The sequence below is a fragment of the Dreissena polymorpha genome, chromosome 15, assembly GCF_020536995.1.
Source record: "Dreissena polymorpha isolate Duluth1 chromosome 15, UMN_Dpol_1.0, whole genome shotgun sequence".
Classification (NCBI taxonomy): Eukaryota; Metazoa; Mollusca; class Bivalvia; order Myida; family Dreissenidae; genus Dreissena; species Dreissena polymorpha.
Window position 1 is genome coordinate 66,059,859 of NC_068369.1, and position 60,948 is coordinate 66,120,806.

General features: G+C 35.0%; 3 protein-coding genes, 1 long non-coding RNA gene and 1 pseudogene across 4 annotated transcripts; 3 read left to right on the forward strand and 2 right to left on the reverse strand.

Annotated features, from left to right (window-relative positions):
- Positions 1-3,578: 3,578 nt before the first annotated feature.
- On the reverse strand, positions 3,579-15,696 carry LOC127859810 (eukaryotic translation initiation factor 4 gamma 3-like). Its single transcript, XM_052397314.1, has 12 exons — positions 15,691-15,696; positions 13,610-13,751; positions 12,692-12,822; positions 12,358-12,506; positions 11,969-12,133; positions 10,508-10,718; positions 9,075-9,244; positions 8,255-8,459; positions 6,973-7,068; positions 5,673-5,895; positions 4,273-4,419; positions 3,579-3,745 (listed from the first exon to the last, which is right to left on the reverse strand). The coding sequence occupies exons 1-12, from the start codon at positions 15,694-15,696 to the stop codon at positions 3,579-3,581; spliced, it is 1,812 nt and encodes a 603-aa protein (XP_052253274.1).
- Positions 15,697-20,787: 5,091 nt separating this feature from the next.
- LOC127860995 (uncharacterized) lies at positions 20,788-21,846 on the forward strand. The gene is made up of 3 exons (XR_008040013.1): positions 20,788-20,946; positions 21,248-21,339; positions 21,676-21,846. It is a non-coding gene; the product is annotated as an uncharacterized LOC127860995 (long non-coding RNA).
- An 18,331-nt stretch (positions 21,847-40,177) lies between these two features.
- On the forward strand, positions 40,178-43,373 carry LOC127859811 (putative ATP-dependent DNA helicase Q1; annotated as a pseudogene).
- A 487-nt stretch (positions 43,374-43,860) lies between these two features.
- LOC127859812 (uncharacterized) lies at positions 43,861-48,661 on the reverse strand. The gene is made up of 5 exons (XM_052397315.1): positions 48,530-48,661; positions 46,263-46,421; positions 45,796-45,989; positions 45,175-45,358; positions 43,861-43,956 (listed from the first exon to the last, which is right to left on the reverse strand). Exons 1-5 carry the CDS (start codon positions 48,659-48,661, stop codon positions 43,861-43,863), a joined length of 765 nt encoding a protein of 254 aa, XP_052253275.1.
- Positions 48,662-56,990: 8,329 nt separating this feature from the next.
- LOC127860985 (uncharacterized) lies at positions 56,991-60,730 on the forward strand. The gene is made up of 3 exons (XM_052399316.1): positions 56,991-57,611; positions 58,025-59,080; positions 59,696-60,730. The coding sequence occupies exons 1-3, from the start codon at positions 57,348-57,350 to the stop codon at positions 60,227-60,229; spliced, it is 1,854 nt and encodes a 617-aa protein (XP_052255276.1). The 5' UTR covers positions 56,991-57,347; the 3' UTR covers positions 60,230-60,730.
- Positions 60,731-60,948: the final 218 nt, after the last annotated feature.

The following is a 60,948-nucleotide window of genomic DNA, read 5'->3' on the forward strand; positions in this document are numbered from 1 at the left end:
GAAATCTTCTGCTTCAGTCTTACAAAAATCAGACATATTGTTACTAAGACTGTAAAAAATACTTGTAAATTCTTCTAAAGATAGTTGATTATTTATAACGCTATGTTTTGATTTAAAAAATCGCCAAAAGTCCCTTGGTTTGTGTTCTCTTAAATTTTCAATCTTCAACATTTTTGTCTATAACAACAGGCTTTCTTCTTGCGAATTAAATCTTTATAGTATAAACAATCTCTATTTATATATGTTTTACAAGAGTTAAAAACACGTAAAGCGGCGTGGTTCAATATTTGTGCAGTAACGCACTCATGATCAAACCATTCCGCATGCTTTATACAGGTATTTACATTGAAACTAGGGTTTGCATTATAAACACGGTTTTTGGAAAATAACGGGTCCACAACACTGCGAATGGTATCAGTACAATTATTCAAAAAGTTATTGATTGATGACCGACTTAAAAAATCTATATGTTGTAAAATATTATTAAATGTAGGTAACAAAGAAATAATCCCTGAGCGAAATTGCTCGCGTAAAACAACGTCCAATTTATAATTGACATCAGTGTAGGACTTAAACTCTGATGGGACATTATTACAAAACAAGGAGAAATGTAGCGGGGCGTGGTCCCTAAATTCGATGAATATATCATGGTATTTACAAATAATTGTTTGGCGCAACGAATAATAATAAAGCAAACAAGAGCTGTTTGTAAAACATGCATGCCCCCCCCCCCATTTGGGCTGTCAGTTGTAGTGGCAGCCATTGTGTGAATACGTTTTTTGTCACTGTGAACTTGACCTTTGACTTAGTGACCTGCAAATTAATAGGGGTCATCTGCCAGTCATGATCAATGTACCTATGAAGTTTCATGATCCTAGGCCTAATTATTATCGAGTTATCATGATGACACCATTTTTACTATTTCGAGCCACTGTGACCATGACCTTTGACATAGTGACCTGAAAATTAATAGGGGTCATCTGCAAGTCATAATCAATGTACCTATGAAGATTCATGAACCTAGGCGTAAGCATTCTCAAGTTTTCAGCCGGAAACCATTTTACTATTTAGAGTCACTGTGACCTTGACCTTTGACCTAGTGACCTGAAAATCAATAGGGGTCATCTGCCAGTCATGATCAATGTAACTATGAAGTGTCATGATCCTAGGCCTAAGCATTCTTGACTTATCATCCGGAAACCATTTTACTATTTCGAGTCACTGTGACCTTGACCTATGACCTAATGACCTGAAAATCAATAGGGGTCATCTGCCAGTCATGATCAATGTACCTATGAAGTTTCATTATCCTAGGCCTAAGTGTTCTTGATTTATCATCCAGAAACCATCTGGTGGACGGTCCCGACTGACGGACCGACATGTGCAAAACAATATACCCCCTCTTCTTCGAAGGGGGCATTGTTATACTTGTGCAAATGCAAACACAATGTATCCACATTTTAAAAGTCAATGATTCAATTAATTCTGACAGTCAATTAATGCAACGCAAAGATTTAGGAGGCTCAGAATAAACTATTCTGCCCAGATATATGTCATACTTTCCAGCCATATACATCTTTTAAAACATTTAATATAATTGACATTAAAAGCCATTTGGAAAAAAATGCTAATAAATCAACATGGTTCATGATTAGACCATACAAACAACTACGTAAACACTTAAAAGATGAACTTGTATGCAGAGATACTACCGTATTTAAACTGCAATCCAATAAAAAATTACACACATGCTTTGTAATGTTGAACATATGCATAAAGTCCGAGCATTCAAGTTAAGGCATTGTCTTACGAGGAACATAATCTTGTAAATATAGCACCAAATAAAAAGTCATTGTATTTCTTCTAACCAAAATGAATGCAGACATTTATTCCAACTTATTACAAAAGTCTTTCTTACCCGCAATGTTTGTATTTATTTTAACATAACTTTCTAGTCATTTTTTAATTGTTATAAATGAAGAACTGAATCTAAAATGTTCAATAAATGTGTAAGAAACTGCATTTAAAACTCATTACCTAGAACATGCATTTTAAAACCTCCATCATTCTGAAGGCTTGTAATAGTGGGGCATTTCAGCACGAACAGAAACACGTGAATACCAACAAAATAATGTTTGAAACAATCAGCACTAAATAACAAACTTATAAATAAATAAACAATATACAAATGCAGAATTGAATAAATAAACAAATGCAATATTTTAATGGATAATTCGTCTTTCAGAAACTCAGAAATTAGTTTCCGTATTACAATGAGTGTGGGGCTTAGGTGTTTATTTTAACTGTGATACAAACATGCGATAAAATGGGGATACTAATGTTATAGCAGAATAGCATCATTAATCCAGAACACATAAATAAACAATGTTAGCATCAATACAATAAAATCAACATAGCTCATAGCTGTACAATAAAACAGGTTTTATTCATTTTATATAAATCTTCACAATCAAGAGTTTGTACTCACTCTGTATCACACAATTTTAAAGTCACTCAATGTTTGCCAAACCATTTAAGGTCACAAATCATTGTAACTTCAAGGCCAAATCTTTGTAGAAAGAAACCATTTCCACTCTATATCAGCCTTTCACTCTACATCAGCCTAGATTACTGTCAAACATTTCCACCCACAAAGGCGATACTACCACTTTCAGACAGTTTAAGCCAAAAGTCTTTCTTCAGTGTTCATCATTTAAGCTGAGAAGAAAAACAAAGCATTCTGCATGTATATGCCTATCTTCAGAAAACCAATCCTTTGACCTGGTGCAATTAATGCACCAAAACTGCCTCAAATGTGTTGTTCCCTTAAACTCAGAATTCACATGGCCTCAAGAGGTTCAGGTATATTCACCACAATGATTTTTTTTTCTCGTTAAACAAGTACAATTTATCTTCATTGTTATCATCACAAAACAAGCCGTTTTTTGTGAAGAAATATAACCTAATAAATCAATATTTTTTTTTTTCACAAGCAAGTAAAGGTCAGAATGAATGATTTCTGTTTGATTTTTAAAAGCAATGGTCTCAATCAATCCAACAACCTGTACTATTAATCTTCAGACAGTTGGAACAGGTTAACATTTACACTTAATGTTTAAAATTTATAGTAACTCAAATTTCATGCACTAAAACATATTTTTTCCAGAAAAGTATTTTTAATGTCTTATGATAAGCAGTAAATACAGGAAAATTCAATCAAAGTGATGAGTGTGAAACTGTCTGATCTGCTTAACATGTTTATGTGAGATGCAACAGTTCAACTATAAACCTTCTAGTAATACATTTCTCCCTTCAGAGCTAGAAAGTGCCAAGCTTGTTTGGAACATATTCCATGAACATCTTCTAACTCTTAAGGGACAGACTTATAAAATACCTATTATATATATTGACTCATAACAAACATCTGATGAAAACAGGCCTCGAAGAAGCAAACCTGAAGAAGAAAGCTGATAAGCCCTCTTTGGCTTTCAATGAAAAATATAGCCAATAGCAATTAATTCAAAATAAAAACAAGTAATAATTATATAATTTTAAACGTGTCTAGGACTGGTTAAGCCTCAGCTGTCCTCCTCCGCCTCATTGAGCCACTTGAAGAACTGCACGACCTGTTTTAGGGCTGTCCCCTTGCCCTCGGGTTCCTCGTCACTCCTCTCCCATTGCAAAAACACGTCCTCCGCAATGACGTCTTCGTCGTAAAGAATGTCAAACATGCCGCGCAGTAGACCTGCAACAATGGACATGTGTGATCAGTTTTCACTTCCTTGTCTTTGCAAAAGCAATCGCATAAAATACATTTTTATTTGCACGTGAATAATGATGATGCACGACAGACAAAAGGCTATCACAAAGCTCACCATGAGCACGTTGTGATGTTAGGGACCAGTGCATACCCTGTGGGTGTTCTAGAGGCAATGGTACATAACCTGTGGGTGTTCTAGAGACAATGGTACATAACCTGTGGGTATCTAGAGGCAATGGTACATACCCTGTGGGTGTTCTAGATGGAATGGTACATACCCTGTTGGTGTTCAAGGCATGTAATATAAGGGACCAGTACGTACCATATGGGTGTTCAAGACATGTGATATAAGGGACCAGTAATACCCTGTGAGTGTTCTAGAGACCGGTACGTACCCTGTGGGTGTTCTAGAGAGACCGGTACGTACCTTATGGGTGTTCGAGAAGTGTGATATAAGGGACCATTCGTACCCATTCGTACCCTGTGGGTGTTCTAGAAGGAATGGTACGTACCCTGTGGGTGTTCGAGATGTGTGATGAGCTCCTGCAGCGCGTACATTGCCTCCAGTTCAAACTCGGGCTGGTGGTCCAAGTACGCCTGCAGCAGATCGCTACGGGCACTCAGGTCCTTGGGCTCCAACTTCTCCTTGCCCTTATCACCTGAAACCAAAGCACCAGAAGCTTACAGAAACAGCATAACCTTATTTGATATTCTGAGAAAACTGGGCTCAATGCATGTGCATAAAGTGTCGTCCCAGATTAGCCTGTGCAGTTCGCACAGGCTAATCAGGGACGACACTTTCCGCCTAAACTTGATTTTCGGTAAGGAGAGACTTCCTTGAAACTAAAAATACCATAAAAGCAGACAGTGTCATCCCTGATTAGCCTGTGCGGACTGCACAGGCTGATCTGGGACGACACTTTACGCACATGCATTAAGCCCAGTTTTCTCAGAATGCGGCTCATTTATTTATAGTTTGAATGAAAATAGCGGGGGATGAGCAGGGAGGAGAAATAGTTCCATGGCTAGATTGCTGGTCAAAATACAAATTGTAAACAAACCGTAATTTATATAGAAACCAATTCCTAACACAGTTACCCCAGATATATACTTCAAGAAGAGGCCATTTAGACTTTAAGGACTTCTTGGCTTTAAAGTGATATTATGGGCATATAACAGTTTATATGTGTCTATCGCAACCGTTGTTTATTTTTGGTGTTTTCACTTAATATACACTTATATTTGTTAATGCAGCATCAACATACTACAACAATATACCGGAAAGATAAAAATAATGCATTTGAATATCAAACGAACTTTCGTTTGACAACTGATCATGCATGTTCGATTTGAACGTAAATTTAGTATTAGTGCAGATTCATTTATACGACACAAAGACACAATTTTGTTTTACGGATCATTTCGGCTTACAGGACAGGGTGGGTCACATAAGAATATAGAATAAAAAATATATTTTTATAAACAACTGGTAGCAAGATGAGTTGCAGATAATTGGTCAGTAACCACATTTAACTAACTCTTTTGACATGTTAATTCTTTTTAGCTCAATTCAACAGTGCAAAATGCCCATAATATCACTTTAATCAGTTCTTATAAATGAATTATGGACAAAAATAAATCTTTAGAAAGCTCATAAATCCTTTCGCCCTCAGAAGCAAAGTGAAAATGGCTATATGTAACCACCATAAAACCAGATCCACTTGTGGGCTGTTCAGGTTTCATGCTCTTTGCTTCTCATAAATATATCTTGTTTGGAAATGAAGCGTTTAAAACTTGAATCTATTAAGAAAGGTTGTTGTTGTTATTCGAAGCCACTACAAACCCGTTAAATTGTATATTATGTGAGTAGTAAATGATTAAAAAAAATGCTTATTTAATTGCAACCACTAACCTTTAATTGCACTGGTTAACACAGCAGTCATGAGCGCCCGGATGAATAACTTGGACTTAATGGTCGGCTCGTCCACATTAGACTCTATCCAATAAAACACAGCCTCATTATTGAGCCGTTTGTCTACGATGAGCTCGTGTAGTCTCTCGGAGATCTGGAGGATTGGAAGACCTGTGGTTGGCGTGGAGGGGGCGCTGTCACCTCCCTTTGTGAACTCCAGTCCCTGAATGGAGGTGAAACATGACTATGTCATGAAGAGAAAACATATATGAGCTATACTCTGTGACAAGGGGGTTTAATGCATGTGCGTGAAGTGTCGTCTCTGATTAGCCTGTGCAGACCCCACAGGCTAATTGGAGACAACACTTTCAACCTAAACTGGATTTTTGGTACAAGATACTTTCTTTAAACAGAAAATATCAAAATAGCGGAAAGTGTCGGCCGTGATTAGCCGGTACAGGATAATCTAGGACCACACTTTACTAACATGCATCAGACACTCTTAACACAGAGCATGGCTCATACACAGGGGTGTGATTTCAGAACCACCTTAAGGGGTGGGGAAAGGGGTGAATTTCCTAGGCCCCTCACATGGTTCAACTAAGCTCTTCATTTGTATATAGATCAACCAAAGTTAATAAATATTAAAAATATTATTTGACATTGAAAACTCGGAAGGAAATCACCTCAATGAGAGCATATCACATTCCTGTATTTATGAATCTTGTTCTCGGAAAATTGGGCTTAATGCATGTATGCTAAGAATTGTCTCTGATAAGCCTGTGCAGTCAGGGACGACGCTAACCGTCTTAATTTGGTTACTGTTTAGAAGAGACTTCCTTAAAACAAAAAAAAATCCATAAAAGCGGAAAAGTGTCATAATTAGCCGAGAGGAGACGTCAAAGACCATTATTATTACTTTATAACTGTGTTGAGGCCATTTCCTGGGAACAAACAAGAACCTGGTGCGTAAGAAGAGACCTGGTCATAATGGATGGAGCTCCAGTTATCTAGATCACATCGGCATTACATACAATACATCGCAGCAGCCTATTGAATAACCCTTTACCATTTAATACATTTGTAGACCCTTTGAAAGTTACATTTAATTAAAGACTTTTCTTACTAAATTCAAGTTTTACAGGCTTCATTTACAACCCTTATTTACAGATGAGCAGCAAACAGCAAAACAACCTGAACAGACTTGCGAGTTACTCGCAGGCTGTTCTGGTTTTATGCTGGTTGCAAAAGCCATTTTGACTTTGCTTCTTATGGGGGAAAGGGATAAATGCAAATGTACCTTGTCTTGCAGGAATTGCTCTATCTGATTCATGGAAACGAAGTCAGACCAGGTGAGACCAGACGAGGTCCACAGACCAGCAACTTTCTTGTAGCCCTGATAACAAAAGAACAGCCATAAAACTAGGGTAAACTTGTCCACCAAAGATCTCATTCAGGAGAAAGGGAACGTTCAATTAAGGAATCATAACATACATAAAGATTCAATATGTATGGAATCCAGAATATTCAATTAACTTGACAGTAAGGGAAACACTCTAAAGTCACAAGTATACAAGAAACTTACTGAACATTGTTCAGTAATTCAGTAATTATAATTATAACTAATATCTCTACAAACATCAAAACAAAAAGTTAAATGTATCGAGTCAGTAGCTGACTATCACAGTTGAGATGTGACTGCAACAAATGCTCCTGATCACGAGTAGATGTATGCACCCTATGTCATTGCCTGGCAGAACATTGGCCAGCCAACTGGCTTAAATAGTGCAGAATAGATGATACTAATAGAACTGAGCCTTTTTTCTCACATTTCAATGTGTTTGCATGCATGAACAAATACAATTCTTACATACAGACAAAGAATCTACAACCTCTGGAAAATTGAGTTGAACGTTCAATACACAGAACATTGATCAGGGATAATCATAAAGACTTATTTATTTTGCGAGCAGGTTCAAGTCATTTGAATATTGTATATTGAGTCAGAGGCATACAGACGCAGTAGAGATGTGACTGCTACATCCACTTCTGATCCCATATTGATGTATGCACTGTATGTCATAGCCTGGGGGTACATATGCCAGCCAACTGGCTTAAATACAGCAGAATAAATCATGTCTTTAGAACTTAGCCCCCTTTTTTACATTCTCATTCACTTGTCTGCATGAACAAATTGCATTCTTATACACAAAAAAATCATCAGCAACATCGTGTTAATTGAGTTTTAAAAAAACTTCACTGGTTAGTGATAAGGATTAAAGAGACTTATTTTGCATGCATTGTTGTGTAATTACAGTTTCGTGTCATTATGATGATCATGTACAAGACAATGTATTGAGTCAACAGCATACAGACACAATAGAGACGTGACAGTTACATATGCATCTGATCCCATATTGATGTATGCACCCTATGTCATTGCCTGGCGGTACATATGCCAGGAAACTGGCTTAGTTAGTGCAAAATCCAGGAAAAGACTAGAACAAGCAAGGAAGGAAGCCATATTTTCTAAACTTTTCATACATTTGATTGCCAAATGTTTACCTGTTAAAATTGCCTACCTCTCTATGACTAGCATCATGAAGTATCTCAGCCAGCAGCACGCCGGCCTTGTTGGTCTGTGACAGCGGCCCCACCGCAGTCTTCAGGAAGGACAGGGGCACGCTGCTGTCCTGTATCATGGGGCTGATCATCTCGCCATAGTACTGCCAGATCTTGGGAATGTCGTTCTCAAGGTCCTCTGCAAACTCCAGCACCTCCAACAGCCTGTAGATGCCAGAAAGGGAATAATAATCTAAATGATTATGATTGAGCAATTATGCAATCACCACAATGGTCGCAGCTGTATTTGAATGTCGAGAAAACGCTCGGCTGCGGGTGCAGTTTTGAATAAGAAAACAGCCGAACTAAAAACTGAGGCCGAGACCCACCTACACTCCATTGGAATCCACCTTATAACGGAGCATGTTATAATGGATTTAAGCGTGTTATAATGGATTTACTGTGTATTACTCAAATACACACTTCCAGCACTTTGCTGCGTTTTTGAAAATCAAACCAAAAGTTAATACCTTTCTTGGAAGATTTCAAAGGTTTTATTTTCAACTATAAGATACTGATAAGCAGCAAACGGCATAAAACCTGAACAGCTCTCCACTTTCTTGCAGGCTGTTTTGGCTTTATGCTTGTTCATTCCATAATACTCTACATATTTTTCAAGGGAGGTCACTCCCAAAAGGATTATTCAGAACAAGGAAGGAGGAGTTTTCCCCCTTACATAAAACAACTGCACCCAGTATATTTAGCGATTATTATCTTACCCAAATGCAGTTACATTGAACAGACTGATAAACAACAATCCTATAATTAATTACTTCTCACCCGCTGATGTAGCTATCCATAGAGATGATCTGCTGTTTGACCAGCCAATGCAGCAGGAAGCCCGTCAGCTTGCGAGACTGCGAAGAGCGCTCCAGCACGTGGTTCATGGCCGAGCTCACAAAGTGGCCGTGGTTGACCTCTGAAATCTCCTTAACACAGTCCTGTGCCTCCTGCGAGTCAACACAAACCAAAAACTCATCATGCCAAAATCGTGGGTCAAAAACATTATTACCTGGACATATAAGGCAGGATTAACCCTTAACCTCTGAGATACTTATTTTGACACATTTGCAGTCCCATAGAAAGTTACATTCATTTAAATACCTTTCTTACTAAATTCCAGTTTTAAAGGCTTCAGTTCCAACCCTTACATACTGATGAGCAGAAAAAAGCATGAAACCTAAACAGACTGTGAGTTACTCGCAGGCTATTCTGGTTTTATGCTGGTTGTAAATGCCATTTTCACTTTGCTTCTTATGAGGGGAAGGGTTAAGTGGAAGTGTAGCTTCAACAAAGAAATCCACTTGCCTTAGTCCCTAATATATATCACAAAGTTATGTCTTTGGCAGGACAGTTTTGCACCCATGGACAGACACACCCCGTGACTGCTTAATGCAGCCTTCTATGCAGGACAAGCATAATACTATGCGTAATCAAAAGGTTCCAAATACAGAGAACTCATTTTTTTCTCATAAATAACAATATTTGGGCTGATGGCTGAATGAAGCAAATAAAAATTCAATTTAGAAATAAAGTTTTAATATTAAATTTGATTTTCTAAGCGACTACAAATGCGTCATCAAAGTGTGTGTTAGTGTGTTAATCGGTTAACACAACTTGCCCTCACCTTTAAACTTAAGAAAAGAAGAATATTTAGGTTAAAGTTAACCAGGTGTCGAGTCAGTAGCTGACTATCACAGTCGAGATGTGACTGCAACAAATGCTCCTGATCAAGTGTTGATGTATGCACCCTATGTGATTGTCTGGCAGAACATTGGCCAGCCAACTGGCTTAAATAGTGCAGAATAAATAATGTCTTTAGTGATAGGCCACAACCATTCCCTCACCTTTACATAGTGTATCTGGATGTACTGGCAAATAATGCCTTCATATTTTTCTCCATGTTCATAATTAACTGATAAATTAACCAGAGAAATGTGATACATTAATAATGGGTTTGGCTGAATCTATAGGAATAGCAGAAACTACAGAAAAGAAGGATATTTGTGGATTGGGGCAATGACAGTGTCATACAAGTTAACACAATCTAGCCCACACCTTCACATTGTGAATCTGGAAGGACTCAACAAGATTAAAATAATAGAAATATAAATATAGTTTAGGCTGAAAGTGTTGTCACTGATTAGCCTGTGAAGACTGCACAGGCTTATCTGGGATGACAACGCCCATGCATTACCCAACCTAGCCCTCACCTTGACATCATGAATCTGGAAGTACTTGTCAAGTATTGCCTTGGTCTTCTTCTCCATCTCATCATGTGGGAGCAACTTGGCGTTGTTGCTAGGGACGACAGCAGGCGGGGGCGTTACTGTGGTGGGGCGTGGCTCGGCGGAGGAGACTCTACCCCTGCCCCGCCCCTCTCGGCTCACATACTCCTCCTGGTGCTGGTTGGCTACAATTGCCCTGGTAACGGAGAGCAGACAGGTCACATAACGGAAAATGTGAGCTTTTAAGTATCTTGGCCCGTTTTAACAAAACTCCTTAGGGAAAGGAAATTCCTAAGGTTCCATAATTATCTTGCTGCATGAATTATAGATATTGGAATATGTATATGTTTTAAACATGTGAATATTAATATGGTGACTGACATTTTGACCTTTTTTTGGCAAGCAGAACACATAAGATTTCTTGCAAAAAAACTTGACCTGAAATTATCCCTTAAGTTTTCCATAAGGAGCTTTGTCAATATCGGCCCGGAACTATCAATGCATGCATCAGAATACTCAATCACAGCATTAAACAAGACTATTGTCAAGCAATATAAGTCCCCTACCGGCTCCACCATTGTCAGAAATTCCACCATTTTCAGAATATTTTTTATATATATCTGTTGCAATAGCAACCAGAATTTTTGACGTAGGAACAAAATGAAATGACGTGCATAATGTCCATATTGCCATCTATCCATGTTTTAAGTTTCATGAAAAAATATTAAGAACTTTTAAAGTTTAAAGGATCCAGAAAACCACCATTTTAGCAGTATTTCTAGTCTATGTGTTGCCATAGCAACCATAATTTTTGACGTAGGAACGAAATGAAAAGACGTGCATATTGTTCATATTGACATCTATCCATGTTCCAAGTTTCATGAATAAATATTAAGAACTTTGAAAGTTATCTTAGGATCCAAAAAAGTGACGGACGGACGGACTGACAGACGGAGCGCAAACCATAAGTCCCCTTCGGTAAAACCGGTAGGGGACTAATTAGGAATATCATAACATTCAAATGTTCATATTCAAATGTGTAATTCATACATTTTATTCTGGAAATAAGGAAATGTCCATTCAGGACAAAGGAACATTTTGGGAAGTTAGTACATTTTACAGAGGGTCAAAACATTGAATTGATGAATCCTTCATTAAAGGCTTTTTAAACATCGATAACACAAGAAAAATATTAAAGGAGTGCTAAAATGAATCTCTCTCTGACAAAGATTATTCGCAACATCACTTTCCCTGGGAACTCAACAATGCTGTTCATATGTATCAGAAACGAGGAATTCATTATGTCGACACAGAAATCCGACCAAGAATAATCATCATCTACAGATGTGTTTCAGTTTGTTGGTTTCAATTTTTGGTCTTCATAGCTGATAATAGTAAGTCAAATCCTAATAATGTTAACACGTTATCGTAGCAACGCTCCCTTACTTGGTAGCAGCTACAGCCTTCTCGCGCTCCTGCTCCTGTGACAGCTGCATACTGAGGTTGGGTCGACCGAAGCCTCCGCGGCTCCCCCTGGAGTCCCCTCGAGCAGGACTGCTACCTCCCATACGACGACTAGAGTCCTCCTCAGGCTTGCTAAGTGCAGAGAACCTGCACAAAGGAAATGAGTCTTGATATGTGAAAAGGGGTTTTAATGCATGTGTGTAAAGTGTCATCCCAGAATAGTCTGTTCAGTCCGCACATTACTTAATTTTTAAGTATGTATAAGCAAACAAGCAAACAAAAACAGTCTTACTACACGATTTTTCGCAAGCTACAGGACCCCGGCCGCATTCAGTCAATTCAGGAAAAAAAAATGTCACTTAAGTGCTCACCTGTTAGCGAATGCTTTGTTCTGCTGCTGTTTCTCCTTCTCCATGGAAGCACGTCCCCCAGCTGTGCCCCGAGTAGTGCCCCGGCCCCAGCTTGCAAACCTGCCAGCACCTCCCCCGGGCCTCAGTTGTATACTGTCATCCACATTTTGCTGAAATATCGGCAATTTTTACCAATGCAAATACAGTAATTGCTAAAACTTCAACAACCAGTTAATCTAACAGTTGTTATTTTTTTTGATAAATTATTTATTTGACCTAATATTTAACCCTTTAAATCATGTGTTAATTGTAAATAAATTTGCATTCTTCAACAAATCAACATCATGTGACTTACCCGTGAGATCTTCATCTTGGATGCGTCGATGGAGCGGTCCACTTTGAGGGGGGTACGCGGGGCCCCCACCATGTTCCAGCCATCAGGGCCAGCCTGGCCTCCCATCTGACCACTCGGCGGTCCTCGACGACCTACAATAATGAGTTCATGTAACTTTTATTCAATTTATTATAATACAAATGGTATGGTAAGATAACAGGTTAATTTGCTGGTATATCATGCAATTTCTTTTAAAAATCGGTTAACTTGCAGATTTTGCAATAGTATAGCTATATAAAACAAGAAAAGAGTAGGTCAGTGCATGACATGGGAATGTTACTGTTGAATTGTGACTTGAAATGCAAAAGACAATGTGACCATGGAAATAGATATGTATGCAAACTGGAAATAAACACTTGGTTAAAATGTTAGACATGTTTACGAAGACAGCTTCTAAAACTTAAAGTCACTGCTTAATATGACTATTTTGTCTCCATATTAATTTATATGGAAGCCTCAGAAAGTTTCCTTTAATCCCTCCACTCTCACAACCCAGGAAGATTGAATTACCCTATATAAGTATCTGTATCAGAAACGAGGAATTCATTATGTCGACACAGAAGTCCGACCACGAATAATCATCATTTATACAGATGTGTTTTAAATGTGTATGTTTTTTTAATTTTTGGTCTTCATAGCTAACCGTTGCAGTTTTACTTGATATCTTAATGGGTTTTTTATGTAACAGAATGTCCAACTAGAAAAATTCCAACCGCTTCAAATTTGACTGGAATTCAGTCCTAGGCTTGTAAGTCCTTTGCTTCACCAAATGAAGTACAAGGATGCTGGAATGTTTTAAGCCACATACAAATATCTTGGGAGGGGTGTGGAGATAGGTAAAATTGGGGTGGGGGATTTCAACGGATACATTCTTCTTACCTCCCCGACCGCCCTGTGATTTATTCTGCATCTGAGCCTGTTCGGATAGGAAGGCTTTCTCTTGGTTCTCCTTTTCCACCTCCTTGTGTATCTGGTCTATGGTCTTGGGGTTGTTGTCCACACGCCGGGGTATCGCGTTGTTCTGAAATACACAATGTTGTGAGTATGATTTAGCCTTGGTCTGACAAAACTGGCCTTAATGCATGTGTGTCAAGTGTTTTCCCTTATAAGCCTGTAAGGACTGAACAGACGAATCTGGGAAAAACTTTATTCACACGCATACAGCATTAATTAAAGTGTTTTTTTCAGAACCTGGCTCAATTGTGAATACTTTCACTTATGTATCTTGTAGTTGGTCTTTAATTGGTATGATTGAAAAAGCTTGCCAGTGACAAATGAAAAAAGTTTATCTGATAAATGTTCAATGACCTAACAAGATTAAACTGTGATGAACAATACAAACAATTGACCTTGGGAAAGGTATAAAATAACATGAGATGCAATCACATATTATTTTTATACACAAATGCAAAAACAACATATAAAGAGACTCTTGGTATTTTTGACATTTTAAACAAGGGGCTGCACCAAGGTGCCACTCAAAGGAATTTACTTTAAGATTAATGAACTTGATTAAAAAATATAAATTTACACTTGCGAATTTTTTCTGCTTTGCACAAAGTGATTACACAATTTGCTCGGTGTTCACTCCCAAGACTGTGTAAAACAATTCAATGATTGACATGTCTGTCATCAGCAACGAGGAATTCATGATGTCACCAGGGAGCATCAGTCACAGAATTAATCATCATCAACAGACACAGCATGTCTTAACCATGTAATTCTGAACGCAAATTATGCTTGAATTACACCAAAACCTCACTAAGTTTAAATTATTTGTATGTGCACTTAAATTTGTTTTTACAATAGAATATTACATACAAGCATGACATATAAACAGTATTTCATGAACATTTACTTGAAGGCTGTATAAAACCATAGTTGTAAACATACATTCATATATACATTTTATTTAGCTTAATATTGAAAGTAATTAAAGAAAAAAGAGGGCCTGAAAGGTCCATAGTCGCTCACCTGAGATAACAAGATATTATTGGGACGAATCAAGTTTCACGAAGATCGGAAAATAAATGTGGCCTCTAGAGTGTTAACAAGGTTTTAATATAGCCATATAAGGAAAAATGCCCCGCCCCCTGGCAGCCATGTTTTTCAACAAACCGGCATCATTTTTGAACTCATCCAAGATATTATCGGGATGCATCTTCTGACTAAGTTGCATGATGATCGGACAGTAAATGTGGCCTCTAGAGTGTTAATAAGATTTTACTATAGCCATATAAGGAAAAATGCCTGGCCCATTGGAAGCCATTTTTTCAAGCAACATAATTATTTTCAAACTCATTCAAGATATCATTGAGACCAATCTTCTGACCAAATTTCATGAAGAGTGGACAATAAATGTGGCCTCTAGAGTGTTAACAAGGTTTTACTAAAGCCATATATAGCCATATAAGGAAAAATGCCCCGCCCCTGGTGGCCATGTTTTTAAAGCAACCGAAACCATTTTCGAACTCATCCAAGATATCATTGGGACAAATCTTCTGACCAAGTTTAATGATGATCGGAAAATGAATGTGACCTCTAAAGTGTTAACAAGGTTTTACTATAGCCATATAAGGAAAATAGCCCCGCCCCTGTGGTGGCCATGTTTTTCAACCAACCGGCATCATTTCAAACTCGTCCAAGATATTATTGGGATGAATCTTCTGACCAAGTTTCATTAAGATCGGACTATAAATGTGGCCTCTAGAGTGTTAACAAGATTTTACTATAGCCTTATATAGCCATATAAGGAAAAATTCCCCGCCCCTTGGCGGCCATCTTATTCAAGTAAGCGTTACCATTTTCGAACTCGTCCAAGGTATCATTAAGACAAATCTTCTGACCATATTTCATCAAGATTGGACAATAAATTTGGCCTCTAGAGTGTTAACAAGGTTTTACTAAAGCCATATAAGGAAAAATGCCCCGCCCCCTGGCGGCCATGTTTTTCAACCAACCGGCATCATTTCGAATCGTCCAAGCAAGATATTATTGGGATGAATCATCTGACCAAGTTTCATTAAGATTGGACAATAAATGTGGCCTCTAGAATGTTTACAAGATTTTACTATAGCCATATATGGCCATATAAGGAAAAATGCCCCGCCCTTTGGCAGCAATGTTTTTCAAGCAAAGGTTACGATTTTTGAACTCATCAAAGATATCAGTGGGACAAATCTTCTGAGCAAGTTTCATGCAGATCGGAAAATAGATGTGGCCTCTAGAGTGTTAACAAGGTTTTACTTTAGCCATATAAAAAAATGCCCCGCCCCCTGGCGGCCATGTTTTTCAACCAACCGGCATCATTTTCGAACTCGTCCAAGATATTATTGAGATGAATCTTCTGACCAATTTCATAAAGAGCAGACAATAAATGTTGCCTCTAGAGTGTTAACAAGATTTTACTATAGCCATATAAGGAAAAATGCCCCGCCCCTTGGCAGCCATGTTTTTCAAGCAAACGTAACCATTTTCGAACTCATCCAAGATATCATTAAAACCAATCTTCTGACCAAAGTTCATGAAGATTGGACAATTAATGTGGCCTCTAGAGAGTGAACAAGGCAAATGTTGACGTCGCACAACGGACAACGCACGACGGACAAAAGGCGATCAGAAGAGCTCACCATAAGCACGTTGTGCTCAGGTGAACTAAAAACTTACTTGCACAAGCATACTAATGATAGTTTAAGATGTAAGCATTTATATTGTGTATCTATAAAAAATTGCAAGATAACTTAAAGTCTGAAATGATTTGTGTATAGGATAATATAGACTGAACAAAGTACTGGTGTGATAAACAATTTTATAGTATGTGTTATGATGAATAAGGTTGCTATAAGAAATGTTGGTACATGTTTTGAAAAGGGACCAGTCTCTTAAATCCTCATTTGCTTTTATTGTAGTTTTATATATTTCAAATGAATGCTTCATGATATTAAAGTCCAACATTTAAAGGACTATTGTTTTTCCTCTTCCCATAAAAGATAAACTGTTTCAATTCAATTTTTAGACAATGTTTAACTAGGCATAAGCGTGCTTGAGTTATCATCCGGAAACCATTTTACTATTTCGGGTCACCGTGACCTTGACCTTTGACCTAGTGACCTGAAAATCAAAAGGGGTCATTTGCCAGCCATTATCAATCTACCTACGAAGTTTCATGATCCTAGGCATAAGCGTTCTTGAGTTATCATCCGGAAACCATTTTATTATTTCGGGTCACTGTGACCTTGACCTTTGACCTAGTGACCTGAAAAACAATAGGGGTCATCTGCGAGTCATGATCAATCTACCTATCAAGCTTAGTGATCCTAGGCATAAGCGTTCTTGAGGTATCATCCGGAAACCATTTTACTATTTCGGGTCACTATGACCTTGACCTTTGACCTAGTAACCTGAAAATCAATAGGGGTCATCTGCGAGTCATGATCAATATACCTATGAAGTTTGATGATCCTAGGCCCAAGCGTTCTTGAGTTATCATCAGAAAACAACCTAGTGGACAGACCGACAGACCGACCGACCGACATGTTCATAGTAATATACCCTCTCTTCTTCGAAGGGGGGCATAATAAAACTATTATAAATAACCACCCGAGTCATGAATTTGATTCATTTTTTATACATTATCTGACATTGTTTACAGCGCGAAATGATATGTGTCCATTTTAACCTTTCATTTGGATATTTTTGTATACACTGTTCATTCTTTTTAAGAATTGGATTATAATGTGGCATAATAATAGTAGAAAAGTGAAACGTTTGCTAAATAGGTCAAAATGCACAACAAATGAACGTTGACAATGCCCTTTTCAGCGAACTTTCGGCAGAAAATTTTCGCTAGTTCAGCACGCGTCGTTTACAGCCTCATAACAAGAGACGGATGTCTCAAGGTGTTGGGTATCTCAAACTGCTTACTCGTAGATTTTATCGCCGTCAGACCAGTTTCCCCAATGTGCTAAATTATGTTCATCAAAACATTTCAACCTCCTTGTTTGCAGTTTGCTTTTTATTTTTCGAACGACCAATAGTAGAATGGGTATCGCTGCCATTACATAAACGCCAATTTGGATGACGCGTGTAGGTCTGTTACATATAGTCTCAATGTTTTCCAATACGAATGTTGAAAGAACGGACGTGTTACCCGATTCTAATAAGCATGAAATGTTCTCGAACTCGTTGAAGATATATTTATCTGTAACTAACCATTTTATTTCGTCTAAATATTTACATTTGGAGCATGTCAATATCGCACTCGCTCGAATAGTGTGAGGTTTTGTCGTGTTATACAGACTGATAAAACCCGTTAGGATGAATTGTGTAGTATCATCATGAAATTGAATAGCGTTACCTTGAAGGTCCAATATTTCCAGTTGCGTCATGTTATTCAATGTAAAGTTTATAATTGGGAGTTCATTAAACGATAAATTTAGTTTTCGTAGCTGCGAATTAGTAATGAATGTATTTTCCGGAATTACGGCTATCTTATTGCGACTTAAATCGAGGCTTTCCAAGAGAGATATTGACTGGAAAAGTATCTCGAAATCGTTTGTGTGACTTTCACTCATTTTGTTAAGTTCATTTCCACCTAGTACTGATAACTTTAGCTTTATAAACGCGGAGACAAATTAGGTCCTTCGTACGATATTGTGTTATTGGACAAATCTGCACTTTCTAATTCGTTACCTGGCCAGTAAAAAGAACCATTGAAAATTATTAAGTGATCGTCCCGTAAGTGAAATGTGCTTTAAATCTGAATTATAGAAACACGTAATATTGTCAAAATATACGTGTTTGAGTTTGTTCTTGTCTATTTGTAGACATGCACTGTCCCAAAAGAGCATCTGCAGGCGAGGTAATATGTGTGTTTCTACGTTGTGAGTGATTTCAAATCTTTTATATGCACAGAAGAAATTTGCAAAAAAGAAACCCGTGCCGCTCATATTCAAAATTCGCAAATTCGGAAGATAACGCTTTTTGCCATCTTCCAATTTCCAATGTCCAGCAATTTAAGTGTTCTGTAAATGTAGTCTTTCTTGTCTGTCGGCATGATTTATAAAGTCTTCAAGGTCAACATCCAAATGATGACCTCCGGATAAATCAAAATCTATAATTGGCCGGCGTAGAATTAATTTGATCAACGTTTCATTCAATGTTATTTCGTGAGGAACAGTGTTCGCAAAAGAAAGAGACTCTGTGGCAATGAACAGTTTGAAGAAAACAGTTTTCCAATATCTGCAGACCCCAGATCCAATGACCTTATCAAATTAATTTTTTTAAGTTGTCCAAGTCCACAGAATGATTCATTGTTGAAGTTCACTTTGCCTTTGAGATTATCAATGTATAAAGAGTTCAAGTTTTTCATTGGTCGAAAAGCAAACGGACCTATATTTAATACGAAGCTTTCCAATTCTGGTTTGGTATATGTAAAACGTTGTACCAAAGACCAGTTTGCGTTTAGAAAATGAGTCTCCTTCATTTCAGGGTTGATAACGGTGCATGCGACGACCACGACCGCGGAATAAGCAACGGGATTCTCCGGAATGTGATTGTAACACAACAAAACTCCAGCCTCCGGACTCGTTTGACATTCTTTTGACTTAGTACTATTGACTTCAAGGCAGAGATCCTCGCTGTCAGGCAAAATAACCCGCGCGGGTGACTCCCACACCTCCCACACGTCAGACCACCACATGTTAAGCCACACTTCACACACGTTTCGGGAGAGGGCTCCAATAAGGTTCGCCTTTCAGCCCAATCCTATGTCAATGTCATGTAACTTGGGAATATGTTACTATGTCGTTATAAATAAGTTTAAACCAAACCCAGCCACACGTCAGAAAAAACGTTCATCCAAGGTACATCCGCGCGTATCTCCAACACATAAAGAAAAATACATGTGGGAATCGCAAGTTCCCTCATTCCGTTCAATGATCTTTACACTTTCTTGAAAGATAGGTCAGAAAGAAGTGAAACATGTAACTTGTGTGAGTTATTCAATACAACAAACATTCTGAAAGAAGACTATTGCAGTTGTATTGAGCGATCAACATGTAGTAGTCTAGTAGGAAGTAAAATACTTCGCTACGACAACTTTGTTGTTGGTTACAAAATGTAATGGTGCACTTATTTAAATTGTAAAAGAAAGTTCAGCAAGCACGATCCCATATGATATCTCACAGGGCCAGGATGATATTTTTTATTGAAGATTTGAATTTGGTTGACAACTTGACATTAATATTTTCAAAACAGACCATCAAGCATTATACATGATAATATTACAAGCCATGTATTAGAACTATTAAAATGAAAATGTGCCCTCTTCAGATTCTGATGAAGACATTAACTATCAAGTCAAACTGTTCAAAACCAGAATTATCAGGATTCCGCGCTAAATGAGACAGATGGAGTGTCTGTCCCTATTGATAATTCCTTGTTTGATTTAAACAACTAAAGGAACAAGAAAAGCAAAGCAAATTCCAAATTCTAACATGTGGCTGTTATTAATTTCATAACAAACCGTGCAGCGATGCCATTGACATTCAACAAGCAATCTCTTTTAGATAATACTGCCATGAACTCACTCGTGATGAATTGGATTTAGTAATAAAAGCCCACTTGATAACGCTCAGACTTTACGAAACTCCTAAAGACACTCAATTATTATTTTATTATTAATGATAATTATTATTATTGCATTATTTTGTTATGAAGTTAAGTGAAAGATATTTATCTTTTCAATCTTGAAAATTGTTTTAAAAACTTAAATATATCTTAGGTTGGACCAAACTACTTCAAGACTTCGAAAAAATGTGAAGTCTTTGGTGTTTGCTGTGAAGGTACAGGTAGGTGTGATTATTAATTTCTAGATCAGTTACATGTCCCATATTGTTCTTAAATATGCAAAAATGTGTTGGTGTGACTGTCATTATTTTAGGTGAAATATGAAATACATATTTCTGATCAAATAACAATTATAGTCAGTTTGCTCTTATTTTCATTTCTTGTTCTTTTGCAGGGAAAAAGGTGTTTTACTTGGCGAATGAGGGTGAATCACCCGGGAAAGGCGAAAACACTGTTGTTAGCTATGTGCATTACTAGCTTCATCACTATGGCCTAGGGGAGGAAGAGGCAGTTTTCTACTTTGACAACTGCTGAACAAAATAACAACAACTGTGTACTTTGGTATGCATTGTGGAGAGTTAGTGTTGGTAAGAACTTTTACTTATGCATACAATGCTATTGCATGAAAACTTGGTACCATTTTTGCATCTTAAAGGATAAAATTTTGGAAAAAAAAATAAAATCACTCCTTATTTACATATAATTATGTTAAAATAGATTTCATATTAATAAATGGAATATTTGATATTAAAAATGTTTGGGAATGCTTTTTGTTTGGTTAACAAATAATAAGGGTTTAGAATAGATATAATATTTGTGTTTAAGTTTAATAAGTTTTTTTACAGATTGTGAAAATGATATGTAAATATTCTTCCCATTTTCAATTAGGGCTGCACACTTGAATGAGATACTCGATGATGGTGACTGTGGCCACATCAAGTTCTAGCCTGATTTGCATTTTGGATTATGGAAGTCAAAGTGTAGGTATATTCTTCAGTAGATAATGATTTACCATCTGATAATGTTAGTATACATATTGCAATGAGCACTGGCAAAATTATTACTTCTAGTATTCATAAAAAATGTTTTTAATACATGGACTTTTTCCCATCTTTGTGACGTGGCCTTTGGCCCCTCATTTTGTGAAAAAATGTGTTGAGAACTGTTCTTAATTGTGAAAAAATAGTTTTGTTAAATAGTTAAATTGTGAACATTTGAGTCACAAGCTTATCAAATGTTTGAAAAACTGCCATTCTCTAAGAAGGAAATAAAGCTCTGCAATATTTAACCAATGTTCATTCCTCACACTTTTCCAGACTTTGTGATGCAGAGACCATCGAAGCTGTTGCTGAGACTGTATCCACCTCCTCAAGGTCTGGACTTAATGTGCCGCACATGATTGGTGATTTGGAGAAGCCTGTGCACCTATACGATTGGAAAATTTTCTTGCCCAGTTGTTCATACCCTTGAAGAACATTTGAAACTACCAACATTTCCTCATTGATTCTGGTAAACCAGGCTTGGTATTTTGTAAAACAAGTGAAAAATCTACAGTTGAAACTCACTGTTTGTTAAACTTTAAAGAGTGCTGACCTCTTACCATCAATGTCTAGCCAGTCTTACCCAGCCTGAATTAAAGGACCTTGACTCAGTATCACCTGACAATGGTACCTGTATGAGGAAATAGGGCAGTTTTTTTAAATCAGACCTGAGTAGACAAGCTACCTGTCCCAAGCCGAAGTAAAACAAAACAAAACAAAAACTGTCTGTGTAACTCAGAAGTTGCAAAAACATGTGCCCTGTCCTATCTTTGTTTGTTTTAAGGTTGAAAATTGTATGATCCTGTTTGTCAAATAGCCTAAAATTATTTGTTTTGATAACCAAGTTATATGTTATTGTTAACCATATAAACTGTTCATTGGTGAAATTTTCAGCAACAATTACTAGTGTGAAAATTTTAATATTAAATTGGCCTGTGGCATGGTATTTTCTAAATTGAAACTTATTATGTGATGCTATTAATGTAAAATGTCATGTCTTGAAACATGTTTTATAAACTTTGTCAAAACATTTAGCCATATAAATAAACCACTGTCCATGTGTGTTCATTTATTATGACAGGTGGAAATATATAAGTTTTGTTCAAGCTCATCATACCCATGATTGCGAAACCCTTTAACATGTAAAATAAGAATGTTGGTTGCTATGGGAACATACTTTTGGCATTTACTTATTTGTCGATGGAATTAATTCTATTTATATGATAATGGTATGGGAAAGGATTTACTAATAAAATTAGGTGTTTTTGCTGTTCAAAACAGTAAAAATGGATATTTTATCTATTTGTTGCCATGGTAACCATGGTTACCATCAGCAAAATGTATGCACATTAACATTTTTACCAGCATATATGTATGGCACTATTAAATTACATATATGATGTTTACATTGTGCAAAGTCTGAAATGGATTGAAATCAATACACTGTAAAATATGTGGATCTTTTCTAAAAAAAGGACATGTTGCACTTTAACTCAACCTATTTTCTTAGAGTCTTTGTGTGTGTTATTATGTATTAAATAAACACCATGTTGAAATAAAGATCATTGACGATAAGCAGTTTTATCATATATTTAAAAAAAGTAAATATTTAGTTTTTTTCCTGATATTTAAACAATTTTAATGAAATTAATGTATTTTATGTAAATTCGTTACCATAGAAACCGCTGTATTCAAATGATTGCTTTTGTTCGCACATAAAATGTAAAAAGCATGGTCAGTGTAGCTAATGCATTGAATCTATGTGTGAATGCTATACGGTAAATACATGTATACTGTATTTACAAAAGAGTTTGTTGTGAATGTCAATTGATATAGAAAACCATTATTTAGCTATAAGATCGTATAAAGGGTGCATGTGTTCAAAACTCAATATCTCAAAAACTATTATAGATAGAAACCTAAAATTTTGGATTTGACTTATGCTTGCATTCATCTTTTACAAAATGACAAAAAAACGAAAATGTGATTTTTCCTCGTTTGTAGTGATTTCTGTAGCCTATGACACACACACACACAAACACACACACACACACACACACACACACACACACACACATATATATATATATATATATATATATATATATATATATATATATATATATATATATATATATATATATATATATATATATATATATATATATCCCATCACAAAGGGACAAGTGAACGTTATTTTCACAATTCAATAGGTGTTGAAACCACTATAGGCTGCGCATGTCCATGGAATTATGATCCGGTCTGTGGAATAAACGGCCGAACATACCCTAACTATTGTTCCCTCCGATGCACGTGAGTAAACATTTAACGTTAAGAAGAGTTTTTTAACTATCGGAGTTCACAAACGAAAAACATTATTTAAAACCTATACATTTCGTCAACGAAACATGAATGTACCTTTTTTAAGTATTTATATACTAAAACACTAGAACGCCATATTATGTGTTTGCATGAGACAGACGGTGTTTTAATGAGACCGTGTGTGTTTAAATGAGACAGGTTGTGTTTGAATGAGACATAGTTTGTTCAAAGAGAGAGAGATAGAGTATGTTTGAATGAGAGGGTAAAAATTAGAGAGTGTTTAATAGAGTGACACGTTGTGTTTTTTAATATGAATGTGTGGGGTTGAATGATACAGGCTGAGTTTGAATGAGACAGTGCGTATGAGACAGTTCGAGTTTGAATGTACAATGTGTGTTGGACTTGGAACGATACAGTGTGTGTTATTGCATGACACGGTGTGTTTTTGAATAAGACAGGTTTTGCTTCAATGAGACAGTGTATGTTTGAATGAGACAGTTTATGTTTGAATGAGACAGTATATGCTTGAATTAGACATTGAGTGTTTGAATGAGACAGTGTGTATTTGAATGAGGCAGTGTGTCTTTGAATAAGATAGTATGCACTCGAAATAGACATATTATTAATATTATGCTTGAATGAGAAAGCGTGTGTTTTAATGAGACAGAGTGTGTTTAAATGAGATAGTCTGTGTTTAAATGTTTTAGTCTATGATCAAATGATACACTATGTGTTTGAACGAGACAATGTACGTAGTGTTTGAATGTGAAAGAGTGTGTTTGAGTTGGACAGTGTATGTTAAATGAGTGAGAATGTTTTTTTATGATACAATATGTGTTTGAATGAGGCTTTGTGTGTTTGAATGAGAGAAAGTGTTTCGAATATGACGGTGTATGTTTAAAGCCTCTATAGCGCTAAAAATCAGCGAAAATTTCGTAAAATAAAGTTAACATCTCAACAATCAATATTCCTTATGGCAATAGCCACAATTTCAACGCTAGATGTGGTATGATTACATAGATTTTTGTAGAAACAAAATGCTCGTTTTTATTTATTTGTGACACAATTAATTCCATTTTAATTTCCAGCGAATATATCTATCCATACGACACACGAACATCGTGTTAGTGTTCGTGTGTCGTATGAATAGATATCGTTGTGGGAAATTAAAATGGAGTTAAATATGCACAAAAATATTAAAAACAAGCATTTTGTATCTTCAAACATCTATTTTACCGGACCACATCTGGCGTTGAAATGTTGGCAATTGCCATGAGGAACACCGATGTTTAATTGCTTACGTTTTGAGTAGTAATGTTACTTCAATGGTACAGACATTATTTGAATGCTGAATTGAGTGTTTGAATGCGACAGTATGAGTTTGAATGGGACAATAATTGTTTAAATGTGACCGCGTGTGCTTGAATGAGACAGTATGCGTTTGGATGACAGTGTGTGCTTGGAGTCAATCAGCCTATCAACTGCTAGAAAATAGTGTTAAATATATCATATGAATTACCTTCAATCGTTAACGCTTTTATTGAAAAATAATATCGTTTTTTTAATTATAAAGACTATGCATAATGTACATTTACAGATGGAGATGCTTTCATTTAAATAAAATAATATAAGAACCAATAAGCAACATTTCAGAAAAATATCGTTTTCGTTGTTGTTGTTTTTCGGTGGGGTACCGAAATGGCATAGGGGCGAATGCCGGAGACGATTTAAATATTGATGGAATTAACGGATCATTTGACACGAAGCGATCTGCATAACAAATACGTTCTTCAAATCACACCGCGTTGTATTCTTATAAAAAACAACACAATAAACAAAATAAATAACTACAAATGTCAGGAACATTGGACTCATGTTTATATTGTCGATAACTCATATGTCAGTTACGGTCTAGATATAACTATAATGCCTATTTTAGTTCATCCACTCTTAATCACAATTTAAATATTTTTCGTCCATACGAACTTCAATGACTCTATCAATTTAGTGTTTTTCCCAGGCCGTTTTAGCGTGGCCAATCGCCATGCCCTTGTTTTTTTCGCCACGCTGCCCCTTTCAAAGTCAATTATCGCCACGCTGCCCTTTTCAAAGGCAACCGCCTTGCCCTTTCATGACATAAGCACCCGCTGTTTTTCGCGTCCTTATTGATAACATATTAATAGGCATAATAGCCCTTTGTCCAAACTACCTTGCCGACTAATGTCAGAGTATGGCCCCAAGGCCGCGAAGATTCGCTCGGTTATGAATTAGTCATGCGTGAATAACCCCGTGTCAATATTTATCGATAATGTCAGTGGCATGGTAATGTATGCATACTAGTCCACAATAGAATCATGGACAGTTACTTTGGAGACTTCTATTGAAACCAAGATTTTCCTCGTGGAAAATGTGCTTTTCATGCATAATAAAATATCATCAAAACATTTATCTTAAATTGAGATAATTAATTATTGACATAATAACTGTAACGTTTTCTTTTCTTATTAATAGGCGGACATATTATACGAGTTTAAATTGCTATGCGCACCTGTCGATTTTCATTTTAACAAGATGGCGGACGATACAGTTAATAGGAGGTTTTGGGGATTCCGATAATGACGTCACGTTTGCGCATGCTCAAATTTTGGCCGTCAAAACAGCGGCCATTCTGCTATTGTTTGCATGTGATGAACCGCATCGTGATAAGGTTACACTGATATTCGCGACCCTTTTGAAGAACAAAAAAATACTCAGAACTTGAATTGTTTTCAGATTAAATTGAATCCAATGAACGAACACAAATAAGGACGAAAACAAACAACATATTGATTGAATTTATGTAATCAACATATAGAAACTGATTTGAACCTATTTGTCTGAAAAAAACGTACCTTGTTACAGTTTAACTAAATCCTCTTGATAAATATAATTGCTTTTATTTAATTGTTCACACCAGTTTTGACACTCTTTGTTTCAGCATTTTAACCAAGTGTTTAATTGCCCCTTTGTTTATCACAAACCGATTATCTCGATATGATCGGATACTGTTCAGACAAATTACTAAGAAAACAGTGTGTAATAAACCCAGGGACCTATACTTGAATGACTCTGTATGGGGTCTCTGCATAAACCACATGTGTCTGGTCATTAAACACAATTTATGATACCTCCATGTCATCTCTTAGCATATTAAGTAAAAAAAACTTAACAGTTGCTTAATAAAATATTTGAACATATTAAAAAAAAATAGACATTTGTCCGAAATGGATTAACAGCTAGGAACTATTTAGTATATATATTAGCCAGTTTAATCATAACAGTAAAGTGTTTAATAACTATACATTTAAAATATTAAACAAATTTACTGCTACACAATTAACGTATTTAACGGGTACCTGCAAATGTAAACGCTGCTATAATGTGTAAAGATCGTGTGTTACTGCAGTATTCGAAACATCATCATGAAAACAAGCAATCTCGTATGGTCATTATATACGGATATAAAATACTTGCGAAAAAAATAAATTAAATGTGAAGATTAATGGTATCATAAAATGCTAGATTTGTATCGCTCATTATCACTAGAGAAGAGTTTTCAATGTACATGTACATGCAAAGACAGTTCAATTTGCAAAATATGCAGGTGTTTTTTTTCAATTGGAATGCTTAAATTATTAATATTTTCATTCAATGTAAACGAAACGAAAATTCATTCAATGTAAAAGAAAATTAAAACTACATTTCAAGATTGAAAAATCAAATGTATTGAGCTATTTAAGGGCTTTGTTTTATAACTGATTCAATACACCCCTTACACTAAATTTCAATCTCTGATGAAACATAACACTTTCGCATCCACACCACTTATAATAATTTTCAAATTATTATATGTTTTATAATTTTTGATATCATTTATTAAAGTCTTACTTAAAAAAGAATACGGGTATTTATAGTTTTGTTTTGTGAAATTGTAAGTATTAAGTCTTCCGACGACCTTTACTCTGATACAATGTAATAGGCCGCGATCGAGAAGTTGACAGCCAATCTATTTTTAGTAACGGAAAACCCCTCTTGTGACGTCACACAAAAAGCTCCTATAAATTGTGACTCTCGGCAAAAATGGCAATTTTACGATGGAGATCACACATTTAGAAGGGATAAATGAAATGCACTTGCTAAAGAACGATGCATTAATCGTTATACACAAAAACAACATATTTATCAGTAATCTGTTCATTTGATGTATGTCACGGAAACGAGTGTTTGCAAATTGTTAGCGTTCAGTTTACTCATTTTACTGGAAAAACTTCTGACAAGATTATCGTTAGAAAATGGGATAAGACAAACATGGTTTCATTTATGTGTTAGTGGATCTGTGTATAATCAGATTCATATGCATATATTGCTTTATTATGTTTGTCATTCTGTACAGTTTACTGCAACAGCATGCTACTTTAATGGAGACATAGCAAGGTAAATGTATAATTATTAATTAAAGAAAGTTAAATACACCAATAACCATTAAATGTGCTTATTTATATGTTTATGTGTATATGTTTCTCTCTTAACCACTTAGTCACGTAACGTTTTTGCCCTTTTTTACCTAAACTGCGCGTTAAAATGCCCTTTTTTAAAGTAATGCGCCATGCCCCTTTTCCCTCCTGGGAAAAAACCCTAATTCGTCACCTTAGTGCAAAAAAGCGATAAGTCCATATTTCAAAATTTTACAGGAGAGATAAAAAACTGATTGTTATAAAAGATTGAGCTTTGATTTTAACAATGTTAACATCTGTATACAGTTTTTAAACTAAAAATATATTAGATAAAATGTATTTCAGTATATTGCTACCAAGTAATATTATATTTGATGAATTTGCACATAACTTCATTTGACACTGAAATATTTTTAGTGCAATACTGTAACAAGTGCACTTATTACTATATTGCGCTGGACATTCTTTGTGCAATAACTGAATAAGGTAAGTAATTATGGTTTAAAATCAAACAATTTACTGATTTTTGTTGTAAAACCAAGAATACATTGTTTAAGAATATTGAAAACAAAATAATGTGTACACCAATTTTAATTTAGGAAGCAAAATAATGAGCACTGGGGTTTTGCCATGCATATTTTCATTATGAATCTTTTTAAGATGAAATGAATAGTTTTTCATTTTAAAAGAAATATCTTGCATATTAATAAAAAAACCACATGTATTGCTTGATAATTTATTAATCAACTTTAAACAATAATATTACATTGGTATTTCATTTAAATAATTATATTTGTAACAACAAGCATCGAAATTTAATTTGTAAACTTCAGAAAAATAATTTCATTGGAACAGGAACAAATTGAGGAGTATGACAACATCACCATACATTGATACAGTAAATTTCGGCTAATATTATTAAATGTGAGTTAAATACAATTTGTCAAATTTGAATGACAAATAGTTTAAACAATAAGACAAACAAGACGTATTTTACTACATGGCTTTTTCTTCTACATGTATATTGATGAATCATTACAATTTCATGGCTTCACGTTGGCTGAAGTTGACAGTACTATCATCTTGAATTTTACTGTCACACTCCCAGTATATAAGTATTGATATATAAATCAAAGCCCTGAAGGCACTGTAGGTGTTTGCTGTTGTATAAGTTTAGACGCAACTCAGTTTTAAAAATCATGTTATAGCTTTTTTTTTGCAAGTTTAAAATGAACACAACCCATTCAAATTGATAAAGAGTTTGTCTTAAAGCACAGGTCCAGATGTGTTTTGATTTTTAAATCATTAATAAAGTATATAATTTAAGCTTCACTTTGGGAAAACAGGGTTTAATGCATATGCATTAATATTCATCCCAGTACCAGAGACTCTTTGAACGAAAAACATTATACAATCAGAAATGTCGCCCTTGATTATCTTGTGCGCATTGCACAGGCTAATCAACGTGCACAGGTTAATCTTATTTGACATGCATTAAGCCTCTTTTTCCCTGAAAGCTGCCAATATGTACATATTTCAATGATTAACACTAGACTGGCCAATGTCGTCTTACAAGCTGTAAAACACTATTAGTCATATACACCCACTGCAGTGAACAGGCAGATGTGGTGGTTATCTTTCCTAGCAGACGCTTATATCATAAATTTGTCGTCTGCTAATTTTACTGCAACAGGCAGTGGTTGTCTTTCCATAGCGTAGTTAAGCAGTTAAGCGCATACTGATTTGAAAAATATGCAATGTAACTTAAGCGTGAGCAAAAAGGCTACTGATAAGCCCACATACACTTTTAATAAAACTTGAGAATTTTGTTGCACTTTTTAACTTTAAGTAGATAAAAGTTCAAGTTTTCTTCTTACATTTTGTTGCAAAATACATTGATATCTTACAAAACACTACAGGAAAAAATATTCAGCATTGATCATTATTGAAGCTGAGAGTCAAAACAACAGTAAAACTTTGGTTATCACTCACAGGGCAAATCTTTGTAGAATGCATCACTAGACTGTTATATTTAGCCTGAGGAATGGTGTGCTTGTAACCAGGCCTTAAAAATCCTTTCAGGCAAGATAGTTGCAAATATTGTGAGCTGCAATATTCTTAAGAAGTACAAATGTATTTCCACGATAAGTAAAGAAACAGGGATTTCGAGAAAAGTACTTAGAAAGGCAATGCAAAGGGATTGAAGGCTATTCCAAAGAGAAGAAAGGTCCCAGAAAAAGAAATAATCAAAAGGGAGGTGATCAACTTCATTAAGCAACACGAGTTCTGTGCTGAAAACCCAAATCCCAAGGTATCAAAATCGTTTTTTTTTGTCGCCTGCATCCTGACTATATACTTTTGACTAAGTCCACTTGCCAAGAAATGAAATATTGATCCATATGGATTTTGCAGAAAATTTCACATGCAGCAACTCTGATGAAGTTCAAAGCGCTTATTGGAACAGCACAGGAGTTACACTGCACCCGGTAGTTGCTTACTTTAAAGAAGAAGAAGAGCTGAAACACAAGAATTTGTTTTATATTTCTGATGTCACAAACCATTATTCCACAGTGGCGGTCACGATCTTGAAAAACACTAGTCCCTGACATGAAAGCATCGAGTATGTGTTCTATAATGGAACTGAGTATGAAACCACAGCCGAAGAACTAGAGATAAAAAACCCGAATTCTGTTTCGGTAGCCATAAAGTTGCATGCGTTATTTACTGCACACAATCAGTTATATACCGCCGAGGTCTCGTTTTACTGTGAAGCCTGTTTAAAAGGCGAATACTGTGGACACTGGAAAATAGACACTTTACCAGAAAAACACAATGTAAGTAACGAAGCCAGCACACGCGAATGTTCCACTTTAACGGAAGTTGATAGATCATGAAGGAAAAGTCGATGAAAACAGAAACAAAGTACAGAAGCTAAACGTACCTGAAATGTGCGCAGACGAAATGGCTCTTCACAAATCGCAGATGAAATATGTTGTCCAAAGTCTCAGATGAAAATGAATCCCCATCTATCAAACCAGTCAAAGACCAGTGCTCCAGCTAGGCCTAAATTGAAGGGCGCTCCGCCCTGCCCCTCCGAACCTCCGCCCTGCCCTTCCTAGGCCCCGCCTCCCCCTGCCCTTTAAAATGTGTCTATGTTTTGTACATGAAATTATGATAATTAATAAATCTCATATTACATTGTTATTAATGTATTCCTCATTGAAGACATTATATTTGAATGGTTTAATAATAATGGGAATAATATATTCTAACAATTATTAATAACATATAAATGAACATGCAGCAGCAACAGGAAGCATTCCAGAAATGCCAGCGCACTTGAAAATGTCCTTTTGACAAAATACTGCACGTTGAATGTGCCCTTTTGACAAAAAGCCCTCCCCCAGCCATTTTCAAATCCTAGCTGGAGCACTGAAGACGCATACTATCTTGTAAATTGGGATGATATCGTCTACCCAGGGAAAATTCTCAAGATTGATGATGATAAACAGGAGGCTACAGTTTTATTCATGGAGGAAACCCAAGGGAAAGGAGATTTTAAACTGTTTAAGTGGCTGTTAAGAGATGACGTACAAGACGTTGATTTCGAACAGTTTGTATGTGAAATCCAAGATTCAACTGCTTGCAGCAAAAGCAAAAGGTAGTTTAAACTTGAAGATGCCGATTACACGTTTTTTGACACCACTTTCAATAGCCAATTGCTTGTAGCACAAGCAAAAGGCAGTTTAAACTTGAAGATGCCGATTGCACGTTTTTTGACACCAGTTTATGTAGTTTGTTTCGTGATAATTGATTGTTTTGACAAAAAGTGTCAGGTACATGGACTCGAATTATTTCTAAGAAGTATGTATATAAACTACTGTAGAACTCATAAATGTTTGTGTTTATTAAATGTGAACGTTTTAATTATACTTTTTGTTATTTGAATGCTGAATGATGCCTATTGGAACGAAATAGACTTGTCTAGTATGTTAAGAGTTCTTTAAATCTATGTTTTTCCGTGTTTTTAAAGATTTTACAAGTTCAGCCATTAGATTGTAATCATTTTCGTATAAAACATACGTTAAAAATACAAAGGTTGTTAACATACTTGATTTTGGCTGAGATATTATTTTTTCCTTGTAAGAAAATATTAATGATGTTTCGTAAAAATGTATTTTTGTATTTGATTTTTAAACCAAAGTTGCTTTAATGTCATTTATATATAATCCTTTAAATGATCAGCATGATTTAACAAACACCCCTTTTTAAAACTATTGATGATTTTGTTAAGTAATTTTAGAAAAATGATGACAAAAATTCAAATGATTATCAAAAAATGAAATAACAGTCAGGAATCTGTTTAGCAAAAAAATACCACATATAATGATAAATAATAATTGAATGTGTGCGAGTTTATTTTAATGTATTAAAGTGTTAAAATTAATATAACGTACCTGACATTGGAATATTAGTGTGTCAATGATTATGCAAATATTATGAAAATCTGATATTTCTAGGTGACCCGTTGTTATTTTGTGTACAGTTTGGTGTTCAAGTTGATTAAATTAAAGTTTATGGTTCACTTGCCCTGTTTTAATTTTCCAACATTTCCCTATGTGTAAATGTCCCTATAACTGGGATTCAATGCATAGTTTCCAGCTATGATGTCATCATTTGGCCTTGATATAATACACTTATCACTATATTACACCAAATAACTTCTATTTAGATACATACCTCCTTGATGTTTACTTGCAAAATAAATGATAAGCGTATAACTTAGCACCTTCGTGATGCCCTTTTTATTATTGGTTTATGTAGCTGTTTTCATATATAAATAAGATAAAATTGTATAGTATGATAAGGATGTCTGATAAGGCATGCCAAATATGCGATGTGTTTAAATTACGATTCCATTGAGCAGACAAACACGTATTTATTGTTGCTTAATAATTTAAAGAAAATAAATAAAGTATTAAATACACATAACACAACATGTATATGATTATAAGTTCTTTAGCAAGGAAACACAATTCTAAAGATGGTTGCCAGTGCAGCAACCAATTGTGAAAAAAGAGACATATTGTTGTTATTTTTTCTAAGTTATCTATATAACATAACAAACAGTGCACATATATCTCTACCTGTGCTTTAAGACACACTCTTTATCAATGTGAATGGGTTGTGTTCATTTCAAACTTGCCATATTAAAAGCTAAAACATAATTTTGAAAACTGAGTTGCGTCTAAGATTATGCAATAGCGAACAACTTCAGTGCCTTTAGCGCTTTGATTGATTAATGTCGTCGTATTCCATGTAGGTCGACGTGTTATGTTAAAGTTGTCGTTGTCTATTTAAGCCGTAGGGTTATATTTCAGTCGCATAGTAGAAAAAAAATTGGTGTCACTGCTCATGGATTACTAAAACAATATTTTATTCATTTTGTAAGAAGCCAGTATAATAGATCATAAATATTTTTAAAATCATCGTTTGTACTATACTTATACATCGTCGTCTATGCCGTCCATACTGTTTGGTTAACAATGTAACAATGTAACAATAATCCTGTTCGTTGTATAGTTTTATTTATGACATATCGCAATTAAAACCTAACCGACAAGTACAATAATTGAAAACAAAATCATCGCGGTTTTTCTAGCGACATAGTTTACATTGCATTGATTATGAACACTTACATACATAATTATAGCAGAAGAAATAATCATAACAATGGGGCTTTGAATTGACTTTAACAAACAAAGGAATTACAAACATTTCCATTTTGTGCGTTACACCAACTCAATAGTTAATATTCTCATTTTGTCACATATCAATCCCGACATGTCACAATCAGAAAACAAACCCACTGAATGGGAAAACCAGTAAATATTACAGCTTTGCAAACTGTACACCATCAAGCAGTTCAAGGACAAGATCAATGATAAGGTTTGTTTGTTCACCGATGACGAACATGACAATGACACTAGCAATTAATAAGTGAGTTTGTATGAACAATATCATAGTGCTTAAGGCAATACATAATTTTTAACAATCTACAAAAGCAATACGAAAACATTCAAAATATACGTTGTTGGTTTGGTGGCTTATTTTTCGATACAACCGCATGCTGTTTTGTTATTTTAAACTGTAAAACTGTCATGTTCTTCCCCCATTCAGTGCTATCCGGAATATATCGGAGTATATCATTGTAGGCAACAACAAAAAAATGTTCCCGAAACGCTCTCTTAGTAGCTTTTCCTGTCATAATGTGCAAAAATGCATTTCCCCCCATACTCAGTCTCAATTATGTTTTTGAGACCGGTTCCTTCCATGAGAGATCCTATGGCTCCCAGCAAGTTCATAATTATGTAAAAACACAACAACATCACAGCAATATCGTTATGGCAACTTCTTTGTGGTGCCTCAATGATGATTTTGTCAAAAAACGGTTGGTCCAATTTTACAGTGTTTGAATTTTGTGCTTTATTGCAAGGTTGCACACAAAGTCTTATGTTGACAAAATGCACGCTTTTCATTTCGATCATAGGCAACAATTTGACTGACCACTGCCCGGTTGCTGGTTATGCTTTTGCAAGATATGTCGGTTTTAATCGTGTCTGATGTTTTCAATGCTCATCGAAAGGTGTGGTGCTTATCATCAATGGCGATAACTTTGCAAAACGATGTATACCAGGTCAAGGCTTAAGATAAAAAAGAACACGTGTGCTAAGACACAAACAGATGAATGCAGTAAGAACCAGGCAATTCTAAAACAATGTTTGCTGTTTGGAAAAAAGTGGTTTTGAACTAGTGCAACATGGGGTTCTAGATAGTTCATTTGAAACGATTACTCAATGTGCTTATTAGGCCGACTTTTAACAGGTTATAGATCTAGGCTGATAATGAGTCCAATTACACTGAACCGATTGAAGCATGGTATTTCGATGTTTAATAACATATTAAACTTACCTTACAATTTCGTGGAGTTAATGATCTTTATGTTTTCTTGTCAACAAAACAGTGGCTGTAGACATAACAAATCATCAAGTTTGAGTGAATGGTTATTCCCTGGCGGCCATTGTGTTTGTCATTTGGACGCCATTCTGCTTGTCTGTGTTTCGTAATAGGTTAACCTTATTGTTATTAGCTTAATGTGTTCCCCCCCCCCTCCCGAAACCTGAGCATAGACACCACAATCATAAAATTCGATTGGATAGGTGCATAGGTATCATAACTAATAAAAGCAATGACCAAGGAACGTACGTCGCCTAAATTTGTACTAAACGGCACTAAGTAACACAATACCTATGATCATGGGAATGTATCAAGGTCGCTGAGTCATATTTGACAATATGCCTTTCGATATGCAGATAAATGTGCTTTCTCTGACACATAATGCCTAATTTACAATGCATCTATCTACATTTATTGTTATTCAACTTTGTTTATACAGAGAAAGATAGGTAAGTACGCATTGGACTGCTGATAACGAAATTTTGTTTTAAAATGATGGATATTTTACTATAACGTTTCTACCGCATTTCTTTGCAAATCGTTTTAAAACCATCACATAATAATACGGGCAAAAGCCCGCGAAGCGTGCGTTGACCGTTCATACATATGGAAATTTAGACATAAAATTACATAAGAATACCACATAGGAATGGGTCTCAAAAACATTTGCCACGCGACATATATTTTCGCGATGCTATTTATGACCTTGAACAAATCAAAAATACTTTGACATATGCTAAATCACGTGTAAATACATACATCAGGAAAATTATATCAATGACATCATAATTGTGCAGCGAATCGCACTAAATATTCTCGCATAATTTGTTTTTCTTCGCAACCGTTCCAGAATTAAGTCATTACTCAATTATCTCCCCTGAATACTCATCTTCATTGTGTAGAAGCCGAAGACTGGTTCACTACATATAGTGACAGTCTTTACCAAACACAATTTTCGGGAACATAACCCGCCTTAAATATATTGCCGAATCTCAGATTACTGTCGAATTTATTTGCTTTGCTCTTTTCAATATCTTATTGTTATTATTTTCCTGACAAATCACAAACGCTTGTTAAAAAATATTTGTTTTAAGCATTATAGTTGGCATCTCTATTCTTCCAGTATTCTCGCGGTATTTCAATAACGACACCCTACTGTTTATTTTTCAGAATTCGTGACGCATTTTCCATTCGCTTTCAGAAAGTTTTACGTGTGATCATGAGCAATATTCTGGTAAGTTGTCGTTGTTATCCATCAGAAACACATTTATTCACAAAATTTAAAGATATTCCGATCTAACTTTTTTGTCTTTTAGCTTTAATTTTAAACGTATTTACACCTCGTCTGCTCGCACTTTACCGATATCCCGAAAGGTTACATATCACTTTAATAAGTTTAGGCCTTAAACCACAAAATCCGATACCGTTGGATTTTCGTACCACAATCTTACGTTAAAAATCTTTCAGATTCGAAATCAACAAAAAAAAACATTTATAAATTGTCTGCAATATTGATCAAATTTTAAGGTATTTGTTGGTTTTCCGTTCTTAGAAGCTGTTCTGCCAAGGCAAGAGCTGGGCATCACACAAGCCATTCTATCCAGCAAAACTAACAGTTTTGGTTTACAGAAATCAACAAAGGAGGGATTCCTGAACTATCAAAATTTCCAAGCTATACACACAGTTATTATATGTGGTGATCTTTGTTGGTTCTGTTGGTTTACTTGGATGGAACATGTGTGAACTTTTATAGAACTTTGTGTAATTAATAAATTGGTTGTTACTTGTTAATCCATGATAAATGTTTTATGGCTAGTACAAAACCAGCATTGTTAATTTTGTAAAAGGTAATAAAATAACACCACTTTGTAATTTCATATACGTAAATACTCTTGTACTGTAGGTTGATGACAGTATTTTAGTATTACTTATTTTGTAACTATTATTTTATGTGCCAATAAATGATGTGAAGTGTTTTGTATCTCCACACAATACCTCATACCTTTTTATATATGTAATGTGTTATGTGTTATTTGAATGTTTAAATAAAAAATATGGATGATATAGCATGGTGCATTCTAATATTTGCATTCAAATTGTAACTATAGAGCTAAGTGTATGCAGTTTAGACTGTGATTTAAGAATTGCTACAAAATGGCTAGTTTTTAATGGCGACAAAATTTAAACTATTTAACAATAGTTTGCAAAAGAAAATTAGAAACCTGCAAGAGACCTGAATTTATTAAATATTTAAATTGCGAAACAAGAATGTTGTTATGCTGTTACACTCACATAATTAAACATTGATAATAAATAAGAAGACAATAAGAGTTCACCGTTGTTAACGTTTCCCAACAGTAGAAATCATTCTTCTGATGAAGTCAGTGGTATACAGACGAAAGCTCCAGGCATGGCTTTCAATACGTTGTGTGTGTTATTTGACAGTCTAAAACTTATTGGATTTAAAAAAAAATCCTGTCAAATTTGTCAATCAAAATTGATTTGAAACATCACATGATTTTGATTATGTTAAATCAGTGTAATGTATGCTAAATGCAACTGCTTTAGCAAGCTGTCAAGTTGAATTGAGACATTTGATGAAACAAACTGTTTCCTGGGTAGGACCAGTACTTAGTGTCTATATGACGTACAATGACGTCGAAAGTCTACAAGACCTACTAGGTAGAACGAGAAATGTACTTCGACGTACAATTTTCACCGACCCTTGAATGTTAGCCAATCAGAAGGCACCTTACATCCCTTTGCTTTTAGAGATATTTGACTTTGAACATTATTATTATTATTATTATTATTATTATTATTATTTATACCAAATTATTCGACTATCGACCGCTTACTCATTGATATTGTGCGTATTTATTAAACATTATTATTGTTATAATTTATACCAAATTATGCGACTATTGACCGCTTACTCATAAATATTGGGCGTATTTAATGACCTGGCGTGGCGGAAGTAACCTCTGACTTATGCAAGTTATGGTTATCACAAAACAGGACCAACGGGGAGATTATTATACATTATTTATCCTGTTAATTTTTGATAACTGTTTAGTTACCGTTGGGAATTTCCTACACAGTAATGCGCTGGACGGTCGTGATACTCCGCCCCGCATGATCAATAAATACTCACAATACGCTGAATAATTTTAATTTTTAAAAGGTATCAAACAATTGAATCTTCTTCAAATTTGTATATAATCTATACCAATGCATTAAATACTTGAAACGTCTATGTGTTTTTTTATGCCATTCTGATATTTTTATTCATTTTGTCCTCAATTAAAAAAGAGATTTTAAACATTTATTATGAATAAATCTGAAGAAAAAGCGGCTCAAGAGACAAGTTTTTTGATTGGCTGTTCTGAAAATGTGTACGTCAAAGTACAAACATGTATGTCGAAGTACAAATTGTACTTTGACGTACAAATATATAGTTCGAAGTGTATTTTATATGTGTATGTAGACGTACAATTATTGTACTTCGACGTACATTTCTCTTTTTACCTTGTAGGTCTTCTTGACTTTCAACCCAAATGGTACGCCATAGTATGTCTTTAGGGTTATCTTAAAAATGCCCCCACTTAAGGGATCAATACAGAGACCTCCCAGTGACTAAGCCAGTTAGCAGACACTCCATCCAGTAATCCACAGACACCGAACCAGCTATAAATTCCTGTGGCTAGAAAACAAAAACAAAATATAAGATGCTAGATCTTTAAGCTTGGAACATGTAATTCGTTTTAAGATTTATTTTTTGGATGCATTACTTAATTATTGCAACAATTATAATATTTTGAACACAATCATGTCCATATATTTATTAAAAATACATGGTTATCAAAATAACTTAAAAAGCTTTTGCCCGTAAATTAGGTAGCACCTATAATCATATCATTAAATAACGCTAGTTAATAGTACAACAAGAAAGGATATTCGAATCCCACTGCATTAAAGCAGTCACGAAACGAAAAAGACTTTATAGACATGTCCAGCTCTCGTTATCCGCGCCTTAAGAATTAAACACTCTGTGATCGCACAAAACATACAACTACCTATTCACGTCCGATACACGATTTGCTAGAGCTATCGTTCCCGACACACAATAAGACAACTACTACCATATAGAGAATACATACGAGACTCACTATTGCCGAATTACAGTTATAAGGATCGTTTAGAAAGCGAAATCGTTCACTAAATTGAATAATTCATTGTCTTCCTTTATCGTGTCTATGTCGTTCTTTGTACTATACACAATGAGATCCAGGAGTTGGAGCATGTCCATTACGCGAATCCTACAATTTACATTTGCGGACGTTACATATCTGGGATTATATTATCAATGCTTTAAATGTATTCATGCAATATCAAGTATTGTATTAAAAAAAATCCCGAAACCTCAGCTTTAATCAAACACAAAAGCACTAAAACAAACAGATGCACAGACACATACGTTCTAATAGTGACGAATATGTTTATAACGTTTTATTATTTTTGTTGTTTATACTTTTTGCCTTACTCGGTTTTAAACTTGCATTTCCCAGATGTTACAGCTTTAATATATTTATTGGCAAACAACTTTCAATCAATACCTGAGGTCAAAACTGGTAACAACCGGGTTTTCAAATGGTAAATAATTATCGACCAATCTCCACGCAGAGTTGTCGTTCCTTGCTCTCACAAACAACTCTGCGAAAGGCTCGCACGCCATTTTGTCTATAAAATAGGTAAAACCGAACAAACGCATTCAATGTATATTTGATTGGATATTTAAGATTGCATGCATTAAATTAAGAAATATGACTTTTAAATTTACGATAAATCCGGCAAAAACTTGGTAGTATTAATGCATCTCCTTGGAACTATTTTTTGTCCATTTACACAGGCGGAATAATTCCGCACACTTCACAAATGTAAATAAAATGGACAAATTGAATGACATCGTGCTTGGCTACGACGAAAAACTTGTATTAAAGGATAAGCAATCCGAAGCTTTGTAGCATTTATTGAACAAAAAAGGGGACCTTATTGTTAATTTGCCTGTTGGTTACGGAAAGAGCATACTTTTTCACTTGCTTCCTAAACTTCTTGGCGATAATTTGTTCAAACATGTTGTGATTGTAGTGTCTCTTTTGAATATTATTCAGAAGGACCAGCTTGTGTCTCTTCAAAGTCACAACATTTCCTCATATAGACTTGACATTAATTCTAATATAGCTGAAGACGATGCATATGGTGCAGGCGAGGACAATGATAAGTTTACATGCACGTCAGATGCTAGTATAGAGCAGCTGTGTCACCCAGAAGCCCTATTGAACACTAAAAAAGGCAGGGGCATCCTAAATAGTCAGCTGCAAGAACACGTTGTTGCTGTTGTCATTGATGAATGCCATGTTTTGGAGCAATGGTGAGTATAATGTTGTCATAATCTGCCATTTTTATTGCCATAGAAAAATATACATGTGTATATAATACATGCTACTAATCAACTTACAGGGCCAAAGCACCAACTTTGGGGAAAGGGCCACAGCCTTTTTTCGGGGAAAAAATTACACAATTTTCTGGCTTTGGGAAGTGAAAAATACTGAGGTAGATTAGAAATTAAGATAAAAATGCATGATTTTAAAGAAATTTATGTAAGGGAAAGGGTCTTTTTGGGAAGAAAAAGAGGCCCCTTGCAAAGAAGGGTTTTTTGGCCCTGACTTATCAAGTTTCCTTTGTTGTTGTTATTCAATTGAGTGGTTGATGTCCTTTTGCAATAATTTTCAATTGAAAAATCAACATAAAAGTGATTACACAGATATGCAGAATCATTACCACCCATGATAGTAAAAAATATGTAACAGCTTCATTTAAAGTCGAGCTGGCATAACAGGAAATTTCTCTCATGGATTGTATGACAGTTCTACTAGAAGTACTTAGTGCCCTTTTCAAATCATACCTGGAGTACTGTGTAATACGCAGGAATTGTACTTTTATACATGATAAACAGACCTTTTACTGACTGTGCATCTCAATTGGATTTCAAAATTTCAATTATTTTTATTTTAAACAATACAGTATTTTTTCCCAATAATCATGTACATAGTATCACAAAGCGTCACTACATTCCATCTGGATCTGGGCTCTTGTCACGATTATGTTGTTATATTTTTTGTTGGATTATGAGAATAAAGTTTTGTATAAAAGGGGCCTTTTCACAAATTTTGGCATGTTTTGAAGTTTGTCATGTAATGCTTTATATTAATAAATGTAAACATTGAATGTAAAAAGCTCAAGTAAAGAAGTCAATACTAATATTTAACAAGAGATGTGTATGCCAGAAACATAATGCCCCCTTATAGGCTGCTTTGTTTGTTTTTTTAACTTTGACATTGAAGGATGACCTTGACCTTTCAACATTCAAAAGGTGCAGCTCCATGAGATACATATGCATACCAAATATAAAGTTCTGAAGGTACATAGAAGTAATGAGCAATTTTCGAAACCTAAACACAAAGTATGAACGACAGACAGACGGACAGACATACATAAATGTACGGACGGACAGTTCGATCACTATATGCCCTCCTTTGGAGCCATAAAAAAGATGGGCTCGAACCAGTGACCTCTGGAGTCCTGGAGTAAAAATTTTACCACTTAGACCACTCAGAATTCCTTTCTGATACAATGTATTTCATACTTAATATAGGCAATCCTCGTAGTTTCACAAAATATAACAACAAAACTGTCCAAATTATTAATTCGTTTCGCATTGCAACGCTTTATAATTGTCATCTTTTGAAATCGTAAAATCTGCATATATTGGTTATTTAAGATCGTGTTTCAGTATTACTTTTCATCACAAAAATCATAACAAAAGGAAAATTTCCGAATCTTAAACAACTTCTTGCAATTTTGTCAAAACGTGAAAAGTCTCCTTTAAAAACTTTGTATTTTTCAAACGTACACAGCACTATATGAACAAGCCCCTTTAAATAATTCATGGGTTAATTCAAGAGTAACATAACAGAATATTCAGATTTTAATAATGGAACATATATAGGCAAACAGTGTCACAACATTAAATACATTTACCTTTAGTCTTTGTGCCAAAACTTAAATTTCTGATAATCATTGCCAGAAGGGCTGAAAATATTCATAGATACATGTCACTGTACTTTTAATAAGGGTCTGCATTAAACACATATTAGCTGAGAATTGTATTTCTGTATTACACTAAAAATTGCCAACTATTATTTTTCAACAAAAATTAATCATGTGTTTGATTATCTTATGTTTCAGGGGGGATGAGTTCAGAACTTCTTTCAAGGAATTGAAAAATTTAAAAGCGTTTTTCCAGGTGTACCATTTGTTGCGTTGAGTGGAACTCTTACAGCTGAGCAGAAACAAACATTACCAAAGCAACTAGGCTTGACTAATCACAACATCATTGAAATTACTCCAGATAAACCAAATGTTTTCCTTGAAAAGTTTGACAAGGGAGGTACTACTGATGTGCTGGGAGAGTATGAAGCAGTTACTCATGTAATATGTGACAGACTGTATAAGGAAAGGGAGAGGTTTCCTGTGACCTTGTTATTCCTTCCGATATACTATATGAGTCAAGTTATTGTGTATCTGAACAGTTTATTTCAGTCAACAAACATTGACAATTCTTTGTATAGTGCAATCTGCTCAGGACAAGATCAGTATATAATTGACAGAACTATCCAAGAATTGAAAAAATCGGATCCACAAATAAGATTAGTGTTGACAACTTCCATCATATGAATGGGTTTTGACCCGGAAAATGTAACACACATTATTCATGCCTGTCCTCCAAGAAACATCACACAGTATTTTCAGGAGATTGGTAGGGCTGGTAGGCGTGGTCAGCCTGCTACAGCTACACTCTACTATAGTTCAAGAAACATTGCAAAAAATCTTCCTGGAATAAATGATAACATAATTAATTACTGTAAGAATGATTCTTCCTGTCTCAGAAATCAGCTGCTATCAGTGTTTGGATTTTAAAAGGACACAAGCATTGAAGACTGCACGTGCTGTTCTATTTGTAGGGAATATTGCACATGTACAACGTGTCTAGTAATGAACAATATCTCTTTTGATGATTAACTTACTATTACCAAATATTTTTATGTTCCCACCAGTATAGTGGGGGACATATTGTTTTTTCACTGTCTGTTGGTTTGTTTGCTCCAACTTGAAGGTCCAAAATGGCCATAAATGAGCTTGTCTGGGCCATAACTATGTCGTTCATCGTGAGATTTTAAAATCATTTGGCACATTTGTTCACCATCGTTGGACGGTGTGTCGCGCGAAAGAATTACGTAGATATCTTCAAGGTCAATGTAACACTTTGAGTTCAAAGGTCAAAAATGGCCCTAAAGGATTATGCCATAATAATTATTAAAAATCGCCATAAATAAGCTTCTCTTGTTTTGTGAGGACAGCATGCAAAATAGTCTGTGTCAATGCAGCATGTGGGGGTGTACGTCACGTATGTGACAAAGCTATATTTGAATATGGATGAGATATAATTAGAATTTTTTTTGATAAAGTTTTATGCTTATTGCGCAAAAACAAGTGACTTGTAGAGTGTTCACAGAGATTCACTATAGCTATATTGAGAGATGTTCTCCGCCCCGTCCCCTGATGGCAATGTTTTCAACAGAGCGGAACCAATTTTCAAACTCAGCTGAGATATCATTACAACACATATTATAAGCAAGTTTCATGAAGATTGTAAAAAATAGACTCCTAGAGTGTTCACAAGCTTTTCCCTTAGTTTGACCTATTGACACCAAGTGACACAGCTCCAAACTCGGCAGAGATATCACAGAGAGAAATGTTTTGACCAGGTTTCATGAAGATTGGTCAATAAATGTATCCTATAGTGTTCACAAGTTACATGTTGACAGGCGATCGCAAAAGCTCTGTTGAGCTAAAAATGCATTCCTGACAACAAGTAGAAAATGTTAATAAATTACACGAACAATGATTTTTTTTCAATTGCTTACAAAACAGATTTATCAGGGATTTCAATTTATTGTTTTTATTGAAATCAAAATGGAATTTTCTCATATATGACTCGGGGGAAAATAAAGTTCATTGAATAATATAGGTACACTTTATTTACAACTTCACTTGTTTTTCTTTAACTTTTGTTACAGTATGGTTTTATCCCAGTAATTTACATTTATTTATGTCAAATATCATTTTAAAATACATAAAATAATATGTATTAAGAAACTAAATTATTTTAATTTCTAAGTTTTGACATAGCATTTGATATTCTGACTCTTCATATTTATAAGCAGGGTTTATTATAAGACTCATATATTACAAATTCTAATGAAATTCCTCATTTGTATTTTGGCAAAATAGTCATTTATAAAGAGTGAAATCATATTTTCAGTTGTTGTCAAATGTCAATAAAAAGCAACAGAAACTTGTCAACAACAAACGATATAAAGTTCAATATTAAACAAGCAAATTTAGTTAGCAATAACACAAAATTTTCAACATGGATGTGGAATTCTGACATTTGTACTTAGCATCCATATATTTTGTAATTTACTTTTCCAAGGACAAGCACTATGCCTGGTTGTCAGTGTCAGGGAACATCGTGCAAAAATGTGGTTTATACGCAGTTGAAATATATTTCTATTTAAACAATAAAATTATCATTGTCTTAAAGTATTAATTTCACACTTATATATCAGACAAGAGACAATTTTTCGGAATGAAGTCCATAAAGGAATTATCACGTAGACAATTCAAATTGCCTTAAAACGAATACCAGAATAGATTTACAATGAGCTTGTTCAATCACAATTGGAAAAAAGGCATTTCCACATCCCTGATGATGAGCATTAAGTTTTTAACAATTAACATTAATGGTATTGATACTTACTCTTTCATCAAGGCCACCCTTGATAGCAATGATGGTTGTTAATCTGTGGTACGCTGAGAGGTTATCACATTTATGCTTCATCAAGATGCTGTAAGCAGAAGCTATTGCAGGAAGAATAGATGGTTTCATATTCTTACTGGCAGGTGTAGCCACACATAGAATAACCTTCAGAAGTAGCGGGACTCTGAAATATCCATATTGCAATGTAAGCACCAATGCCTGAAATCATTTTTAAAAGTTTATTTTTTTACATATTGTATGTTTAAAGGGACTTGTTAACAAATTTTTATATTTTTGAAAAATACTAATTTACTAACAAAAGTAATATTTGGATTTGTTTTAAATAACAATAACCCGGAAAGAGATGAAATAACAAAATATGCCTGCATTTTCAGAGATTTTTAAAGTTTTCACTACATACATATTAGGGAAACAAGTAAGGGGCCCAATGTTTACCCCAGAGGCATGATTTGAACAAAGTTGATAGATTTGTAAGTTTAAAAGACAGGCAGACAGACCAGACGGCCAAGGTGATTCCAGTATACAACCCTTAACTTCTTATCAGGATTATAAAAAATGCATGATTATTAGTTACTATTATTAATATTACAGTACTGTTACCTTTTCATCATCTCTTTAATTATTTCATCCGTGAAGTGATCAATGCTGTCCTCAAGTCTGCTTATGTCTCTGAATTTATGCAGGACTGAGCAGAAAATTTGTGTTCTCGAAGTCAGTGATGAGGACTGCGTCCGCAGCTCTTGTAACAGTACCGAAGTAGAATCTTTGCCTGCAGAAATTTCTTGTAACAGTGCCTTCATATCAATTAACATAGGACTCTCACAGGAAACCTTGTCATCAACTACAGGTCTTATGTAACCATGATCTGCAGGTAAAGTGTATGTAAAAGACTGGGTTGAATGTTCTTCAACAGGAAAATTTGATACATGGTCCTTATCAGAAGCGGTTGCATTTTGAACCTGTTTAGCAGGTGTACTGTAATCATGGTCTGCATGTAAAGTACATGTGGAAGACTTGATTGAATATTCAATAACTGGAATATCTGAAGAAGGGTTTGGATTTCGAACCTCTTTAGCAGGTGACAGCAATGTTTGTTTCTTCCTTGACCTGTTATGCTTTGCAATCAAGGGCCCTGGATTCAAAGTATTGGCTGTTAAAGGTGAAGTTACACCCCTTTTTACTCGTACATCACTTTGGTGAACATATTTAGTTGCTGATGTTTTCAGCTGAATTATAAAACCATATGTGTGTTCTATCTTTCTGTAACACTTTCTGCATATCGTAGGCGATTCTGAATTTACGATGCTTGACAATAGATTATCATTGTTTAAAAGTACTTTAAATTTTCCAATAAAACGTTTCACTTCAGATTTTCGTCCATTTAATTTAATCTGTCTAACATTGGTCTCACAGCACACAAAACAATCTAATTTTGTAATTTTAATGTGTGTGTGTGCTTCCATCTTGAATGATGAAGGTAGCACACCACAGTAGAAACATACTCTCTCGGAGCCGCGGACGCCTTCTTGATCTCCACCAAGCTCAATTCAGAAAACAACGAACCTGCAATCATAAAAACACATCCAATGCACACAAATAGTCTGAAATTTACATTTAAGATAAAAAAAAAATAGTATATGGAACCTGTAAAGTGATACTATTGACAATATTGACAGAATGGCAAGGCCGCAAACAGGGGCTTATAAATCAACTTTTTACCATGTATGAAAGTGGTTTGGGACGAAAGAAACGTAATGCTAGCCTGCTTTTGGAATGCTATCTTTACACGCAAAACATAGCAAAACCCATCAAACCATGAATAAATACCCGTTACCAGGTGGGTTTCGCGCAATAATTCACAGCATGACCCTACTAGCAATTCTAGCTTAAAAAGAACCCAAAATACAATATGCCTACCACATTTGTCCTTCCAGAGTAACGAAGAACACAACAACAACAACAAGATGTCATGACCCCCACAGTTTCGCGTTTGAAAATGGTCATATTCTTAGGATTTAATGCAATTTGGGGGTACCATAAGACCTATTACTCTCAAATTTGACATTGAAACCTACCCTTTCCCAATATTTCACTTTTACGGGGCTAATTCGCATATTTTGCTTCCTACCGTGGTGTGCTACCAAACGCTTGGAACGATCATCACATGAATAAGACGCTCTCGTAAAAATAGTCCGTTCTGTGCCCAACACAGAGGTGAATGTAATGTAACCGCCGTGCAAGAGATTGAATTATCGACATGTACCAAAAACAAATGGTCGTCTTTTCTGAATCCATAAGGTCAAAGTAAGTACATTTGGGCATTCAAGGCATTTGCAGTTAAAAACGTTAATACAAAAATATGATACATAAAGCTGTTGATTAATTTATTCCATTTAATCTCACCTTGTGATAAAATTCTACTTATGTGTGATGCTCTAAGTATGCGACAATGAACAGATGCGATTAAATATAGAATACTAGGTCGGTGCCGAATAAAGCGAAGTTTATTTCGCGAGGCTTAGAAAATCTGAACCACGAGCCTTGGCGAGTGGTTCAGATTTTCGGGTCGAGCAAAATAAACTTTGCTTTATTCGGCACCGACCAAGTATTCGATTTATCCCATCATTTTTCTTATTCGTTAATTATTTCTTTTAAAATAGAATAGGAAAATAAAACTACACGGAAAATCCCGAAGTTATTTTAAGCAAACAGTGTTTTTCGACCTTAGCTGTAAAGAGGTCCGCGTAAGAAAATAGTACCAGAATATTTCAAGCAAAACAATAACAATTCATTTATTTACAAGACAACAGCCACTTACATATGTTACCAAAACTCAACCAAATCAATAACAATAACTAAATTATATTTATAGCGATGTAAAGAGTCAGGTTCATTTAGAATTTGTTTTTCTACACAGTAGGCCGAGCACGTGAGTCGACTTGGTGTGTAGAGCAAATCGATGCTTTTTGTCGGATTTACGGTGTGTTAAAGGTGTTATTTCAATACTGGATTAGTTATTGTGTACATGAACATTTTGGATGTGGAACGTTGCCCCGAAGAATTGGGATTTAAATGAGCTGGACAGTGACTGCTGAAAGCTGTACTGTGCCTGTGGGTAAGGAACTTGCACTTGTGTTTCGGGTAGAATTACCGCTTCGGTCTGGTGTTGTTCCGGCTGGCTAGGGGGCTGCGTTGACGAAAATGTGGCCGTGCTGGTGACAGAGTGTTTTCTACCTTAAATTGGTTCTGCATTTTGACCATGGGAGGCAAGTTTGTTGGAACATTTTTTCTGTTGCTAATGACTTACATTTGAGTAATTTAAAATTGACTGTACATTCGTGTGTACAGTGACAGACATAATTTCAGTGGCTGGAAAGTTGTGTTCTCTAAGTTTTTGGACCAGGTGCTTGCGAGTGGAACGATTGGTCAGGCGTTTTTCAACTGGTAGCCCGGCTTCAGCTGCCATCATCCTGAGCATTTTGCTCAATTTATTCATCCCAATTTTTTGACGAATGAACCATTGCACGCTTTCTTTGTGATCAGACTCAGACTCCTGCTTCATTATTGTATTTGGAGCGAGATAAAATGGGTCGTTCACATCGCAAAAATTCGCTGTGCGTTTCTGTGCATAAATTTTGTAAAAAGCAACTGGGTTTCTGGAGTCATTTTCATTGGTGGTTTACAAATTGCAACCGCTGCATTTGAAACCACGACACAAATCAGTTCTAGATGAGTATTCACATTGAACAACTAATTTTGCCTATTTAGCGGAATTAAAAATTAATGGATAAAGATATGTTTTACTACTCTGTTATCATTAAACTTTCAACAGTTCTCTCCCACGTGTATTATTGATGTGAATCACTTATCCCCATGTTGTTTCCATCTGAATCATAGTGCACAAATCAAAATGTCAAGACAACATTTAATATGCGGATTTAGAATTATAAGAGTAAGACTCTTCAAATCATTGAAGTAAAAAATTCAAGAAAATGTTATTACAATGATTAAGAAATATTGAAGATATACAATTGTGATGTACTAGTATGTACAATTAATATGCACGGCACTCGTACACCTGCCTGTTCAACAACATTGTATTTTGAAGATACGCTAATATATCTAAGGCAGATTACTGACAATAAACAAACATATTTTAACCCTAGATTTAACTGTCAGTATTATCTTGTATCCGTTTCACAAGTCGTTATGACGTTTTATTGAATTTTGTTCACTTTTTCAGTTTTCATTTCCTTAATGCGCTTTGAAGTAATGTAAGCTGTTTGTAAACGCATTATTCGTACTAAAATTTATCAACGTAACGTTGTACGCATGTATCATTTGGGTCGCCTGAATATCATTATGTTGCTTGAATGTCACAACTCTAGAACAAATTGTGCTTAAAGTAAAAGGAGAACAGGAATCGAATTGAAGACATGTTAAACTATTATCTTTATGCCTACAGCTCCTGAATCATCACTTGCGGTTGACACCAATGAGGTAATTACGATTCGAATTGCATTGCGCGGATTTCTTGAACTTGCAGTCAAAAGTGTTAATGCAATTTTAAGCTCCAAACCACATAATTATCCTTAATGACTCTTTTTACATTTGGTGAAAATATTTTGAATATTTGACTTATGCATATCTACTTTTGGACATTATTTTTTGCAAAAAACAACAACATCGCAATGGTATTTTATTTTAAAAGCGATTACCAAACATGTTGAAAAATAATTAAAGACAGTTACTCGTAAGAAATGCCCACGATACACAATTCTTATTAAAACCCAATGAAACCCCAACAGCAAAACTGTATATAGATTAAAATATGTTTTACCCCACTTTGAGTGCGTATATTTCATCATGTATTGAAGCACAAATACCTAATCAACTTGATCTAACCTTATATCTTACTACCAATGATTGCGAGATAAAAGTTTAATTTTATAACATCGTCAGATTTTAAAACTGTATCGCATACAGCCAAAAGCCATATAATGTGAATTGCAATCAGTTTGTGTCGACTGATATCATTAATCATAAACACTTTGCATGAGATAATAAAAGAGAAAAGACATTATTGATAGGAAGTGTTTATTGCATCCTGGACATTTGGCTGAAGTGCAAAATAGCTTACAATAAATAATGATAAAAGAAAACTTGAATTGATCGTGGTAAACAGAACAGACAAAATAACGATCAGGTTATTGAGTGGATTAATTTCTTTAAAACATGGACTTAAGCGTCTACCGCACAGCGTGGTTGATAATGTCGCCTTATACATAACCTATTGATTAAGTAAAAAGAAAACATAGTGCAAATCGTGAATGTGCGTTGACTATCGAGCACTGATAGACAGAACCATTATTGAGTTATTACCATTACCGAAACTAGAACAAGTGTGTGATTGCTTAACCGGAGCAATTTAGTTCAATGTGGATCCAACGTCTGGACTTAAACAAATATTGTACTTTGTTATACACATTATAACCTCAGCGGGTCGGTTGTGTCTTTACATCACGGACGAGCTTTTTTCTAACATGTCCAACCATTTATTAGTATTAGTACCGATTGGCTTAATGTGTTAATGGCAGTTTCTGTAAAAAGAGAGCAGACGGTGTTTGATGAGTCAATTTTGATTTGGTAACTAACAACCATAGTACACTTATAGCATAAAGTTACACGACATTAACGAAAATGAATGCTGTAACTATGCAATAATGAATTGCATGAAATGTATACGTCTAGTACACTATGTATGTTTAATAACTGACGCTTACGCACAAAGAATGGTTGGTTAGTGCTACAATACTTTACTTCAACTTACTTTAAATATTACATATATATGGTTTGTTCGTCTCTGAAATAAAATACAGCAACACGAAGTAACAGTTCGTGACGTGAGGTGACATTAGTTTTAGTTAATAATTCCTTCGACGAAGATTTTTAGCAGTTTTGATGTTTGTATAGCTAACTGATTGTAGTTTGTTCCCATAATAGTGACATTGTTTGGGTATTGAAAATCAATGCACATGCTAATATTATAATTAGTGGATTTTGTTTTCGCCATTTATCAATCGGTACAAACGTGCTTAGTTTTTCATTTAATAATTACTAAGTGTTCATAACTTTCTAAACATATCAGTGTTTTATCACTTTGTAAGGACATATTTGAGTATCGCGTGGCTAGCAGGCTAAATTAATGCCAGGTAATTTGCTTCTCACCTTGGCGGACTTGGTTCAACCTCACTCAGTGCATGTGGGTTTAGTTTTAACTCACATAATGGGTTAAGTTGTTGCTCACATACTGGACAGGTGGGCCTACCTCAAGTTAATCCAATCCAATTATGATCTCGACAAGTTCATAATGAGGTTCGGAATATATTCTCGCAAAATTGTAATGAAAGTGCAATTGCATGAACACTAACCACTTGCTGGAACTTAAAAGTGACCGAATGTCTTGCAGTCTGCAAATTAATCATATGCTTAAGTATCAACTATTTTAAACGAATGCATACAGTACGTGATACCAGAAAGCCAGCTAGAACGCCAATAGTATTGTTTCGAAAATTGTTATCTACACGCCATAAAGTCTCGTACACCTGCCAGACGTATGTTCTTGTATAATACTTTATGATGAAGAGTCAACATCTTTAATGGTTCCATGTAATAAAATAACGCAGTACATATACATGCATAGAAAGATCATCTAGGCAAAAACTAAGTCAAATCAAGGTATGAAATCAGAAACGGTAAATGCAGTAGTAGAAGGAATAAACATTACAAAGACGAAAGCACATTACCCTGACACCAAAAACAAAAGGTATGTATTGGGGAACTAATCATTAACATTTAGCCGCATGAATAATTTTTAGTTGTCAATAAGCAATATGCAATTTAAAAGAAGCAATATGTAATTGTCATTTAGCAAATACATGCACATGCGGATAAACCTTCCCATATTGATTAAGAGAATTAACTTCATGAGTAATAGATTATTATTCAGGCTTCTTGTTGCTTTGAAAACTGACTCGTATGTCTAACATTGACTGCTCAGTAGATCACACATTTCTTTCATTTTTTCAATATTTATTTTTATCATGCAATTTTGATAATTGATATAAAAATCGAAAATGACACATTTTATATGTTTTAACCGGGTCTACCCGTCATCGGTTTAACTTGAATTATTTGGATAACGTATTCAGCAAGAAAATTGAATGCCCATCAAATTGGGAAATTTATCTTAGGTAGCCAGTAGGTATTGCAAGCATACAAAAATCTTTTTACTGTTTGGATCTCTTGAACGTTGTCATCCATCAATTACTAACGAACAATCATACAGATGAATATGATTCTAGATTTAACCGTTGAAACGACGGTCATGTCCCATGCCACTATTACCTCGGACTTATTGCACTATGAATCGATAGACTTCTTGTTTTACCCCTTAGTGACCAGAATACGTGCATGTTTAAACAATTGTTCTCTAGATCACGCGTGGAAACGAAATGGCCAACGTGCAGACCAATCATTGGTAGGGCCGACTTACAGACCAACTGAACGATAGTTGCAAAAATGTATACATCACTTTTACCAAAAAGAACAATAATTATTGTTAATTCTAATACCACTTTATGTCGGTAAAAGTTACACACATAATTTTTCGACAGTTTCCGAGTATACCATCAAATACTTGTCACAAAGTGATTATATTCCATTCAAAAATAAATTTTATTATATATGATGATTTTATAAATACAGTTTACGCTTGGATGTTAAACACATATATATGCATACGTATATATTAATATTAAATTATAAACAGTCAAACCTGAGAACAGCGGTCAGTCAATGGAAATGACCAAAGTGACTGTTGTCCACAGGTCATCGTTGTTTTTTAGATGGTTGATTAGTTTGTAGTATTGCTACGTCGTTACCCCACCCAGTTGTTTGTATACAGTGTGAAACAAAGGCTCATTTCCGATAACTAAGCATAATAACATAATTAATTTACATTGAATAATACAGAATTATATCTTATAAATTGATTTAATTCCATATGTTAAACTAAATCAATGACCTTATCAACGCTAGTATAATTGTTTACACGTGCATCTCGTTTATTCGTAAATAAAGCTTGTCACGTGCCATTGACGTCACGACCGAGCAAGTCTAAAAAGCGGATTCGCTGTCATAAACCGATAGTACGTTTATTCAGTAAATGCGACAGTTACATTCATTTGAATGTACTTTAAATACAGATTGTCGCATGTCATTGACGTCACGTCCGAACAATTATAAAAGCAGATTCACTGTCATAAACCGACAGTACGGTATAACCTTATCGTTCTAATTCAAAGAAATAAAGTCATTCAGTGTACTTTTTTTCTTAATAGACGATCACTAATCATTTTATCGCCTTCTTATAACAACACTCGCCAGCTAAGTTTTGTTTTTAAAACCTTATTTGCAATAAAGATTTATTGACTTCGTCATGGGCTCAAGCTTTGTCGTTATGAATGCAGCCAATAATACGTATACACATTCTCATTGTTACGTGCACCTGTATCGTTTTTGTTCTTAATTTTCGAGACTCGCAACGACTGACGCGTGATCGTTGTTTTCAGTTCAAACATGACTAGGTAATAGAACTATCACAGGCAATAAGATGATTTACCCGCAAAATAGACGCACACATAACGGTTGTGTTTTCGATTTTCGAGACGACTGACCACAGGTGGTGAGCGTGTGGCTATGATATTTATTAGTGAAAACATTATTTTGAATGATAAATAATCATATTATAACGAAAAATCAACTTTTCTGAATTTTATTTCACTATATATATATATATATATATATATATATATATATATATATATATATATATATATATATATATATATATATAAATATATATATATAGTGAATTATTTGTTTCCATTTTATCAAGATAAAGTCTAATGCACGTGAAGAAACGGCACTATCATAATTAAAATTACTATGTACAAATATACATACTTCTTCTGCAGGGAGTGAAACATAAATAAAATAAGATTGCATTGATAATCAGTATTGATAACCCACATTATGAAATGTAATGTAACATTAACCATAACATGTGTCTAAAAGGTCTGAATGATTTTTTTCTCTCATGTTAGTGCAGTGGAGTGAAACACACCATGTATTTATATTGGTCAATTGATCGGATACCATGGTATTGGAACCCTCAAAGACTTTTCCAAACCACACCTGATGACCTGGGAACAAGACCTACTGAATACCCCAAGAAAAGATTTAACAGACTTCCCGAAACAACTTTTTAAGCCTGTTAAGGTTTGGAACAATTGTTATTCTTGTATATTCAAGTTAATGTATTACATATACGTTCAAATACTTTAAGCGAGTATATATTATATTTTAACAATGTAATTCATGGGTTATCATATGTATGTTTATTGCAGGACCATTTAAAATAATGGATAAATAGTACACCGGCATTGGAAATATTGGATCTTTGAAATTAACTTATCAAGTTAATGAATGTTATTTTATTTAATAGAAAGCTATGTTTTGAGTATTACAAAATCGATGCTATCGTATCATTACAGAACATTGACAAAATAACATCACATGGTTAACAATTTGCTGTTATTGTACCTTGTTACCACCAATATTCAATCATTGTCATGTAACTCACTCATAAACGTCAATGCTTTTTAATGTATTCTTGTTTAATATAAATATATAATTTCACAAGTTAGCTTAGTCGGGATGTCGAGATAGCTAAAATTCCCTCCTCTTTTGTTTAATGCACCCTTCTTTTATTTACTGCGCCACTTTTTTTTTATTGCACTCCTCTTTTATTTAGTTTTCAACTCCTCTTTTTTGCATTTCGTGGCCTCGACTTAGTCACTCGAGGCCACGACATAGGAAACTCGTGGCAACGAGATTGAAAGTATACAAAATAGGAGTGCAATTTATAAAGAGGAGTGAATGTCATCTCTATGCCACCATATGTTTCAGAGTCATAATTGTTATTCCACGTGTTTAACTTTAATGCACTTATTCTTATTTTAACTATTACACTTTTTTAGAATTTTCATTTTGCTTAACTGTAAGTAAGTTCCTTCAACATATTTCAAATTATGATTATATAGACCTGTATTGACAAAACTGTTGATACAGTTTGTCTAAGACTAAGACTATCGAAGACCTTGAATTAGTCATAATAAAAACACTCAACAGTCAACAGTGTAAAAATGTTATTATATTAAAGAACATGGTTCACTAACCACCCCAAAACGCCCCAAAAATCAATGAAATCAAATTTTCAAAAATGTCATTTTTTTATTTTGTATTCATCTTCTATAACATTTAAATTGCACAAAAAGTCAAATTTTTTAAGTGTGCCTTGTTTTCAATTGTAAAAAAAATCATGATAAAAGTACATCACACACAAGAAAATGGCGAATTTACACTAAATTTCTTTGTTTCATCAACAAATAAACTGTCAGCGCACGAGAACACCATGACAAACTTTGTCTTAAACAATAACAAAAACAACAAAAGACAAAATACTATATTTTTGTGACGGTGTTATTGCGCGCTCATATCTTACTTTAAAAAAAATGTGTAACCCAGTGCTGATCTCCGAGAACCCACCAGGCTTTATTGAACCTATCTTTTTAACCCTATATTAAAAAAACACTGCTTAAAATACCACTTATTACCGAAATTTATTAGAGGTTTTAAGTCTGAAATGGCAAAATAATGATCTTATCAATGTTGGTGTTAAAAAAAGAAGCCATAAGAAACGATTTTGTGTACGCGTCATTCGAAAATAACTGGGTACGAATAGCGTCGGTATCCAATGTAAACCAAGTGCAGACGACGCGTTTTCCAAAGTCGGATTTACCCGATATCTGAAAGGTAAGTTGGCATTTAGATAAACAATTATTTATTCTATTAAAAAAATGATGGTTTACCCATTTCATGGTCCATAATTATGGCTTACTAAATCGTATGTTATAATCCATTCGCGCGATTACGAACGATGTCACTGTTAAAGTAGATATAAACTGGTTAGCGAGTAGTGATAGGACGTAATAAAGGGCTTTGTTTAATAACTTTCTTAATAATACGAAATATGTTTTTTTAAAGTTACTGATACATTTCGGGTTCTTCATTTACAAGCAAGTGCAAACAAAACATTGTTTGATATTCGCATGCATTTGTACGAGGGCCGAATTTGGGGTTATTAAAGGGAGGTAATTCTCCACTGTACAGAAGTACATGTTTTTACCGGACATTTATAAAATATGAGTTATTGGAAACAAATTAAAATTAATATGAAACATTCCTGAACACGTTAAGATAACGTAAAAACATTAATTTGATTGTGGAATATGTCGTATTATGCGTGTGTAAATAAAGTTTAATGTGTTTTTCAATATCGGTGCAAACAAAGATCTATTAATAAACACGTAGATCTATATTTAAAGATTTTTGATCAAACGATAATATCCTTTTTCAAGGGAGAAAATCCAAACAGTGAGTATTTAATGTTAATTGAGATTTTCTGCTATTTCTTTGAAATGTTTACTAGGTTCATTTTGCAAGCAATTCATATATCTGTATACAACAAAAAGTGCCCATTTTAAATGTACGAAAGCAATAATTTAAATAGTGTTTGAGTGTCAGCAACAGCAGTTTGTGGTTATAAAAATATTGTAAAGTAAAATAATCTGCCTATTGTAGTAGACGACCGAAAATCACAAGCGCACGGATAGGGTTTCGGTACAGTCTCGGCGATTTAAAGCGAAAAAGTGCTGATTTTAACATTCAAATCTGCTCATTTTGGAAGATGTTGTAAACATGACGATAAATATGTTATTAAACTATTCATAATTGCAATTTCTTTGCGAGATAAATTGTGTGTTATTGCAGCTGAAAATGTACTCTTTTTATTGGCTAAGAAATCTAATTTTACTCATAAGTTAACTATAACTAGACTGTATACTTACCACTCTTATTGATCACCGTGGCGCAATGGATAAGATACTCATATTCTTTTGCTCTACGTCCAGGCTATCCGAGATCGTACCCGCGTAGATTTTGTTTCTAAATCTTATTTTAATTTCAGGATGGTGAAAGCCTACAAATGCATTTGCTGTAATAAGCGTGCAAAACCAAAAGATCGTCGTCCATTGACTGACACTGTTAAAAACTATCTACGAAGGGTCTTTCCTGCTGTAGATCCAACAGACAGTGATGTCATTTGTTGTCAATGTCGAGTCAAAAGCTACAAGAATGCCCCAAAGCCTAGGCAATGTTCAGACAACATCAGCAATGATCCGGACAACCAACCCCAACCATCTACATCCAGACAGCCATTTAGCCCATTATCAGTAAGTAGCCCTTATATCTATTTACAGTGCTTTTACATCTGTAAAATAGTATGTAAAGGAATCTTAAATCCTATGCAGTCTTTAAAAAAAATACGTATCTTCAGCTTGTTACAATTGTTCATCGTCGGATACCCACGGCTGCTGATTACGCTCCGCTCAAACATCACTTAGGAATGGAGAGTAACGTAATGAATAGACCGGGGGTGTCCGGCGATTAACAATTGTAACAAGCTGAAGATACGTATTTTTTAAATACGACGATGACATTTGTTATGATCTTTTATAGGAAAACCGACGAAAGTTACAACAATAATGTAGTTAAATCAGTCTGGTTTAAACGTCTGTTTGCGTTGTATTAACGAATAAAACACTCCACTTATTCTAAAACACGATCTTTCTTTTCTTTTTCTCAGATCACCCTGCACATTCCATCAACCATAAGAAGCCATTCCAGATGTTTTATATGTAAGCGCCCAGGTCCAAAATTGATCTCATTGCCAGCAGAAGGTCGTTTATCCGCCTTTATAGATCACAACATTATTATTTCCGCGGATTCCAGATGTTGTCCATCTCACGTCTATGAAGGGACATTGACCGAGACAGCTTTAATAGATATGAAGACTTTTACAGAAACATCTCAAATGAATAGAACAGGCGTCAACGACTTGTTACAAAAAATTAGAAAGCTTTACCAACAACAGTCAAGACATTTGAATTTTGACAATTTAAGTGATGCAGATTGTCAGTCACTTACGAAGCTAAATCGAGCCCAGTTTGAAGATCTTTATAATCATCTTTTTGACAAGATAAAAAACACCCCAAATAGATCCATCAAAACCAGTATTGGCATATTCTTATGCAAACTGTGTTCCGGTATGTCCAACAGGCCGTTATCGACGATCTTTGGAATTACAAAGTCAAGTATACGCCGTGCAGTATCAACGGTAAGGCATGCATTCATGCGCGGTTTTGTGCCTCTGTATCTTGGCATTGACAGTGTCACTAGGGAATCGCTGATAAATGAACATACAAAGCCTTTAGCGAAGAAGCTGTTTGGAAACCAGGAAGAGAGGTTAATTCTTGTTTTGGATGGTACATACATCTACATCAATAAATCAAACAACTTTCAGTTTCAGCGCCGTTCATTTAGTTTGCATAAGGGAAGGCCATTAGTGAAGCCCATGGTAGTTGTCACAACAACTGGACATTTTCTGACAATAGTAGGCCCGTACATGTCAGACGGCAAGAACAATGACGCAGCAATATTAAATCACATGTTGAAGACAAACATAAATGATATTAGGGGGCTTTTGAGAGAAGGGGATGTATTTGTTGTAGACCGAGGGTTCCGAGATGCGTTACCCCTGTTAAAGGACCTCGGCATTAATGCTGAAATGCCAGCCATTATGCAGAAAGGAGAAAAACAATTGACTACGGGAGAAGCGAACGCGAGTCGACTAGTAACGAAAGTAAGTATTACACTTACAGGTTATTATAATGTGTAGATTACTCTTGCCGGAAAGCCCGTAATTTCTTAACAATCAATCATGGTTAACCTATATCATTCCCCATTTCATGTTTTAACACATCTGTAGGAGATGTTTAAAAACAATTTACAAAAGGATATATTGTGCACAAAATAAGCAATTGGTCGCAAAGATTTCTATACAAAATATGCTCAAATGCGGAGGACATGTGGCTTATTTGGATTTATATATGTTCGTCTGTATGTCTGTCTGTCTGCATATCCGTCATCTGTAGACACACTTTTGTTTTTGTATATCTAAGTGAGGCGTCAACAGAATCCAATAAAATGTCATACTTATATACAATTCAATATCGTGCATCCGCCTGACATTTTGTTTGTTTGATGCATTTTTAAATGGATTGCCTTACAAGACACCATAAATGAGTATTAATCACATTTTGTGATAGTTCAATTTTTAATGTGTAAAATGATTAGTCGTTTTCTTTATTTATGATTTTCTCTTGATAAACCTTACAATCCCGACACATCTCGAACCCAAACTTGCAAAACGCATAGATTGCCATTTTTATAATAATCTTTCATTACTATTTCACAGATCAGATGGGTGGTTGCATCGGCAAACGCTAGAATCAAGAGATTTAAATATCTAGATCATGTGATGCCAAATAGCCAGCTGCCATTTATTGGTGACTTTGTTAGAATTGTTTGCGCCATCTCAAACAAATACTTCCCCCCTCTAAGTTCCCCAGACCAAGTCGAACAAGATGAATTGATCGCCGAAAAGATGCTGCAACAAAATGAAAAAGAAAACGAGCTGAAAATGTTAGTAGAAGAGAAAGGTCTTGCTAGGAAAAAGACAATTTGGCGGCCTATTGAAGATTGTGAAGTACAGGGATTTCCGCGTTTAAGTGATGAACAGCTAAGTGAACTAACACTTGGTGTTTACCCATTGCGTTTGAGTTCCAGCTACATGCAAGAGCATACAACTGGAAATTGTGACATTAAAGTGCATGTTCACGAGAAAAGTTTGATTTCTGCAAAATTGCAAAGTCGCCATACATCTAGCAGAAGGTACATGCTGTGGATACGTCACAGTGAGGATATGGTCGAATCATGGTACTGCCAATGAAAGACTGGATCGCGAGTGGTTGGAATGTGTTAACACATTGCAGCTGTGGTCTGGTTCTTGTCTGCCGGTAGATATCAGCAAAAGGAAAGTTTGGGGGTTCGAGACTGGGGAAAGTACCTGTCTGACGCTTCTGCAATTCGTATTGATGATTCAAGTTCTAGCGAGAGTGATAGCGAAGTTTTTTAGACTGATTTTATTTCATTCTACCTGTGTCTCCATGCACGTTTCATATACAAGTTTTTAAGCCTTGGCTTTGTGTTAGCACTGGGAAACCTTGAGACATAAGTGGAAATTGCTCATTTTGACATTAACATCATTTTCAATTGGGACCTGCTATAATGGAAATGATGTGCATGGATACATGCTTTTAATCAAAATGTATGCATAGTCATGTTAACAAAAATGTTATGAGCAAACAATATGCTACTGGTATAACATTTAAATAATTAGTTACTTAACATATGTTAAGATCTATATAATTCATCAAACAGATGAAGGGTTGCTTTTGTCTATTTCTTTATTAATTGTTTATATTTCTGATCATTCTCGTTTACGCTAATAGCTATGAACTGTCTTCTTTTTCACTCTAGCGTGTAAATGGAGACGAAGTCCGTTGTAACATAAACTATAGATAATAGTATGCTACTGAATTATGAAATGAATGTTATCGGTCAGGGGTTGGGAGAATTGACAAATCTACGAGGTTTACCGTCACAACT

Coding starts and splice junctions, on each gene's coding strand:
- LOC127859810 (XM_052397314.1), bottom strand. Junction 12,823..13,609: donor ATCACAGGGCGGTCGGGGAG/GTAAGAAGAATG, acceptor TCATTATTGTAG/GTCGTCGAGGACCGCCGAGT. Junction 8,460..9,074: donor ATGGATAGCTACATCAGCGG/GTGAGAAGTAAT, acceptor TGGCATCTACAG/GCTGTTGGAGGTGCTGGAGT.
- LOC127859812 (XM_052397315.1), bottom strand. CDS start 48,661: ATGGCAGCTGAAGCCGGGCTACCAGTTGAAAAACGCCTGACCAATCGT. Junction 46,422..48,529: donor CTGTCACTGTACACACGAAT/GTACAGTCAATT, acceptor TTTATAATTCAG/CTGAAAACATCAGCAACTAA. Junction 45,990..46,262: donor TGCTGTCACCTGCTAAAGAG/GTTCGAAATCCA, acceptor ATTGATATGAAG/GCACTGTTACAAGAAATTTC.
- LOC127860985 (XM_052399316.1), top strand. CDS start 57,348: ATGGTGAAAGCCTACAAATGCATTTGCTGTAATAAGCGTGCAAAACCA. Junction 57,612..58,024: donor AGCCATTTAGCCCATTATCA/GTAAGTAGCCCT, acceptor TCTTTTTCTCAG/ATCACCCTGCACATTCCATC. Junction 59,081..59,695: donor CGAGTCGACTAGTAACGAAA/GTAAGTATTACA, acceptor ACTATTTCACAG/ATCAGATGGGTGGTTGCATC.